We start from the raw sequence: 72,089 nt of genomic DNA on the forward strand, positions 1-72,089 counted from the left end.
GGAAAGGTAAAAGGCTCTCATACTACGGTCCCAGGTAAAGTATTTTTCCGGCGCCGTTGTGTGTGTGCTCAAAGCTATTTCCTTTAGATCCTGCAATTGCATCTTGTTGTTTCTTGTTTACACTAGTTTGGCATAATGGACAACAATGAGCTTCTTATTCTATTTCCTGAATTAAAACATGGATTGTTTGGTGCGAAAATTAAAAAACCTATGGAACCTTATTTGCATGCTTGGTAGTAATATTAGTATGAACGCTTTGAACACCATTGTTGATAATGATATAGAAAGTTCTAAGCTTGGGGAAGCTGGTTTGCATGATATTTTTAGTCCCCCAAGCATTGAGGAGAAAATTTTCTTTGATGATACTTTGCCTCCTATTTCTGATGATGATAATGATAATGGTCTTTTGGTGCCACTTACTGCTGAGAGTAAATTTTGTTGTGATTATACTATGCCTCCTACACTTGATGAGAATAATAATGATAGCTACTTTGTTGAATTTGCTCCCACTACAACTAATAAAATTGATTATGCTTATGTGGAGAGTAATAATTTTATGCATGAGACTCATGATAAGAATGCTTTATGTGATAGTTATATTGTTGAGTTTGCTCATGATGCTACTGAAAGTTATTATGAGAGAGGAAAATATGGTTGTAGAAATTTTCATGTTACTAAAATGCCTCTCTATGTGCTGAAATTTTTGAAGCTACACTTGTTTTATCTTCCTATGCTTGTTACTTTGCTCTTCATGAACTTGTTTATTTACAAGATTCCTATGCATAGGAAGCATGTTAGACTTAAATGTGTTTTGAATTTGCCTCTTGATGCTCTCTTTTGCTTCAAATACTATTTCTTGCGAGTGCATCATTAAAGCTGCTTGAGCCCATCTTAATGGCTATAAAGAAAGAACTTCTTGGGAGATAACCCATGTGTTATTTTGCTACAGTACTTTGTTTTATATTTGTGTCTTGGAAGTTGTTTACTACTGTAGCAACCTCTCCTTATCTTAGTTTTGTGTTTTGTTGTGCCAAGTAAAGTCTTTGATAGAAAAGTAAGTACTAGATTTGGATTACTGCGCAGTTCCAGATTTCTTTGCTGTCACGAATCTGAGCCCACTGCCCTGCAGGAAGCTCAGAAAATTATGCCAATTTACGTGCATGATCCTCAGATATGTACGCAACTTTCATTCAATTTGAGCATTTTCATTTGAGCAAGTCTGGTGGCCATAATAAAATCCATCTTTACGGACTGTTCTGTTTTGACAGATTCTGCCTTTTATTTCGCATTGCCTCTTTTGCTATGTTGGATGAATTTCTTTGATCCATTAATGTCCAGTAGCTTTATGCAATGTCCAGAAGTGTTAAGAATGATTGTGTCACCTCTGAACATGTTAATTTTTATTGTCCACTAACCCTCTAATGAGTTGTTTCGAGTTTGGTGTGGAGGAAGTTTTCAAGGGTCAAGAGAGGAGGATGATATACTATGATCAAGGAGAGTGAAAGCTCTAAGCTTGGGGATGCACCCGGTGGTTCATCCCTGCATATATCAAGAAGACTCAAGCGTCTAAGCTTGGGGATGCCCAAGGCATCCCCTTCTTCATCGACAACATTATCGGGTTCCTCCCCTGAAACTATATTTTTATTCCATCACATCTTATGTGCTTTTTCTTGGAGCGTCTGTTTGTTTGCTTTTGTTTTTGTTTGTGTTTGAATAAATTGGATTACATCATGCTTGTGTGGGAGAGAGACACGCTCCGCTGGTTCATATGAACACATGTGTTCTTAGCTCATAATATTCATGGCGAAGTTTCCTCTTCGTTAAATTGTTATATGGTTGGAATTGGAAAATGATACATGTAGTAATTGCTATAATGTCTTGGGTAATGTGATACTTGGCAATTGTTGTGCTCATGTTTAAGCTCTTGCATCATATACTTTGCACCTATTAATGAAGAAATACATAGAGCATGCTAAAATTTGGTTTGCATAATTGGTCTCTCTAAGGTCTAGATAATTTCTAGTAAGGTGTTTGAACAACAAGGAAGACGATGTATAGTCTTATAATGCTTGTAATATGTCTTTTATGTGAGTTTTGCTGTACTAGTTCATCCTTGTGTTTGTTTCAAACAACCTTGCTAGCCTAAACCTTGTATCGAGAGGGAATACTTCTCATGCATCCAAAATACTTGAGCCAACCACTATGCCATTTGTGTCCACCATACCTACCTACTACATGGTATTTCTCCGCCATTCCAAAGTAAATTGCTTGAGTGCTACCTTTAAACAATTCAAAATTTATCACCTCTGATTTGTGTCAATGTTTTATAGCTCATGAGGAAGTATGTGGTGTTTATCTTTCAATCTTGTTGGGCAACTTTCACCAATGGACTAGTGGCTTCATCCGCTTATCCAATAATTTTGCAAAAAGAGGCTGGCAATGGGATTCCCGAGTCCCAAATTAATTAACAAAAATAGACACTCCTCCATGGTATGTGATTGTTGGACGGCACCCGAAGGATTCGGTTAGCCATGGCTTGTGTAAGCAAAGGTTGGGAGGAGTGTCATCATAATAAAACTAAAATAAAAAGGTACTCCTTCATGGTATGAGATTGTTGGCAGGCACCGAGGATTCGGTTAGCCATGGTTTGTGAAAGAAAGGTTGGAAGGAGTGCCATCCAAAAATAAAATAAAATGGGAGCCGCTCTTTGAAGGTTTGTACGGCAAGGGGTTAGAGTACCCGCTACCATTCGTTGACAACAACATACACCTCTCAAAACTTTATTTTTATGCTCTCTTTATGTTTTCAAAATCAAAGCTCTAGCACAAATATAGCAATCGATGCTTTCCTCTTTGAAGGACCATTCTTTTACTTTTATTGTTGAGTCGGTTCACCTATTTCTCTCCACCTCAAGAAGCAAACACTTGTGTGAGCTGTGCATTGATTCTTACATATTTGCATATTGCACTTGTTATATTGCTTTGCATTGACAATTATCCATGAGATATACATGTTATAAGTTGAAAGCAACCGCTGAAACTTAATCTTCCATTGTGTTGCTTCAATACCTTTACTTTGAATTATTGCTTTATGAGTTAACTCTTATGCAAGACTTATTGATGCTTGTCTTGAAGTGCTATTCATGAAAAGTCTTTGCTATATGATTCACTTGTTTACTCATGTCATATACCATTGTTTTGATCGCTGCATTCTCTACATATGTTGTACAAATAGTATGATCAAGTTTATGATGGCATGTCACTCCAGAAATTATCTTTGTTATCGTTTTACCTGCTCGGGACGAGCAGAACTAAGCTTGGGGATGCTGATACGTCTCCAACGTATCGATAATTTCTTGTGTTCCATGCCACATTATTGATGTTATCTACATGTTTTATGCACACTTTATGTCATATTCGTGCATTTTACGGAACTAACCTATTAACAAGATGCCGAAGTGCCGGTTCTCGTTTTCTGCTGTTTTTGGTTTCGAAATCCTAGTAACGAAATATTCTCGGAATCGGACGAAATCAACGCCAAAGTTCCTATTTTCATCGGAAGCATCCAGAACACCGGGAAGGACCGGAGGGGGCCACGGGGCCACCAAACCCTAGGCTGGCGCGGCCGAGAGGGGGCCGCGCCGCCCTATGGTGTGGCCCCCCTGTCGGCCCTCTGCGCCGCCTCTTCGCCTATATAAAGCCCCTGGATCAGAAAACCCGATACCAATTGACGAAACCCACGAAACCTGCCGGAGCCGCCGCCATCGCGAAGCCAAGATGCGGGGACGGGAGTCTCGTTCCGGCACCCTGCCGGAGCGGGGAAGTGCCCCGGAAGGCTTCTCCATCGACACCGCTGCCATCTCCACCGCCATCTTCATCACCGCTGCTGCTCCCATGAGGAGGGAGTAGTTCTCCATCGAGGCTCGGGGCTGTACCGGTAGCTATGTGGTTCATCTCTCTCCTATGTGTGTCAATACAATAATCTCATGAGCTGCCTTACATGATTGAGATTCATATGATGATGCTTGTAATCTAGATGTCATTATGCTAGTCAAGTGAGTTTTACTTATGTGATCTCCGGAGACTCCTCGTCCCACGTGTGTAAAGGTGACGAGTGTGTGCACCGTGTGGGTCTCTTAGGCTAGATTTCACAGAATACTTACTCATTGAATGGCATAGTGAGGTGCTTATTTATATCTCTTTAAGATTGCAGCATGTTGTATCACAATTTATCCATGTGCTACTCTAGTGATTTGTTATTAAAGTAGTTTATTCCTCCTGCATGTGTGCAAAGGTGACGATGCGTGCACCGTGTTAGTACTTGGTTTATGCTATGATCATGATCTCTTGTAGATTATGGAGTTAACTATTGCTATGATAATATTGATGTGATCTATTCCTCCTACATATGCATGAAGGTGACGGTGTGCATGCTATGCTAGTACTTGGTTTAGTAGCGTTGATCTATCTTACACTAAAGGTTACTTAAACATGAGCATTATTGTGGAGCTTGTTAACTCCGGCATTGAGGGTTCGTGTAATCCTACGCAATGTGTTCATCATCCAACAAAAGTGTAGAGTATGCATTTATCTATTACTGTTATGTGATCAATGTTGAGAGTGTCCACTAGTGAAAGTGTAATCCCTAGGCCTTGTTCCTAAATACTGCTGAGTTACTACTTGCTTGTTTACTACTGCTTGCGTTACTACTGCTGAGTTACTACTTGCTTGTTCTTGTTTTCTTGCGTTACTACTGCTGCAATACCACCACCATCAACTACACGCCAAGCACTTTTACGGCACCGTTGCTACTTGCTCATACTTATTTATACCACCTGTATTTCACTATCTCTTCGCCGAACTAGTGCACCTATTTGGTGTGTTGGGGACACAAGAGACTTCTTGCTTTGTGGTTGCGGGGTTGCATGAGAGGGATATCTTTGACCTCTTCCTCCCTGAGTTCGATAAACCTTGGGTATCCACTTAAGGGAAACTTGCTGCTGTTCTACAAACCTCTGCTCTTGGAGGCCCAACACTGTCTACAGGAAAGGAGGGGGAACGTAGACATCAAGCCTCAGATGTTTCCTCTTGATCTTCAATGGCATAAATCTGATGATACTTTGTACTCAGATCTATATTGGGTTTGGTGACATCATCGTTGAGATTGATGAAGACCTTGCCCACTGTGATAGATTTGTCGATGAAGTCATAATTGTCGACATCGCTTGAGCCATCGCTTATATATGAGTCCGCAAATGACTCAAACGACATGTCGTTGAAGATCTTGGCGAGTTTCTCTCTTGCTCTGGTGCTGACGTAGCGTGTCGCCGAAGTTTCTTCTTCTCCTGACTCGATTGACGATGTATAGCTTGAAAAATCGGAATCGACCGCCGACGATCCCGACGAAATCGGAATTTCGACACGATACGATCCTTCTTTCTCGACGCGAAAGTGAAACCTTCCGAACGTCATCTCCATGGGCTCCGCCAGATACGCATATGCATCCAAACGGGAGGGTGGGTGAGGAACAAAATCGACAAGACCGGCAGCGATCCGTTTACCTCGATCCATTGTGTTGCTTGCGGTTGACGATGTCGAAGATCTTGAGCGTGCCATCGAGATCGGATCCTTACGCCTCTAATTCCCACGAGACGGCGCCAATTGACAAGGTATCGACTTGTCAATGCCTATGGATTGTAGGCTAGGGTTTAGTTGGAAGTAGAGGGCAAGTAGATCTCGAAGGTTTCAGCCGAAAAGTACTCGACGATTATGAAAATTAGGGTTTGCGGACAATGATTCGATTGATTCTTCGTCCCTCGACTCCCCCTTTATATAGGAGGTGGAGCCGAGGGATTCGTGCTATACAAGTTACAGAGTCCGGGACGGTTTCTAACTCATCCCGCCAGATTACAAATAACACTTCCTATTACAACTCTTTAACTTTCCTTGATATATCTTGGGCTCCCGAATCTTCTTATTCTTCGGGTAGTAGGCCTTCAGTAAACCCCGGGTACTATCTTTGGCAGGCCCATTTGGGATGCCTATGTCACCGCCGCCTTCCCAAGCTCTCGCGACGGCGCCCTGCCGCCGGCGCCGCCTCTCTCTCTCTCGCTCGCAGCACTTCCACCCCTACAACCTACGCCCCCGTCCTGGTAGAACCCTAGCCTCTACCAGCATCCCTACAAGAAACGAAATGGCGGCATGCTGACAAGATAATTTCACCATTATGGTTGCGGACAATCATCCCAGCACACTACAGGAACGGCCGGAGACGCCGACGGCCGGCTGCCCTCGGCGTAGCCACGCCTGGCCCTCGGTGTAGGCTACGCCGACGGCAGCCCTCGGCGTCTAGGTCCCTCGGCGTAGGCTTCCATGCCATCGGCGTAGGCCCGGCCGTCGGCGTACGCCGCCTACGCCGACGGCCCTCCTCACCGTCGGTGTAGCCGCCGTCGGCGTACGTTCCCCGACGTGCCGTCGCCGTTAACGGCAAGCGTGAAGACGCCGAGGGCATTGCCCTCGGCATATGACGCGACGTGGCAAGCCCAGGGAAGCCTGACAGCTCCCATACGCCGAGGGCAACCCCCTCGGCATAGACTTTTAAAAAATTACAAAATTTTCAAATTTTAATTTTTTTTACACCATTTTTTTCTTTTTTTTACTTATTTATCTTTCACCCTATACACTTTTAACTCTAAGTACACTTAATCTTGGGTCAAATTACAATCGTGGTTAAACTTCCCAATCGGTCACCCATCCTCACACTACTCCAGCCTCAGCACGCTTAACTTCTTAGTTCCATTCGGATGAGCTTCCATTCATGAATTGACACCTCTTGCTGATAATAATAGCATATCAACCATATTAACCCTTGAACTGTGATGCACACCTCTCTCTTTTTGAATTCCAAACAATTACTTAAGTAAACAATAGTGAAACAATGAATATATAAGTAATAATAATATTGAATTCAAATAACAATAAAATGATTTTATTTTTTGTCTTTTTTCTATTTAATATGGAATAAATAATATCTTTAAATCAGAAAATCGAAATTCCACAAATAATATGTCTAAATCGATCAGAAAAATGGGAGGAATCTAAATATAACATCAATATCATTATTTGAACCTAAAAATAAGAGGAATCCAAATATGACGCCTAGTTTGCCATCTGGCCAAAATGGCCCCCTCGGGAGATGCGAAATGGCCGTACCGGGCGTGTTGGTGCACCGTTCGTCAACACGCTAAACGGACAAAAATTAGCACATAAAGTGATGTGTTATAGACCTAAAAACATTTTTCGCGGAATTTATTGAGCGACGGAAAGTGTGGCCCTAGTTCAAATCCGGTCAGTTTCCAGCGGATTCGGCGGGACACCGCAGGAAGCGGGGGGATTCCCAGATGGCTAGCGCGCGCATATGGCATGCGATAGGTGGTGCGTAGGAGGTATCCTACCACTGCACGGAGGTCTCGCGCAATACTAACATGCACACCATGTAGCCGCTTCACAAAAAAAGGCCGTTCCGGCACCCCGAAAATGGAAACACCGTCGCCCGTGGGTCAGATTGGAAATCCGCAACCGGGGCCTTGCTTCCCATCCTAAGGCCCACACACGTGTCAAATATGGCCTCGTTCTGACAAACTATGTGGTGCCACGGGCCGTTTCCTACTCATTTCCCCTAAAAGCCATAGAACTCCCGACGTGATAGCCCTATTCGTGAAGGGTTTTTCAAGATAATTGCCGTATCCCAATTCCGTCTTTTGCAGTGGTTACTAGGACACATAAAATGACGCCACGGCTCCGCGTGACTTTTTGACTTTGTTTACTTTGCTAACTGTGCAAAACGGGGCCGCCGGGACATACGATATGGCCGTACCGGACGAGCGGGTGCACCCGTCCACCAACGCGCTAAACGGAAAATATTTAGCAGATAAAATGACGCGCCGTAGACCTAAAAACATTTTTCGTAGAATTTATTGAGCGACGGAAAGTGTGGCCCTAGTTCAAATCCGGTCAGTTTCCAGCGGATTCGGCGGGACACCGCAGGAAGCGGGGGGGATTCCTAGATGGCTAGCGCACGCATATGGCATGCGATAGGTGGTGCGTAAGAGGTATCCTAGCACTGCGCGGAGGTCTCGCGCAATACTAACATGCACACCATGTAGCTGCTTCACAAAAAAGGCCGTTCCGGCACCCCGAAAATGGAAACACCGTCGCCCGTGGGTCGGATTGGAAATCCGCGACCGGGGCCTTGCTTCCCATCCTAAGGCCCACGCACGTGCCAAATATGGCCTCGTTCCGACAAACTATGTGGTGCCACGGGCCGTTTCCTACTCATTTCCCCTAAAAGCCATAGAACTCCCGACGTGATAGCCCTATTCGTGAAGGGTTTTTCAAGATATTTGCCGTATCCCAGTTCCGTCTTTTGCAGTGGTTACTAGGACACATAAAATGACGCCACGTGGCTCCGCGTGACTTTTTGACTTCGTTTACTTTGCCAACTGTGCAAAACGGGGCCGCCGGGACATGCGGTATGGCCGTACCGGACGCGCGGGTGCACCCGCCTGCCAACGCGCTAAACGGAAAACATTTAGCATATAAAATGATGCGTCGTAGACCTAAAAACATTTTTCCCGAGATTTATTGAGCTAAGGAAAGTGTGGCCCTAGTTCAAATCCGATCAGTTTCCAGCGGATTCGGCGGGACACCGCGGGAAGCGGGGAGGATTCCCAGATGGCTAGCGCGCGCATATGGCATGCGATAGGTGGTGCGTATGAGGTATCCTACCACTGCGGGGAGGTCTTGCGCAATTCCCAAATGCACACCATGTAGCTCCGGTTGACCCGTCTGCGAAGAGCGTCACTCGTGGGACCTACATATGCCATCTACCAATTCTTAAAAATAGAACCATTTTTTACATAATTCATACTAGTAAATAAATAATACAAACATAATATAAAGTAATATGAGAGAGGAAAAAATAAAAAAAATAAAACCATATGCCGAGGGTGGCCGTCGGCATAGGAGGGGCATGCCCTATGCCGAGGGTGGCCCTCGGCGTATGGACTGACGCTGTGAGCGCCGTGATGACTCAGGCGCGAGGGGTGACGATGCCGACGCTACGCCAAGGGCCAGGTAGACGCTGAGGGCAGCCCTCGGCGTAGCCACCTTTACGCCGACGGCATGGGTACGCCGACGGTCGACGTTCGGCGGTGCCCTGGCGAGGTCGTACGCCGACGGCCCCGACATTTGGCCGTCGGCGTACACTTCGGCCCTCGGCGTCTACTGCCATTCCTGTAGTGGCACCTGCATCTCCGTCTGTTCCAAATGATGCATCAGTGTTAAGCTTGTACCACCTTTCAGGAGGTGGTGACCAGCAGGCCAAAGGTTCTGGTCAGTTGTAAGAGTTGCATGCAAGATCTTCTCCTCCGAGTCCAATATAAATTTTCCTTTAACAATGCCCTCGCCTGCATGGTGCTTAATCTGTAACAAGGATTCCAAATAACTCATTAGGAAGCGCTGATTCATATGTCGACCTTAGCTTTTCCTTAATTGTAATTCTAGATTATTTGTGAACTTTTATTTTAGTTAAATAAAGCAAAGCCATGTGCATCTATTGACGCAGAGACGGGGGCTATGCTCCCTTATCAAAAAAAAAAAAAAAACTTCTAACGGCGGGTTTGGTTTGCCATGAACAATCTCATTCCGGACATGCCATATACGCCACAATGTCATCAAGACCCTACAGATCATTCCACTAGATATTTTCCCAAGCAATGAAATTAGCCAATCCACCCCTGTATGTTCTACAGATTCGAAAGCAGGGAGATGCCACTTCTCGGCCATGAATTCCCATAGCTGTTTTGCCATGTTACATCTCACAAATGGATGAAAATTGTCCTCCGACTCCATATATACCACATACTGGACATTGATCAGTAACCTAAGTGTTTGAATATGTTTGTTCCTCCAAGTTGGCAATGAATCTGTAGCTAGTATCCAAGCAAAGTGATGAACCTTTGGTGGAACCGCAGATTTCCATATCAAATCCCAAACTTTCCTCATACCATCGGAAGCTGAACTAGAAGATTCAGTTGACACACGTCACAACTCATCCATTGCCATGCCATATGCACTACGAACGATTCCATGCCTAACTGGAGCCCAAGCAAGATGATCAGCATCCAACCTTGATGAAGGAGGGTTTTTTAGAATTTCGCTGATATCCGCCGGTACAAAGTACTGATTAAGAAGGTCTATTTTCCAAGTCCGAGGGATCCATATTGTTCATGGGCTGAGAACGGAAGTTGTCTTGGGGAGATTTGATTCATTCTGCAATGTAAGAATAAAAACTTGAATTAAAGGACTTGCTTTAACTCTTAAGAGTAGGTAAACCGTTCAGTTCATTACCTTCTTTCGGAGAAGTGCAAAGCGTCCTTCACATTGTTCAAGGCTACTGTATCAACTAGCAAGGTGTACTCAAATCCACTTTTATCTGGGCGTTAAGTTCTGTGTGCACTACTACTGCACCCCTAAACATTGCGTGTCTTATCATTCTAACCTTTAAGCGCAGCAACACAACAATGCGGACTTAAACAAACATCGCGGTATCTTGATCATATCTCCTAGCTAGTAGCCAGCATTATGAAAATGCCGTCCTAATATCCAGTGAATATTAATTACAGACTTTGACCAATCTTGTGCTGGCTAGCTAGCTAGCTTAATCCACAATCCTCACCAAACCTTGTTAGAAAGGAATAGTACTATGGCCATCCCTATATAGATTTTGTTATAAAACTTGATCCATCAATTTGATCGATAACACTGTATATGATTCATCATGGGAAATTCAATTCGGCTACCGGGTGTATATCTCCCTCCACCAAAAAAACATATTTCTAATTGTCAAACAAGTTCAACAAAAAAATAGCATATAAATCTTGACAATCTATGTGCTTTTTGTACAGTTTCGCAAAAAAAATGATAATTTTTGCGGTCAATGTAAAAAAGATAAAACATGTCTTACAAAAGCCTTATTTTTAGCACCAAATTTTATCTTTTTACACAGCCCAAACGACAAAATATCACTCCCATTCATGAGCCATAAAATTATACCAGCGCGGAAAAAAAAGTGAGTACAAATTCAGTGATATATATCTTGTGGAATAAAATCTACATTATGTTTGTCAAATTGATGATCAAAGTTAAATCTCTATAATGTGTGAGACAGTGAGTGTGATATATAAGTAGAAAAGGAGGGATTACATGCTGTCATTCGATCATGTGTACCATCATTATTAGACAGCTTACTAGCTTGCTAGATCATGCATATGTTTCGGGACGGATGGTAGCCATTCAAAACATTCCCCTTAAATTTCTATCATCTAGTTATGTACCCTAATTTCCACCTTGATTTTCTTGTTGGACCTACGTACTTCTGCCATATGCGTGCATCAAGATAGCTATATCTATGCACCAAGTCCGAGTGAATTGCTCACATGTGTGTACACATACACGGTGAAAAGTTATCTGTTGAGATTTGTGCATTACTATTTTCTGTTGGATTGTGCCTTACTATTCGACGCCACTTGTAGTACATACTCCCTTTGTCCTGAAGTAAGTGTACTTCTATCTTGCATTTAGTTATTTTTTTTCATTTGACCAAACTTATACAAAGAGTAGCACCATATATAATATTTAATATCACATCCGTATATCACGAAACTATATTTTTAAACAGATCAAGTGGTACTAATTCAATCCAATAAATGTAGTTAAGTTTTTCAATAAATTTGGTCAAATTTAAGAAAAATTAACTTAAGACAAATGGTAGAAGTACACTTATTTGAGAATGGAGGAAATATGTGGTTTTATGTTCATTTTTCCAATTAAGGGCAAAACAGTAATATCAAGATAAGATCAAGTACATCCAGTCTCTATAACAACACTATTTCAAGAACTTGTCTGCTATAGCCAGATTAAGAAACAAATACAAAAGGACATGACCCAAAGGTTAAGCAAAAAAAAGTGCTCATGTGTGTATGCCATCCTTGTAATCGCAAAAGAAAAGAAGCGTCTCTTTTCTAGTTCTAACATATTTTGAGTCTAATTTTGCACCCCATGGACCATCTTTGTAATTCATCCTCATTGATTCGGCGCATGCATGCACGCCTAGGCCAGAACGATATTGTCGTATATACTTCCACCGAAAGATGGGTTTCCACAGCACAACAGAATCCGAAAGAATCCCAACTGCGCACCCATCAACATCTTACCAGCAAAACGAGAACAGAATATGCAAACCCGTCCCCTTTCCGGCCAATCACACAAGGTCGATATGAAACACACAGCCTGACGAGAACCGCACGCGTGATTATTTTATTTATTTTATTTAATTTCCATATATGTATCATATTAGGATCCTTCTCACAGTCTCAATCTCTGCAGCGTCGTCACTGAAGAATTTGAAATTAGATCGAGAGTAGTCAACTAGTGTTAGACGTCTTGAAGGGCCGTCCAACCGCTGCTGGCACAGACATCATGTCCGTACGCACCGACCGAACTGAACCGACGAATCTGCTCGCCGATAGGCCACCCAGATAAAGGTCCTGCGGAAAAACGTATAGAACGGAGCAAAAACAACGTTCGGTCGTGACGGCACCAACTCCAGCCGATCCATTTGATTAAGACTTCGAATTGAAAAAGCATGCAAATCGATCCGTGACATGAACGAAGAGCCGCCGGTACCAACTGGCGTATTTTTTAGAGTAGTTTTTCCCATCTTTAACCTTTTTGATGAGCTAACCTGTAGTGCATGGAGATCGTGACGACGCACGTCGACAGAAGAAAAGTTAGATTAGCATGAGAACCAACTAGGATTATTAGGAGGGTGTCTGTACACTTGTACTTGTACCTCCAGTTCATCAGGGATAAAGTACCAGGTTTGACGCTTTGTACTATGGCGACTTCTCGTCAATCTTGAGCACCTTGAGTCTTCATTAGTGTTATTGTGTGAGTCTTTGTACTAGGGTTTTTGCATGGGTCAGATCCATGGGTAGGATCGAGGACGGCCAATGGACATGAGTACCAGAGTGGGATTGATAATCGATGAGATGAAAGCCACCGTAATTGCCCCCTTTAGTGGGTGACCTTCTCCTCAAGGAAGAGGTGGCCTTCTCTCGAGTGCCTGGGTTCGCCGGCAGCGACCTTCCCTTCCTGCGCCTTGTGGTGCAATGTTGGTGGCCGACCTTCTCCTTGAGGTAAAAGTGGTGTCTACTCGTGTGATCAGGTGCACGTCGGTGTCATTCTTCTCCTTGTCATTCTTGGTATGGTGGCGGTGGTTGGCCTTCTTTCAAGGCGAGCCGCATAGACCTGGAATCTCTCCTCCCACGGCGTCGTCAAGTAGTATTGTGAATTCAAGAGAAGGTGACGTGTGTGCATGTGATGACACCGCAGTCTTAACATATAGTGCTTCAGGGCACAACACGGGCAGTTCTAGCAAAGTGTCGTCTAAATTCTCCATCTTACAACAACTAGCTCAACGGCCAAATATTACGTCCGGCGGAAACCCGCATGTGATAATTCGATTTTCACACATGTGGGTCAATTTTGAAACCATCGGCGGCGGCTTAACAGACGTTGTAGATGCAAATGACATGGGCAAGGATTTCAAACTCAAGTTGATGTTATTTGTTTTGTTATGCTTCAACTACGTGCATTGTTGGTTTTGTGTTAGAGTAAACTAATCATGTGCTGGTTTTAAGTGGGAATTCTTTAAGCATCACGCAGACAACCCCATAAAACTAGCCACTCACATTTTATGTCCCTTGAAAAAATCTCATAATTTATATGTCATTTATTTAAAGGGTCTGCCTAGCGCTCATTTGAATTAGCTACCACTTACATTTCAAAAGATTTTTTTGCTGCAACCATAGTGCAACTGGAAAATACCCAGCTGCAACCATGATGCAATTGATTTTTTTGACTTCAAATAATAAATATTCAGTTGCAATCATAGTGCAACTAAAAGAATTCAATTGTAACTGACAAAAATCCAGTTGCAACCGTGGCGCAACTGACCAACACGAGTCTCCGCGTAACATCCTAAGAAGTTGATTGAGTTCTAAGCTAATTCTCGTTCAAACAGGAATTGGCAAAACTGTTGCTTGAATGTCTCAGCTTGCATAAGAGTTTGTTTAGACTCAATACTGATACGTTTCCTACATGCATGGAGCCGCTCTAGATGCACTACGGGGTATAAGACAGAAGTACATCACAAAGACGAAGTGCCCAAAAAAAAGGTCGGTAGTGGATCATTTTGTGTATTAGCCATGCACTATTGCGCTAGCTTATTGTTTATACCAAACAAACTTAAGCAGCGTATCAATGACTCCCTTTCCCCTGTTGCTAGAAAGGAAGTTCGGTTAGCAATGCAGAGGTTAGTTAATTTGACCGCAGAAAAGGATCCAACCCAAACACGTCCATAGCCCAATATATTTTGTAGGCAATGATACAATACACTTGAAGTGACATAGTGAAAGCACAGACTAACAACAGCACTGGAGGAAACGGACAGTAAGAAAACATTATATTCTCGTCAACCTTATTCGTCCCGCAAAAAACACCCACGTCAAACTTGTTTTCCTGCTACGGCGTTCGACGTCAGGGCGAACACATGAGAGCTCGCCACAATGGCGACCTAATGATGCTGGGGGTCTGGTCCTCCGGGGCTCAGGCGCTTGGACTCGGCCGCCGCCGGGCCGGCTTGCTGCTGCCCTGCCTCGCCGGGCACCTTCACCGTTGTGGTCTCGGCCGCGCCGCTGTCGCGGCCCGCCAGCTCCGCTCCCGGCCATTCTCTCAAGACCCGAGCCGACTCCGTGTGCACGGCGGCGGAGAGCAGCAGCACGGCGCAGACGAAGAGGCCCAGGCTGGTATGTGCCATGGATTGCTACGGAGATGTGAGGGAGCTCTGATCGAAGGCTGTTGTGAGCTGTAACGACAATGTATGCCCTATATATCTCACGACTTTTGTTGCAAAGATGGATCGAGGTGCTAGCTAGCCAACTGCAGTGTAATGTGTTCTGGAGCTATGAGGCATGCCTACAGCCAGACTGCTTATATACACGTAGCCGTTATGGCATCCACGTCGAGGCATGCTCATATAGCTTTTCAAATGTCAGCAGTGGGGACGTATCGGTTAGACGACAGTTGCATCGACGGCTCGCTTTTATTCAAAAGACACCGAAGGGCCAAAAAGTCAGAAAAGAAATAGCCTCCATTGAGCGCCCAGCCAATGGCCAGGCCAATCCCCTCCTGAGTGCATGCATGGTGCTCCATTCCAATTCATAGACGACCACATATGCGCTTCAACCACTCGCATTTCCTCGCACTCGCACGGTCACAACTCGCAACCGGACAAAGATCACACAAACCCGTCTTCTTGATCAATCAGCGACGGCCAATGTGGATGCCCGTTGTACCCGGCCGGCGATACGTGCACCGTGCAAAGGTGCAGAGCAACCGGCAGCTTGGACGGATGCGCCTCCCCCCATCTACCGGATATCACCTGCCGATCTTTGTCGTTCCCGTCGCTTTTTCGCTATAGGTGATAGGTCTGATACATACGATCGAAAAGTTACTCCAACTTTTAAATAGATATATCATCTTCGTAGTGACAGTTATCTCACCGATAATTTGGTACTTTTCTGCCTTCAACCGAAGAATGGAGAAAAGGAGAGTCAAACATTGGATGATACAGTTAGGCTAGACGTCGTGTGATGGGTGTTTTGGTTGCGCCAGTAGGACTGGGAGATATGGGAGAGGTCACGTCACAGAGCATTGCTGATTTGGTTGAGCCAGCCGGGTTGGTTTCTGAATTCTAATCGACAGGTAAAGCAAAAAAAAAATTCAAAGGTTCCTCGTAGCTACAGCTTTAGTGGATAATTCTATTGACGTGTCACTTGTTTATCAGATTTCAAGGTATTGGCGTCTGGCAGTTGTTCAGCCAACTATTTCATGCATAAAACGGGCTGAAACCGAAAAAGTACGACGATTTTACGGGTTCAGGCCAAAAATAGCCAGAATGGAGCCCGAACTCGAGGCCTGGCCCGTAAAACGAGTTCGGGGACCCGAAAAACTCGGCAGCCGCCCCATATTAAAAAAGGCCGCGGAGGGGAGTTCGGTTTTCAAACCCTACTCCCCTCCGCCGCTAGCACTTTCTCCGCCGCCGGCTCCTCTCCGGCGAGCAATTCTGCCGCCGCTGCCGCCACCACCCCTCTGTCCGCAATGGGCCGCTTAAGACGCGTAGGTAGGGGAGGGGGGCGAATCGGCGGCGGGAAGCCAGCTCCGCGTCCGCCGGGTGTACGGTCGGAAGCGAAGCGCGCGAGGCGGGTGCACTCCGACGGCGCTTGGAAGCGGGCGGCACTGAAGTGACCGCGTGCTTTCGCGCGTCGGGCAGCACGCGAGGAGGCGCGCAAAGGAGAAGCCAAGGAGCCCCCCCCCCCCCCACCCCACCGGCTCGTGCAGCTCGCCACTGCCGACGCTTCCCCCGCGCGGCGACAGTAACGATGACGACGACGACGCAGACGGGCCGCCACTCACCTGCGGGAGCTCGGCGGAGGCGGTGGCGTTCGAGGTGGCCGCGCTCGTCGTCGCGTAGGAGTCGCCGGCGCGGAAAAACCCTCTGCCGTCGCAAGAACTGCCCCGGTGACAATCCAGGGCCTAATCTAGTAGTTTAGGTATCAAATTAACGAATGTACCTCGATCTGCCCCGTATTTTGACTAGTTATATGTAAATTATTGACGAATGTAGCTCAATCGGAGCAAGAATGGGTTCAATTTCGCAAGATCATCGCAACACATTTTCCCGTGACGTTTGATTTTCGATTTTTTGTTCGCGAGTTCGGTTTCTAATCTGCGCCATTACTAAAACCATCTAAACTGAACAGTTCGGGAGTCCGAACTCTGCGTTTTCGGTTTGGAGGAATACGGGCTCGGCTAGAGATGGAATACGGGCTCTGCTAGAGATGGAATAGCTAGAGATGCTCTAACGGGTTACTCCGCACAGGCAACTTCTTCCACTTCAGGTGCTATCTCATTAGCTGGGTAACGGGACAAAAACGATGTAAAGCACAATCCCTTTTTTTGTCTAAGTGGAGAGAATCACGATTGGATCTTGACATCCTGTGATGTGCACTAAATTCACGCAAAGTCGTATAGTAGAGGTAAATCCAAAATCACTATGGCCCTCTAGATCAGCTGCCCCGTGCCACAGGTTAACCAAAATCAAGAAACACTACGAGCATTGCTGACACAGACCCACTGTGGTTTACGTTGGCAATCACCGAAGCGTGCCTCGCAGGGCTACCAAGTGTGCTGCAACTAGATAACCAACACACCAGTGTACTAAAAGCTAGAAATGCTGAAATTTACCAATCGTAACACACTAGCATACAAAAAGATACCAAAATTCACCAACTTTTAAGCTACAAATCAAGGCATAAGATGGACGGGATGCCTAGTCAGTAGTCACGAACCATAATAACTCCACGGTTATTATTATTGAGAACTTTACCCTTGTACTAATCCAGTGCAAAATTAGTTTTTTTTCCTTTCAGTTGCATGTGATACATGATTTAACCGCAGATGGCACCAGGAGTTAACAACACTTAACAACTGGACCGAACTTCCTATATACTCCCTCTTGGGCTGTCATCCGTTTGAGCCTAAGGCCATTGTCCTAGTGGGATCAATCCAACTACTAATGCCAGCATACTTCCCAGTTCCCACAACTATCAGGTGAATAGCAAGGTATATATGGACACTTCACAACTGCAAGCAAATATCTCTACAGGAGCAAATTGTGAGACTAAGGTTGGTATTCAGTGTAGTGTTTGAACTTCACCTCAGCATTTATATGCTGGACTTCCTTCCGTTTCATTTACATTACCCATGTTCCTCCTGGATGATGCATCTTCTTCCCCACAGTATTCCCGCATCAATGCTGCCAGAACACAAAGCACTGGGTTACAAATAACCAATGGAAGGTCATGACGGGAAGCTTTATATTGGCAGCATATGGAAATGCTTTACTTAAATTGCTAACAAAAATGAACTGCCCATAAAGGGTAATTCTCAAGGTACTGCATGCACAAAATTTACCAGGAGCCCTGCATCCTTTTGAAGGACTATCAAAAACACTGAATAGATGCACATGCTGTACAGAAGAACAAATAACCTAGTACCTCCATCCCAATGAATAAGGCTTTTTTTTTAAAGTCAAACTATGTAAAGCTTGACCAAGTTTTTAGAATAAATTATTAACATGTACTACCTCCGCTCGGATTAAATTGACGCATGCTGTACAGACAAAGTAGCTTATGTACGTGTATCTCACGCGTCGATTAAATACGGACAGAGGTAGTACTATACGAAATCAATATCATTAGATATACCACAAAATGTATTTTCATATGATATCTCTATAATATTATAGTTGTTAATAGTTTTTTTCTAAAAGTTTGGTCAAAGCTTACTTAGTTTGACTTTTTTTAAAGGAGCCTTATTCATTGGAACGGAGGGAGTATCTTTTAAGCATTCTTTAGGAATACACCCACCAGTAACCACTTGTGCTGGTAACTTTGTTTCTTAGCAGTAGGAGAGACCACAGTAAAGATAACACTAACAATTAAAACGATGATTTTCCGTCCTACATAAGAAGATGGAGTAATTATCTGACAATGGTGCACGCAATGCAAGGCACGTTTAAATGTTGTACAACATGGTCAAGTAAGCAATTTGAAACCCAAAACTCTACTGAATAACATAATGCTATAATGTACTACTGCTAAAATGTTATACTAAACTAATAGATACAAAAGTATTGCATAACATTTGCTAGCCTTGACAAGTTATATGTGGCAAAAAAAATCATGTATCTAACTTTTGTTTGCTCAATGGAAAAATAATAGACTTCTAGGATCTGTAAGCAACCCAGATCCAAATCTTAAAAGTAGATCAACATTTCTGCTGCTGTCTTTCGCAAGAAGATTGTACTCTCCTACTGTGCATATATATTAAAAAGTAAAACAAGAACAAGATAATAGGATCAGAAATCCAAAGAGTTCAAAAACAAAGAACAACTACAAGAAAATAATAGAGAAAGTTGAACTGAAAAGAGCTCGGACCAGGAGCTATGCAAAGAGCACAAAGATTCACAATTTTGCTGAAAAACAGAAACTGATATAAGATTTCCCCCTTATCTTCATGAAGAAAGAACAGCTATGCTAAAGTAGAAACTGACAAACGAAAGAGTGTTAACCTACCGTATCGATGGCGCTAATTTCCTCAAATAAGTGCTTCTTGGATCTCAGGCTATTGGCGAATTTCTGAAGAGCGGACATGTTCTTCTGGTGAAGGAATCACAGGTTTAACATCCATGCTTGTGAATATATACAGTAGTAACATGTGAATTGGTTAGCAGTAGAAAGGATATTTTCTCCTCAAACATTGGGTGGTTTAGCATCAGCAGCATATTGTTGTTAACAATAGCCCGAACTGATAGTTCTTTAGCTTCTGTGTGTTTCCTTTTCAGCAAAATGCACATCTGCACGATAAGACAATAAAATGTGAATATTTCAACTAAAGTAAAAAAGCCAGCTGCTTCAAAGGGTAAAGTTAGTGCTTGTGCACCATCAAGAAGGAAACAGATACCCATTTTAGTCACTTAGTAAGGTCTCATATTATTCATTTATCTTCATGAAATTGCAACATTACTGATGCTGGATTGGAAGATGCATCTGCGCCTTTTGTAAGTTATAACATCTAGAAAATTGTCACTCTCCATATTTGTCACATGATTAAAAGCACAGCAGTAGTTTTACTAATTACTAAATATAAAAGTTAGAATACTAGTGAAGTACAGCAAGATGTGATAAATTTGAGAAACTTCTGTTTTTTTTTCAAAGTCCAGCTGTAAAGCTCTAAAGCTAGATAAATTTAAAAGGTGGAGCGGGTAAGCCTCATAAACAAACTCAAATTGAGAACTTCTGCTGCTAGTTTGCAGTTTGCATTCTAGTAAGAGATTTAGAAAAGGGTAATACGGCATTGGCAGATTTACTCACATCTTCAAGCTCCTTTCTACAAGCCTCAGCTTTGTCTACATTTCCATCATCTTCTAACAGAGCAGGCACCTCTAGGTCTGAAATGTCCCCCATCTCACATGGTGTTGTTGAAGAAACCACATTATCCATACGAGTTTTCGGAGTTCCACTTAGAATCTAAGCAGTGAAATCAAGAAAAGTAAGGATACATGAACAGCTGCATACTACTTCCAGTTCCAAACGTAGGTCGCTTAAGATTTTCTTATATCTACAATTTTCGTCTTGTAGAGTTGCTACTCTATGGTTTATAGTTATGGAAACTAGTAGCCCCAAGCGTCTTGCTCAATGTAAAAAGACGAGACTTGATTCTTATACCCCCTCCGATCCATATTAGTTGATGCTAAAATGGATGTATCTACAACTAAAATGTGTCTAGATACATCTATATTAGCATCAAGTAATATGAATCGGAGGGGGTACTATTTACTGGCATATAGCCATATAGGTGTAAAAATATAATAATGTGACGGAAGAATTTCATGATTATATGCTGATATTGTTTTTCCTTCTGATCAAGAAACTTAATAATCACTAATAATTGATTTTAAGAATGTTTGACCATGTAGCACGACAGCCTTTGGAACTGGTACTAATAGAGCAAATATACATATCAATCTCAGAAATATTCAAGGCACTTACTATTTTATTCCTCGGCTCTGGAACAGTTTGTGGTGATTTTCTACACAATAAATTCAAATATGTTACTTTCAATAAGAAGTGTAGTCTTAAGATATAATAAATCTGTTAAATGCAATCCATCGAACAACCTCACAGCTGGAGATCTCATGATGCGCTTAAGCACAGCAGGGGCTTTTGCATCTGGAATTGATTCCTGAGAAGGGAGGTTTACAGCATGAACAGAAGTACACAAAATTAAAGCAGTTTTTTTTACTACAGAACACAGATAAGAAACAACAAAACTATTTGTGTTCTTTTCATTGTAGTTTAGAAATTTATTAGAGAAAAAAATCTCCAAGTCCAAATAAGTTGAAATCCCACAAAAAAATGAAGTTTAAGCTTCAAGACCGACCATGATTAACTAGCACTCTGGCTCTCGAAATATAATCACACATTCATTATACAGTGCAAATTTAAATTATGCATATCTAGCTTAAAGAATGGCACACACTTAAACTTAGGTTGATAATATGATCTACTAGTAGGTATCCTCTGTAGTTGCATGACAGATTTCTTAGCTATGACAAAGGATCTAAATAATAGAAATTGAGTTTGGTGTATAAACTGATGATACAGAAATTTCCACACCATTATATTATTTCACACTTGTTCGCAGGTGAAATTATCTGTTTTTTCTTGCATCATGTAATCAACGAGTACAAACACAATATGCAAATAACCAGTGTAAAAAATAGTATGGAATTGGTTTGTGTGTATCTTCAACAGAGGCTGTGTTGGGTTTATATATTGATGTCAATGTCAGCTGTACAAGGGTTCGTGACTTGCAGTCCAAGATGGAGAATCCTAATTCAGCACATTATATGCTTAAACAAAGTGCAGGAATAAAAAAATGCAAATCTGCAACTGGAGAAAAAATGTATCCCTTTACAATGGAATGAATCACATCCCTCATAGGAAGGCATTCGGATAAATCAAGGAAGGAAACAAGCTTTAGCATAAAAGAAAATTTGTTTAAGGATATAAAACTGTGCAGAACAAAAATAGAACCTCATGCATGTTTTGCCTCATGGACGGGCTACGAGATGCAGGTTTTCCTTCAACGAAGGAGTTTGGGATCTTGGATGTTAGTACAGGGGAGCCCCTACTCCCACTGACTTGTACCGAATCTTTCTCCACAAGCAAGCCAGACATTGGATTTCTAGATATAGTACCTACTTTTAAAACTCTACATTCAGAAAAATAGTATCAGCCCCCTTCCATGTAATTTTTCTAGAACAAAAAAGTAGAGATATTTATACCTTGATCCAGCGAGTTGAGAAGTTGGTCTTTTACTGTCTTTGGAAAGGGTGTCTTGTATTATATCAGAGGGTTTGCTACTTTTTAGGAGTACCTGACTTGTTACATTGTTATGCTCCGTTCTATGTGCTGTACTGCTTGGAGCATTCAATGAGGACGAGTTGCCAGCACTATGTGACTCAACTCTGAAAAATATGCATCTGTATTTATTAGAATGCACAAGGTCTTACAACAACAACAAAATAGAACATAGGTCTTACAACAAGATTTTTCTAGAACAAAAAAGTAGAGATATTTATACCTTGATCCAGCGAGTTGAGAAGTTGGTCTTTTACTGTCTTTGGAAAGGGTGTCTGGTATTATATCAGAGGGTTTGCTACTTTTTAGGAGTACCTGACTTGTTACATTGTTATGCTCCGTTCTATGTGCTGTACTGCTTGGAGCATTCAATGAGGACGAGTTGCCAGCGCTATGTGGCTCAACTCTGAAAAATATGCATCTGTATTTATTAGAATGCACAAGGTCTTACAACAACAACAAAATAGAACATAGGTCTTACAACAAGATTTGTAGAATATCTTATAAGTAATAAGAGAAGTGGATAAGTCCAGAAATAGATGGATATAACTACAAGCTTATGATGACGGTGTCACAGAGAACTTGAAATACCAGTTGAGAACTGACAAAAGTTGTGCTGAGGATGGTCAAACACAAGTAGACCAAATTTAAGTGTTATGCCATGTAGGGTTGCAAGGAAGTACATCCAAAGTACAGTTGTTAGTTACAGCTCGAGTACAATTGGAATCCTGGTCCACGAGGATCAAGGATCATGCTCACTACAGTAAGCGACTTCTTAATACTAATTGTTACCTCAAAAACTATACTACTGTATGATTCTTAATTAAAAATACAGTACAGTAACATATGGAATTTATTTGCTAGCAATGATGTGGAAAGTCGAGAATGATACATTGTTGCACACAGAGCATTCTGCCACAGTGGAGACTCCAAGAAAAATGCATGTGATGCATGTGTATTTGTCAATGCATCGATTCCACCAAAGCCACCACACTTATGAAAGATAAGTTAAACTATTACAGGATGTTACACTTTATATGTATAAGAACATTCAAGTATTCAGTAAGCCGTAGCTCCACATTATCTTGAGCAAAATTTATTACAAGAAACAAGATCAATAGCACTGAGCCTTCAGACTGGTTTTCGGTCAGTTCAATGTTAGGTGAGTTTATACAAGGTGGAGCCAAAATATATCTTATGGAACTATGCCACCTAGGTCAACATCATAATATGAAGAAATAAAGCAGAATTTTGCATACCCAAGTAATCATTTGCAGAATAATATTTCAACCCAAGCAGATTGTTGTATGATTTGAAGGTTGATAATGATAATTTCTTACCCGTTTTTAGCATTCAAGGAGGTGGTCGACAACCCTTGTAATCCAGGCTTGCAGTATGGTTTTGCCGATGTGATTTTAAGTTTTTCAGGTTGTGCATGCTTCTGTTCCCTGCATTTAAAAAAGCGTTAATTACAACATTATTTCATAGCATTTTTATAAGTGCATGCTAGCCTGCCATTCTATCTACTACCTTTTCAAGTCCGTAGTATGTGTATTTGTCTTTTTTATCACGTTATTGGCACCACTTAGTTGATTTAAGGTGGTTTCTGAAGTTAATTGGGGAGGCCTGCTTGCTTTCGTATTTGCAGATTTTGACAGAAGAGAAAAGGTTCCTGCTTCATTCACCAATGCAGGTTTGACATTTCTGATTTCCCTGCATGAAACGTATTAGAATACTTTCAACTGATAACTGACAAGAAATTGACACACAAGACTGCAACACAACTAAGCACACAAACAAGTAAAAGCTCCATTGTCACAAATATTCTATATTATATTCCCTCCCACTACAGAACCAAAATGCCCCTGTTAAAAAATGTAAACCAATATATGATATCCAGCATAACCATGGGCCATGGTGCATTTTCCTTCTGTAAATAATACATGTGCAATGCACTTAATCCTATATTTATGATTACTTATTCAAGATATGATGTTTCTTGTGAGATAAACAGCAGCACTAGATGGATGTTATATTTTGCTGAGAAAGAAATTTATGTCCAAAACAAACCTCTGCGTTGTCGAAGAGAGATTCTTTGGACCTGAAGTCCCTTTCTCAACATTATTTGTCCCGGATGATGTCTTCCTTACAGGCTTCATTAAAGTGCCCCCGAAAGATTGGCTACCATGACTTCCTTCATTGAGAGATCTACTTTCCTCCACAGCCTCATTCTGGTTGTTTTGAGAATCCGATTGACCCATTGGTCTTCTAGAGATGTAGCGATTCTCAGTGCTGGTGTTTCTGGATTGTGAACTAACTTCTTGCTCACTGTTACTATTCTCCCTCGATATATTATGTTTACTCAGGTCCACCGCAGGATCTTCCTTACTTTTCTCAGGAGCTGATATGGCTTTTAAATGTGTTGGATCTTCAGCAGATACAGCACTGCAAGGGAAACTATGAGAAGAACTGTTAACAACTGGTTTTGTTGGGTGTGCCTCATTAGAGTGGTCTCCAAGCATATCATTTGACACCATGTCTACTTTAAGCTGTTCCACTCTTTCAGGATTGATGCTGAAAAAATGATGCATTTAGTTAGATGACTAGGCAGCATCAATATTTGACTTCAGAATACTGGCATTCGTTACATTCTCCTACCTTGTGAAATGAGTAGGCTTCAAAGTACAAGCATCATGTGTTTGTGTTTGTTCCTTACTCTTACTATCTTCGGGAACATCAGTGCCCTTGTCTGAAATACCTCTTTGTGGATCTTTATTACCCTCTGAAGAGATGGGGTTGGTTTTTTCTGTAGTTCTACTTGTAACATTCTCCTCAGAGCCCAACTTCGTGTCAAGATTGAACTTGCCCAGACTTTAAGGAAACAAAATAAAAAAAATAAAAAAATTAATTGCATGAAGTTTATGTGGAGCATAATTACCAGACTTTACCAGACAGTGTAACTTACTCATTGAAATCAAAGGAAAAGAAGTCCTTTTCAGTATCTTTCTTCCCTTCAGAAAGATCATTGCCATTTGAACTGCTGTGTTTTGATTTTTTCTTGAGGGGACTAGAGAAATCAAGATCAGACATGCCCATTTTAAATGATGATATTTTGTCAAATGCTCCATCAATTCCAAAATCATCGCTAGACAAAGAAAGAGGTTGTCAGCACCATAATAAACAGTGCATAGTAAATAATTCACTTGTTTGCATTAAATATCCAGGCCTAACACTCACAAATTGTCGAAGCTAAACTTCTTGCTACTTTTCGGAGCTGACTCGACATCAAAGTCAATTGTGTCTTTTCCTGATTTTGGTACCTTCCAGGACGAAAGAAAATCATTGCCAAAGTCTTCATCTGCCAACAAATATCATGAATACACCAGGTTAAACTGGTACAGTTGTAAGAAGAAATTTTCTAAATCTGCGGCACAGATTTAAAGACACAGTTCATGTATCATGGATTTAATGTCTTGCAGGTAAGCAGGAGGCAATTACAATGGACATAAATTATACAGTATCAATCAGAAATATTCATTTTACCAGTATCAGATAAGTTTGACTACAGTGCAGCATAAACAAGGGAGCATGGTGCATGACCTACTATCATATCAATAACAAATACATACCAAGGGATGAACTTGCATTTTTAGCATTCGCGTTAGAGGCAGCTCTTTTTCGTGATTCGTCCATAATGCCTGCAAACGTGGACTACACGCAGAAGGAGAACAGAAATATATTAGGAAGCACCGAAGACACAGAGCGGAAGAGAAACCATGCATGCCAACAATATTGATATTCTGAATCACTATATACGGGAAACATCTAAATATATGCGTAAATTTTGTTGATATGATAATGATACTAGCGTCATAATTGGAATAGGTCAATTCATATATATTTCCCACCACTATGCTTAACAGGAAACAAAGCACATGCGAAATATGCAGCATGTGAAGTCCTGGGAAAATAGAAGTAAAAAAACAAGAAAGGGTCTATTGACTGAATATCAAAATTTTAATGAACCCTAGCTCTCTCTGGGATAATACCTCAGTTCAGGTAACATTACCTAGATTTAAGCAGTAAAAACTAGATGCACATGTTTCCAGGCACAACAAGCAACCTCACCAGGCACTAAGCAGAGAACTTAGTGGGTAGGAGCAGATCAAAGATCTAGAGAGCAGTAAGGATGGAAAACATGGCAACCAGACATAGGCACACACACTCAGCAGCAACAAATAATCTGAGATTTGTGCAATTCTGAGTACAGCACTTATTTGTAGAAAGTTATCATGGATTGAATCATTGACAAATAAATCTAATGGGCCATAAGAGCACACGCTTAAACTAACTATAACTCAGCTGAAAACAATCTTGACTTGCAGTCTCATACTAGATGTAACTATAACCAAACTGTTTGAAAGTTTCAACTGGCAATAATGATAACAGCGAAGTGTGGAGATAACTTTGAAAGTGAAAACACAGATTTTCATCAACAGGGGAATTAACATTCCTGGAGACAAAGTTTTGAAGAAGTGAAGCTCTATTTGAGATTTTGGCAATACGCAATCAAATGGAGTCTGGCAAAGCAAGTCTGGACAGGATCATAGTTTGATAGCAGGCTACACGGTACAACACTACAGAACTGAGAATACCTAAGGCATCATTTTAACCATGAGATATATCTACAAAACTGAGAGTAGTATTGATGGCCCCTCCTTCGGAAGAGGATTTGAAGACCTGGAGCACTCAAATACCCATCGGATGTTACTCCGGCAACTGCAGTAATATATTTTCTACGCAAGGGAATCAGGCATTTACAAAGTGAACTAGGTGGCCAGATACTGACGTTACATTAACTGAACATGGAGGTCGCAACACTTATGCTAAGAAATTTGTATTCCAAACAAGTTTGCTCGCTCAATCAAAACAGCAAACAGCTTCCCCGTAATAGCAACGGAAAGGGATAATAGCAACGGAAAGGGATGTAGAAAAACAGCATTCCTTTCCTCCAGTGGCATATTCTGAATCACTTTATACAGGAAACATCTAAATATATTTGTAAATTTTGTTGATATGATAATTATACTAGTGTCATAATTGGAATAGGTCAATTCATATATATTTCCCACCACTGTACTTAACAGGAAACAAAGCACGTGTGAAATATGCAGCATGTAATGTCCGGGGAAAATAGAAGTAAAAAAACAAGAAAGGGCCTATTGACTGAATATCAAAATCTTAATGAACCCTAGCTCTCTCTGGGATAATACCTCAGTTCAGGTAACATTACCTAGATTTAAGCAGTAAAAACTAGATGCTCATGTTTCCAAGCACAACAAGCAACCTCACCAAGCACTCAAGCAGAGAATTTAATGGGTAGGAGCAGATCAAAGATTTAGATAACAGTAAGGATGGAAAACATGGCAATCAGACATAGGCACACACACTCGGCAGCAACAAATAATATCTGAGATTTGTGCAATTCTAAGTACATCACTTATTTGTAGAAAGTTATCATGGATTGAATGATTGACAAATAAATCTAATGGGCCATAAGAGCACACGCTCAAACTAACTATAACTCAGCTGAAAACAATCTTGACTTGCAGTCTCATACTAGATGTAACTATAACCAAACTGTTTGAAAGTTTCAACTAGCAATAATGATAACAGCAAAGTGGAAGATAACTTTGACAGTGAAAACACAGGTTTTCATCGACAGGGGGAATTAGCATTCCTGGAGACAAGGTTTCGAAGAAGTTCTATATTTGAGATTTCGACAACACGCAATCAAATGGAGTCTGGAAAAGCAAACATGATCATAGTTTGAAAGCAGGCTACACGGACATACTACAGAATCCAGAATACCCAAGGCATCATTTTAACCATGAGATACCTCTACAAAACTGAGAGTAGTATTGATGGTCCCTCCTTCGGAAGAGGATTTAAAGACCTGGAGCACTCAGATGTTACTCTGGCAACTGCAGTAATATATTTTCTACGCAAGGGAATCAGACATTTACAAAGTGAACTAGGTGGCCAGATACTGTCGTTACATTAACTGAACATGGAGGTCGCAACACTAATGCTGAGAATTTATATTCCAAACAAGTTTGCTCGCTCGCTCAATCAAAACATCAAACAGCTTCCCGATAATAGCAACGGAAAGGGATGTAGAAAAACAGCATTCCTTTCCTCCAGTGGCATATTCAGCTGCTCATAAGAGTATCCCACTCAAATAAGATCGTGAAAGCTACTGGAATTAATGCGTAAGCCAGCAGCTAATGGAACCGAGAAAATCGACAACAATTCTGTCGCAGATTGCTAGGTGCGGCATGGTACACCGTACTTAAAACAACGAAGACATTCGATCATGCAGCGGCGCTCGCGCGCGCACACACGGAACGGGTAGCGTGGAGGCCTTCCTGGATCCTGCGCTAAACTTCCGAAATTCGGCACAAAAAAAATACGGAGCACTCCGCTTACGATGAGAAACTGCCCTAGAATGCCAACGGAAGCGCCAACCAGGGGAGGATCTAGAAGGTGTACCTACCGGGTGCGCACCGCAGCGAACCCCAAATTTCCGGGGGTCGGCGAGGGTTTAACGAATTAGTGGATGACGAAATGCTCGTACCTCGGGCCGAATTTGCGGACGGGGTTGATGCGGCAGTGACGCGAATGGGGTGGAACGGGAACGGCGGCGGAGGCGACGCGCGTGGGAGGCGGCGGATGGATTGGGCGGCGATGCGTTGGCGGCGGCGGCAAGCTATGGCACGGCGGCGCCTCGAGGGCGGGAGATAGTGCGCACTGGGTCGGGTTTGGGTAGGTCAGGACCGACCCAGGGACAGGAGGAGGAGGGAGAGGAAATGAAGGTATGGTACGGTGCGGGACGGGAAGGTGGCGAGGAAACCGTGGAGGCGAGCTGATTTTTGAGGATTTTGAATTTTCAAGGACTGCACGGAGACCGAGAGCGGATATTCACCTGTGTTTTCTGGGGAAATATTTTTTTCTTGACCCTGTCCTTTTTTTTCTACGAAAAGGTAAGAGTTTGTAATTTGTGTGAGTTGTACATACGTCATGTTTAGATGAAATTTGTAAATATTTGGGTTCTAGAGCATAGTGATTTGTTTAGATGAAATTTGTAAATATTTGGGAGTATGTGGGAAGGATTGTAAGAGCATCTCCTTCGGCGCCCCCAAATAGGGGCCGGCACTTCCGTATGGTAGGCGTCGGCACTGCATCCTCTATTTAGGGGAGCTGTTCCCACATCGGCGGCGCCCCCAAACCGGCGGCCCCGATAGGAGTTTTTTTACACAAAGTAAATATGTATACTTCTCATTTTAATGTCATTCAGGATCAGGAAATGAATAATATTTTAGGGTAAATTCGAGTAAAACATTATTCACTCCTCGACCCCAGATGACATGTGAAACTTGTTTATCTCTAGCCTACTACCTACTGGCCACCCGGCTCTGTGGAGGTGGACGATCGCCCATAAATCTCTCCGATGCTCTCTACCTTGCTCTCTCCGATGCTCCTCCGTCATCGATCCCCCACTGCTCTCTCCGCCACGAACGTCAAGTAGGCGGGTCTATCTGCGGCCACCGCCTCCTGACGCAGCTACTACTCCAGCTCCTCTCGCCGCCGATGGTGATCCAACTCCTGCCTCTGTAGCCGGAGATGCATCTCCGCCAAACGCCACCGCTCGTATACTTCATCCTGACGATGTGTCTCCTCCCGCATCAACCACCGCAGCGCAAGCTCCTTCCGCCCTGCTCCTGGCGCGCCTCCCACCGGCGATGCCGCTCCGCCTCCCGCCACCGCCGCGCCTCCTCGCGCTCCCGCCGCTCCACCTCCTGGTCCTGCCGCTAGCGCCGCCTCCTCCCACGCCTCGTACTCTGCGAGCTGCGGGTCCGCCTCCACGACTTCTATGGTCGCCTCTAGCGCCGCCTCCTCCAACAAATCGAACATTGTGCTATTTTCTAGGGGTTTTGCACCAATGAGGCGGGGGAGGAGGGATAATATAGACCGGCGGCAAGGCGGGAAACCTCCCGCGCGGCGTCGTGGCGGGAGAGTTTCTAGCCCGGCATCGTGGCGGTAAAATATCCCGCGCGGCGCCCTAGGTCATCCCACACCCAAAATTTTCCGCCTCGTGAGGCGTCGGCGCGCCCGATTCGCGCCCTTCGCTAAGGAGCCGGCATGGGGTTGCCGGCGCTTCTATTGGGCTCGGAAAAGCGTCGACGCTATTTGGAACGCGCTGGTGTGAGCCCATTTTCGTTCCTGAACCCCAAAACGATATCGGAACCGCTATGAGGCGTGCCGGTGGAGATGCTCTAACGAGCCGGCTCGTGAGCTAGCTGCGTTAGGGTTCAGGGAGTACATTCTCTATGGCAGGGTAGCGCTTCTTGTTGTATTTACTTCAACTAACTAGCTTGTTATATCAAATTCAACTGCCAAATGCTCTTCAAATTCTTCTGATAATTTTTCTTTTCTTTTAGCCAACTTTTATTATCACCAGTATAACCACGACTCCTCGAGGTATTTAGTTAAGTACTTTAGTGTTAAGGTAACAGATATTTTGTCAAAGTCTACAGCCTTCTGACAAGATTCAAGAATCCAAGATAGTGAACGTTGTAGTTCAAGAGCATCTCCAGCCATGTCCCCGGAAAAATCTCCATTTCCTTTTTTTCACCTGGATGGACGAAAACGGTCCAGTCACGCTCCCAGCTTCTCGTGTTCGTCCGGATTTAGACCTAAATCCGTCTGGACTCCCCAGACCATCCTCGGTTTGCCGGGGGCTCCGGATGGAGCAAATTCCGCGCTCTGACCCGCATGTCAGTGAAGGCTTGGGCGAGGCTCGGCTGGGAAAACCCTCCTCCCAGTGCAAAAAAAATTCATCCGGATTAGGTTCATCCGGACTGAAATTTGGCCCCAGGGAGCTCCAACGAGTGGAGATGCTCTGAGCACACAATCCGGCTCAAGGATCAAATAGATGCTGAACCATGTCATGGTTTTGAAAGATATTTCCACTTACCTGGAACCATGTCATGATAATAATAGGAAACCCAACGATAGAGGAACCATAAATGAAGCACAGGTTAACATGCAAACAAAAGTGATGATAACATCAAAATTAGGCCCTGCTTTTCAGGACTGAACTTCAGCTCATATCTAGGACAAGATGGGGAACAATCCCAGGCTCATTGGACCAAGGTTTTCTGTCCCAAATCCTGATGTAATCAACAACAGTTATAGGCCACGAAAAGCAAGCATCACGCTCAGATGTTAACCACCACCACACAAAAGTTGTTTCAGGAACCAATGCTGGTCTGTCCAACCAATTACGAATCATTTCGGTTGCGCTTTGTCACGGTAAGAAACTTAGCTGCCTGAGATACTACTAATCTTTTGTTATGCACAATAACTCTGTCCTAGCCTGTATAAACACACATGAACATTGCCTTGCACGACCTCGCAGTTTGAATGGATAAAGGAACTGTTTCCCCAGATCTGCGGCAGGTCACGGACAGCAGTTGATCACTGGAACTGTGGTCCATAGCACCGAACCTTGCGCCCGCTCTGAGGCCGGCATTGGCCGTTGTTGTCAGCAAAGATCGCATTGATGAACGGAGTCTTCAGGGGACGTCGGCCAGTCATCACCCACTGACCCCTGTTTCATTTCTAGTCTGATTATACCGTTCCTGCATACAAAAATCAGAAGCACCAGCAGCACAATAATACTCTCTCCATTCAAAGGTTGGGATGTCAGAAAAAGTTTCAATAGTAGTCCATCCTTTCACCGAGCACGCTATACTGAAGAAAAAGTTTCAAGTTACATGGCATTGAACATTTTCCGGCATATGCAGACCTTGCAATCGCAGAGAGCTTTATCGGCATAGACCGACCTTGCAATCGGCAAAAGCATGCATATATAGAACAGAAATATTACTGGGAGTTTTCAAAACTGCATCCCTTGGTTTTGATTTGGAAATTGCTGGTTGCCCATTTTGTGAAAGCCTCTACGGGGTGGACCTCATTTGAACATTTGAACAACTAAACTAAGGTTAACAAAAATTAGGTAGTTAGTTCACTACTGATAAGCAGAAGCTAATGTAAGATCTATTATACGTGACTATAGAACAAATATAGGTCCCCTGCAGCCTGTAGCTGACCATTAGTCTATCTAATTTACGACCGAGATGATGAGAAATATAATGTATGCGCATCAAGATAATTTCTCAAACGAAAGACAAAAATGCATATAATCCACATATGCATAACAAAAAGAAAACAGTAGATTGACCATTTGTTACGATTTTTTAGTTTTCTAGAGCAACCCAATCCAACCATTCCATGTCGAATTCAGCAAGGTAACAAAGGAGAGGAGATGCAAAGAGAAACGAGATAGAAGACGAAGTGTAGGGTTCGCGCATAGATGCTAGCAAAAGAAAATTAATAATTCCTCCAAACTCCAAAGCAAAAGTATAGTATATGATGCCTTCTTGCCTAGCAAAAAATCGAATAACATTCTATCTGCAAACTTCCAAACCAGTCACAACCAAATAAAATTTAGCTCATAATGATGTTTAAAAGTACAGGTGTTATGACATCTCTCACCTTTGTTTTGAATGGACAATGGTGCAAATGTACATGAGATGGAAAGGACAAGACGGAGTGTTCAGTTGAAAAATCAAAACGCATACAGGAGCCCAAACATGGGCCTCCATACTGCAGACAACAGCATCACAAACCAATTCAAGTGGCCAACTAATCCAGAGATATGCAAATTTGAAGTATCTACGGCTTACCACATTGTAAAAATGTTGCAACCAAATAAAATCGAGGTCACGCTCACACAACAAACATGTCCTGCCAAAGGAAATCATGGAGGAAACATTGAAGGTTTAACTTTTTTGGTAATATTCACTTCAACTGAATCAGATATAAGAATAATTCATTCTTCAATGAAAACTGGCAAACAGCGGCCTCTTCATCATAATTAAGAACATCATCACATGAAATCCCAACCACTCGTAACTCACAATAATTGGTGCTTTAGAACTACACAGTCACCATACATGGAGCTTAGGTTGATGGGCAGCAATCACCTCAAAGGGCATGTTTTCCTTAAAATGAGCAGTATTCAACTGTCAAGATGAATCAGTTTCCCTCGTTTGACCAATTTACAGTAAGTAGAATGTTGGCAAGTTCAAAGGCCAAGGAAAATGCATTGATGAGACATGGTATTTGCTAAATTATATAGCACTGCAATACTGCATGTTGAAGTATAAAGACTGGCAGCATCGCAGGTTCACGTACTTTGTTTTTCCAATAACCTGAACTATTCCGCTCGTTATTCACAGCTTTTCAGTCAGAACTATAGATAAAAATAGCAAATTCAATTAAGGAGAATGCTTTTGTCTTTTGGAGTTGTTCTTAATCAATATTAGAGGCTGACAAGGACTGGAACAATTAAGCAGAGCTCCGCTGTGGCATTGCAGTGAATCAGTAAATGGAACAAATTAATCCTGAATCTGATTTCTATCAAAATGTACCCTAGTTGCAATATAATTACTCACAAAGAAATATAAGAGATATAGACATCTTTGATTTTAACTGAGAGATCCATGGCTTTATAGTGAGGTTTCAACATATTGATTAAAAAATAATGATGCAACTGAGGTTTCAATACTTCTGTATATTCCATGTAACTACAGCTAGAACATGTCAAGATGGATCTGAGTAACTGTATCTATCATCCACTGAACATACACCTGCCATGGTACAACAAGATAATAAATTAATGCTAAAGTCATGGCACAGAGCACAAACTTCTAACAGGAAGAGACATACATACCAGGTCAACATGGTGAAGATTATGATGGACACCATGATCTTCCCATTTTGATCTTTACAACCTCTGAAGTTGTGGCGATTCCAAAAGCCATGAGCCCATGACAACTAACCATAACATACAATGCAGAGCAAAAACAAATTAATGACCTTCAACCTCGTCAGATAAAAAACTAAGTGGCTTTCTAACAAAATTTGGCACCATAATTCCCCATGTACGCTCATTAGGTGTTATCCCATCAGCCACTGCTCTGTTCAGAAGCATATTAGCATCATCAAGGAATCTCGCCTTGCAGTGCCAACTAATGAGGATATTATATGTAATAATATCGGCACACACATCTTCACTGTGTAACTTCTCTAGGAGATTCAGGGCAGCACGCATCCATCCCATTTTGCATAACCCATTTATGAGTGTGTTGTACGTGACAATGTCAGGAGCAAGGCCTTGGTTTAACATCTCCTTTGAGAGCTCTAGTGCATCACGCACTCTTCTATTCTTACAGAGCTCACTAACCAAGAGGTTGTACGTAACATTATTTGGCTTAATTCCGTTTTCTGTCATTTCCGTCAGCAACGCCATGCTCCGATCAACATTCCCATCTCTGCACAGGGCTTTTATGAGGCCATTGTAAGTAACAACATCAAGTGAGCAGCCATGAAGTACCATATCATTAGCTAGGTTTATGGCATCCTTCAAGCTTCCTCTGCGCAACAGTGCATGAATGAGTGTATTATAAGTTATTCCATTGGCCACAACACCCTCGTCAAGCAAATTTTCAAATAGATACTCAGCCTCTTCGATCTGGTCATTCCTGCAGAGATGATAAATTATTGTGTTATACGTGCAAATATCAGGCTTGTAACCTTTACACTTCATCTCTTGCATGAGTGTCCTCGCGTCATCCATCCTGCCTTCCTTACATACAGCATATATCATTCCATTGTATCCTTGCGAATTCATGCTCAAGCCCTTTGCCGACAGTACCTCCAGCATTGCTCTTATATCACCCCACATGCCTTTCCTGCAAAAGGAATGCAGCAAAATCGTGTAGGTCACCATGTTTGGAGCGCAACCCTTATCCTCCATCTCTCTAAGAACCCTCATGGCCGAACCAACCTCCCCACGCTTGCAGAGCCCATGTATCAATATACTAAAAGTGTGTGCATCCGGTGGGCAGCCTTTTGATCCCATTATCTCATACAGCTCTGTCGCCTCTGTTAGCTTCCCATCGGACAGACATCCCCCAATCACCGTGTTAAACAGCACAACATTCAACTCCGGCACCCTCCCAAGCATTGTGCGTGCCTCATCCACCTGCCTTGCTCGACACAGGCCCTGGAGAAGGAACCCGTACGTCATGGCGTTTGGCACGCATCCTCTTACCAGCATCCTGTCCACCAGCCTCGCTGCCTCGCGCAGACGCCCAAGCGTGCATAGCCCATGCACGATGTCATTGAAGGTTTCGGCATCGGCAGAGCAACCCATGAGGAACATCTCGTCGAGGAGCGTGGCAGCCTCGTTGACCCCACCCTGGGCACACAGCGCGTGGATGACCGTCTGGTAGAGCACTGTGTCAGGTATGCAACCGTGCCGCGCCATACTGCGGAGCATCACGAGCGCCTCGTCGGCACGTCCGAGGCGGCAGAGAGCGCGTGCAGCGATGCCGAAGGTGAAGGTGGTGGGCGGGACGCGGTCCCTGTGGACCATCCGGTGGTAGAGCCCGAGCACGTCGGTGTGGCAGTCGGCCCTGGCGAGCGCCGCGAGGACGGTGTTGTAGGAGCGGAAGGAGGGTGTGACGGCGAAGCGGCGGGGCAACTGGTCGAGCAGGTGGAGGGCGCGGCCGGGGGCCAAGGAGCGCAAGAGCGGGATGAGGAGGGACTCGCGGATTGGGGGGAGGTGGGAGGAGGGGATGGATTCGAGGAGGGAGAGCGCGCGCTCCGGGTCTGCGTCGGCGGCGGCGAGGAGGGGGCGGAGCGGGAGAGAGGAGACGGCGGGGTGGGAGGCGGCGTACCACTGCAGCAGGAGGAGGGAGGTGGACGGCGACAGCGGGAGCGCGAGGAGGCGGGCGAGGCGGCGCGGGGTGAGCGGGCGGCAGGAGAGCGTGGAGCGGAGGCGGGAGAGGTCGAATGGGGCGAGCAGCTCCGGCCACGACGTCGCGGCGGCGGACTGGAGCTTGGGTGGGGCTTCCACCATACTGCGTGGCGAGTACGTGATCACTTTCTCGTTTGCCCCATTTCGTGGGCTGTTTGGTGGGATTTTTTCTGAATTTTTAGACTTTATCTTCTACTAAGACATAAAAGCATTTAAATGCATAATTTTGGCTTTTGGCTGGTACACGATGGTATAAAGATAAAATGTTTTTATTCCTTATATGCTCCGGTGAGTATATTTCTACATCACAGATAAATTTGTTCTTTCAGAGTTCGAACATGAAAACACGTTTGAACGTATGAATATGCAGAATGCGTTTTGTTACTTATATTTTTATGAAATTTCTATTTTACAGTTGTTATAATTGTCAAAACAATTAGAAATTAGGGGGGAGTAGCGATGGACGGTGAGTCACAACAAAATTCAAGTATGGGGTGTGTACAAGGTTCTTGTAGCGACCGCATACCAACATGTTCACATGTCGATGCTTCTTAATGGGTCTTGTCGCCTCATTCTAAGCGCAAGTTAATCCCACGTTTGGAGAGTGTTGCGAGGGAAATGATCCACCTGTGGTGCTTGCATCAGTGGGCATACCCAGAGTAATTTTTTAGAGGGGGCACAAAGTTTAAGTGGGGGCATTTTTGTTTAGAATTCAATTTTTTTGAAGACTTTGCTTGAAAAATACAAAGGATTTGTGAAATTTGAGTAGGGCCCTGGCTAGGTCCCCACTTGGCTCTTTTGGGTCTACCCTTGCTTGCATCTCCTTCCCAAGGACGCCACCGGCATTTAGAGAGCATACATTGGGTCCTCCCCATGGTTGCTCTCGAGCTTGGCTTGTGAGGCTTGGAACTCCTTTCCAAAGTCGACAATTGTAACATCCCAAATAAAACTGCAATTACAATAAATACAAAATAAAATGAAAAATGTGAAAGTGCAAAAAAGAAGCAACAATAAACGAAGAAACACACAAAAAGAATTGATTTCTCACAAAGTGAGGTTCTGCTACATCTCTGAACAAGAATAGTAATCGAAATGTCAATTAAAAATAACTCCAGACGCCTGCTTTAGCAATTTGTATATTGAAATCGAAATGACAAGAAAATCGCTGTTCGTTGATACTCGAACTTTACTGTATTGTCGAAGGGTCAAGGGTGGATTTCTGCCCTCGTTTTCTTACAGGAAAGAATCGGTTATGCTCGGCATTTTTCACGAGAGAGCTCGACTTATGAATTCTCTGAACCTGTTCTTTTTTCAAGTTGTCCAACTGCCATAGATGAATCACTGTGCCACGGTTATCCGCCGAGATCTGCCACCACACCGCCTACCAACAACTTTACCCACGCACAACATGCAGCGGCATGCCGGCAGCTCTGCAGCTGTGACTATTCGCCCATTATTATCCGTTTGCGCTGTCCCCCGCTGCGCCTCCCTGCGCCTGCGCCTGCCACTGCCAAACGAAGACGACGACGATGGTGTGGGATCATTCGCATGCGTTGCGTCGCTACAGCGAAGTTTCAAACCTGCTCGCCCGTCGGTCGGGCCCCAGCCCCTGACGCGTCGCCGTCGCCGTCGTGTCGTGTCGATCCTGTCCGGCACACCGGCACCGGCTGCTTGGCGTGGCGCGACGCGGGGCCCTGCACGTCGCCGTCGCCGCTCGCCGCTCGCCTCCCACCTCCTCCTGCCGAGTTGTCGCGGCCTACCCTCGTGCCTCTGCGCTGTGCTCATTTCCTGTGCGCGCGCGCGCGCGCCAAACTGTCAATAACGTATTTGGACAGACTCTTGCGTTGGACGCCGGCCTTGTTATCGGCATCGCTGTCGGGCGATCCAGAAACGCCAGCGTACGCACCACTGCAGCGGCGGCGTGACGCGCGATGTCAGCCGTGGCTGGCTATGTCTATAGTCTACGACGAGGAGGTCGCGCTTAGCTCGCTTGCATTTCCCAGCAGCAGTGCAGGCAGCAACTAGCGCGCCGCCGCTAGCTCGTCCGGCGGCCGGGGCAATTGAAGAGAGAAGCAGCAGGAAGATCGGGTCGGAAAGGAACGCGGGCACGCGGCGGAGGCGCCAGCTGGTCGCTCCTCCATAAACGGAGCACACTACGCGCATGTGCTATCGGTCGTTTATCGATCCCTGATTTAGTGATCACACAATCTGCCACGGATCACCTCGTTCACAGTGTGCATATATATAGACGGAGATTGCTGGATCCGCATGGTGTCCTGTCCGTACGTACAGTTGTATTGCCTGCCCTGCCAGCGTATAATACGGAGTAGTAGGTGTAAGACTGTCAGTGTTACTTAGCAGGACTAAACGCGACTCATCGCTGCGAAGAGACGGAACCCATGGCGGTTCACAGCAATTTGGAGCGCGTTTGATAGTAGCTAGCTCCTATCTCACGCTTGATGCGAAGCGTGCTAAACGTTCGCGTCGACCGGATGTGCGACTGGGCCGGCCCAATTCATTGCGTCCTCGCCCCAGTGCTCGCATGAAGATAGACTCCCGTCGGTTACGTCTGGAAACAAATGGAATCATTCCATATGCCTGGCTGGCATGCACGGGTCATTTTCAAATTGTCAGCTTAAAGAAAGTTCAAAATTTGAAAATGTTCAAATCCGAAAACTATTCAAAATTAAAAAATGTTCAAATATGAAAATTTTCATAGTAAAAAATTGCTCAAATCCAAAAATGTTCAGAAATATCAGATTTTAAAATGTTCGAAATTTAAAAATGGTTAAATCCAAAAAAAATCAAAATTCGAAAATGTTCAACATTTACAACGAGTTCAGATTCAAAAAAATTAAATCCTATTTTTTCAAAATTTAAAAATGTTCAAATTTGAAAAAGTTCAGATTAAAAAATTGTTCAAATCCGAAAATGTTCAAAATTTCAAAATGATCAGAATTTAAAAAATTCAAATTTCGGAAAAAGTTCAAATCCAAATTGATAAAAGTTTGGAAAAAAAGTTCAAATATAAAATAGTTTTAGAAATCGAGAAAGGTTCACAGTTTTCAAAAATCTAAAAAATGTACAGAATTTTATAACAAAAAGGAAAAAAAACAAGAAAAAGAAAACATAAAAAGGAGAAAAGGAAAAAAAAGAAAGCAGAGAACACCAAGATCTAACGAGCCGGTCTGTTTACATAAAATAACGATGATAGGGTACGCGTCAACTCATTTCCGTTCGCGTGAAGCGTGAAATAGGATTTGCCGCTAGGGAGTATGAACCGAGAAAGATGTAATGTTTTGGTGGGCTTCTAAGCAGTACAGGTTTTAAAAAGTCCACATTGGTGTGAACCTTAAAGCACTACGGAAGCCCTCTACAAAAGCTTCATTACTATTGCCGAATCGGCAGTTCTTTCGGGGCCACGCTCGTGTGGAAAGAAAATAGGAAAGATTCTTTGTTTTCAGTGCTAGGGTGTTGGGCCTCACATGACAAGCAGGACACAGTCACAACCAAACACACGTGCCTGAATCTTTTCAAAGGTCACCACATGCAGCCCGATCTACCAAATGAAACAATGCCCTTTTTCGCTTACCTCGATTCCTTCTTGGAATTGCGGCAGATGGGCCGACCTAATTGATCATGCGTACCTACAAGCACTAGCATGTAGAGAGGGTTTAGCATTAGCTTGGGATCACACGATACATTCTTGGGAGGCTTCTACGGTTGTTCTTCAAGAAATCTTTGAGTCCGAGAGCTTGGAGGCGCTGGCGTGGAGGAAAGGGTTGGCACTCACCGTAGTATCTCGCTGTTGCGTCTTAGGGTGGTCTCTGATTGCGGTAATGTATTGAGAGTGGAGGCATGGGGCCGTATGGACATGTCATACAAGAGATTCGAACAAGGACGTCGGCCTTCTAAGCAGAAGAATTTTTTCATGAACAAAGATCGGAGGATGTTGACGGGCATTACCTTGACATGAGTTCAATTTATCTTCATGTATGCAAACATGTGTGATTCAAAAAAAAAAGGTTTAGCATTAGCTGAAGATCTTGTTCTCACCACGATTGTGGTAGCCGCAGTTTGTAAAATGGCGGTGTCTCATATCAAGGAGAAAGGCATAGGGCAAATATGGAACATCATACGAGAAATCATAGCCTGATAGGTATGCCACCAAAAATGTACTATCATCCATGAATGAAGGGATTCAAACTTTCAAGCATATATATAGTCTGATTTAGGTCAAGATGTGTATGTGGGCATGAAGAACAACGAAAAATGGGGATTGAAGCGGTAGGTGTTCCCCGTGGCGTGGCCAGCAAGTCTAGGGGGGCCACGCAGCTCCAGCTCCATCTCTTGTGCTCATATCCTTGTATTTACCGAAAAATTGACATGGAAAAAAGTTAGCCTCATTGGATGTCCGTAAGATCACGAGAACTAAAAAATACACAAAATAGTGGTTTCCTCTTCGGCAGCATTAAAATCCAACAAAAGGGAGCTTTCTTGAAGATTCCCATAAATCAATATTAAACATGTAATGAACCTCACATGTCATGCAAATATTATATAATATTATAAATAAAACACCTAAGTTCATGAATACATTACATGTATCAGTATCGTATCTATGGTAGGACATGATGCCCATATGAATGTGTATCAATCACTTCATGTTAATTTGCTGTTAGCATTAACTTGTTATTATTGCTATATTCGTGCCACCATATGTATGAGAGAGAGGTCAAGTAAAATCATGAACCTCGATCCATTTCAATAGATAAGAAACATTTTTTACTTTACTTTGCATGCTCTTTAATTTTGACCGTTAACTAAATTCAGAAATAAAAAAATATCTAACTTTACTTTATTTACTTGTTGTAGTACGTCATCTCTATGGACACAAGGCATAGTATATAATGCAATGGAAAGAATTAGAGGGTTCACATGCATACATATTCGCAAGAATTAAAGCAAGGAAATAATAATAAACCTAAAAGATATATAGCATCGGTATCACATAAGTAATCAAGTTCAACGACAACGACTACAATAGTAATTGAAGTCCAGCAACGACGACCGTTTCGAGCAAATTAAGCAAGTTTTATTTACAACACACTACAGATTGTCCATCGATTCAAAGTAATGGTAGGCACACCGGCCTCAATCAACGAGATGTCTTCTTCAACGGCTCCGGGAACGGTTTGTACATGTCCTTCACCGTCCACGTCCTTCCATCACCCTGCCTATGTAGGCGTTCTTCGATATCCCTCTTACACAACCCTCTCAGTTGGTGTAAGAGCCCCGATCTGTTGCATACATCTTGGATAATTTCTGATAGCTTTACTTGGATGCGATGGAAGTCTTCTCTAAGATCAGCATCATTGATCTCCCCCGCCATTTTATTGGGGTCTCGCATACTAGGTGGCAGACTCATTATCTCCGCATCCGCGACAAACCCTTTAAGGTGATGGAGGACATAGAAGGCCTCCTTCATGCTGTCAGATGGCTGCTTGATGCAAGGGAGGTCAATCACGTGGTTGAACCCGAGCTTGCCAGTCTCCGGGCTGATAAATTCCCCCTTCTTATCAAAGGTGCCTCCAATTTTTGGAGTAGCCAAGGATAGCCTCATCGAGAACAACCCTTATTCTCTTGTAGTCTTTCCTCATCGTCGTATTCGACGAGTCAAAATACTAGGCTCGTGACCACTTCGGGCAAAGGATGACGAGTGTGCAGTATTTGTCCCTCCTCAACACTTGCAATTGAAATGAAATGTTGGAAATGATTAGAAATGGAAGAAATATATAAGAAAGCATAAGTTACGACGGGCCGCAAGCGGATGTGTACTTACTCGGGAAAGACAGGCAGAAGAAGGGTGTTCTTCTCTTTTGTTCCTGAGCATGAAGCTCTAGAGGTACTACACCGCCTTGGTCCGTGTCCTTGAGCCTTGCTCCAGCTGGCTATCGCACATGTAGTAGGGATTCGCTACCGCGACGCGGGGGTCTCTCTCTGTTGATCTTCATCTGAAGATTGAGCGTGTATAGGTGAACCAAGTTATAGTCAAGCCATTTCCAGTGAAATAGATTGAATACGTCCTCGAACGCTATGAAGAAGATATCTGTGGGGTCTTCTTGGACGAAGTTCAGGTCCGCTAGCACCTTGACCGTGAACACTGGGTAATTTGGGTCCTTGTCTTTAAGAAGCATGCCCTCTAGACATTGAATACTACACTGCAAAGGGAGCATTGGTCCACTTGCGAGGTGTTCCATGTCCTTAGGCAGTATCGGTTTACCAGCTCCATGACACCGGTGTCGGTGGTACCACGTCGTCGGCCCGAGTCCTCTTAGGAAGAGGCTGGCTCGAAGATGCGCCCTTTTTATTACATCTCTTCCTTTGGCTTCTTCACCTAACCTGCTGGGGGTGTTGTTGGTGCTGGTGGTGCTGATGGTGTTGCTTGGGGTGCTGGGTTGCTTGGGGTGCTGGTGTTGCTTGGGGTGCTGGGGTTAATTTGGGTGGCTCCCCGACGATCGTCTTATGCAGTGTGTTAGGGCTGAAAATGGTAGCCAGTTTGACTTGAGCTGGATTGCCAGCCTCTGGAGGAGTTTCTTGCAGAGAAAAACCCGTGAAGGTCAAGCGTTGCGTGACTGTAGTGGGATGACCAAGTTGATCGCCGTGAGTGCGGAAGGCTTCTTCATCCATAGGAGGCATGTACATATCTTGGTTGCAGGCGCCAGTGTTGATGTAGGCATCGATGTTGTCATCATCATCTCCATCGTTGCCATCAAGTGGCGCCATGTCCACGACCTTAGGTGGTGGCGATTGAGATGCCGGCGCTTGGCGTACCTTGTGTTTGGTCAATGGTCGTTGCGATAGCGTTCCCAACAGCTGTTGGTGGCGTGTGGTGGTGACGGCGATCGTTGGTTCCTTCCGGGTGGCGGCGGCGACCGCCGGTTCCTTCAGGGTGGCGGCGACGACGGCCGTTTCCTTCAGGGTGGCGGCGGTGCGGGGCCGGGCGATCTTGAGCCGGATGATAGGGGAGGTGGCGCCGGTGCTGCGCCTAACACTCGGAAGACCCCCCCCCCCAGACAAATCTGGTTCTTCGGCCATGTCATAATCCATGAGGTGCAATCCCCAAGGACCATAATGTCGTCCTCTTCTGCGCCCGGAGGTTGATGGGGGGATGATGTCGTGGTACTCCGGCACTACCATAGCCAACTTGACCTTCTTCATGTCTTCCGCAATTCTAGCATGGTGCATATCGCGGGTGGCCATGACAGTGCCGCTAGCAACTTCCATCAACTGGCCGCCGGGCTCCACCATATGCAGGAGTATGTAAGGTTCGTCCTGAGTCAGGAGCATGTTGGGCATCATGAGATGGCAGTCATGAAAGGCATATATAGTTAAAGAAGATGACACAGAGGACTAACTAATGAGTTACCTTCTTGATGGCGTCGATCTCGGCTAATGTCGATACAAGGGCGTCGGTGCCGGCGCCGGGCCGCTAATTCTCGGGTGCATTATCAAGCACCGCCAGCCTATCAGCTTCCGCGGTTGGGGGCGTCGGTGCAACCAGCTGGAGCGGCGGCGGCGGGGTCACCAGTTTCGGCGACACTTGGAAGCTTGAGTTGTTGCCGCTGACGCTGGGCACATGTATCGGCCCCTTTTGACCTGCCGCATTCCAAGCAGCTAATCCCTCCATCAACCCAGGGGGGATGATCTGCCGGAGCCTCTCATCCAGTAACTTACTCATCAGCTCGGTGTTCTCCGTCGGCTTTTCGGCCACCATCTTCTCTAGTGACTCCACCTTCTTCTTCAGCTCCTGAACCGCGGCTTTATCCTTAGTCGACGTCCTCCTCTCCTTTCTCGTCTTGGAATCCGATCCGTAGTACTTGGATAGCTTCATACTTGTGCCAAAGCCGGACACACGGCCAGCCGACATTGGCGGCTTCTCTAGGTCCCTCTTCTTGTATTTGTTCATCGCCCTGTTGAAAGGCATGTCCCACGGTTCCGTCGACCCCTGGGACAACGGGACAGCCGTAGCACTAGCCTTCAACTCATCATCCTTCAGACAAAGGAACTTAAGGTTAGCCCATTTGGCTTCATTGCCTAGTAAGATCAACGCAATAATATAGACTATCCTTACCACGTATTTCTCGAAGTGCTTCATGTTGGGGTCATCCGTAACAAATTTCCCCGTCTTCTAGTCTAAGTAGTAGCGGGACCGGACAAAGTTCCTAGTCCGTAAATCCGCGATTCTTAGCTAGGGGTTTTCTTTCCCCAGACGTTGAATCTCCAGATCCTCCTTGTCCCAAGTGTGTAGTTTTCCTCGGTAACTGCCGCTTCCGCAACGGTGGACTCCTAGGTTCAATTCCCGCATTTTCTTCCCCCAGGCAGTCCATTTTTTAGCATCCTCAGTCTCTAAGGACGACTTGAATTCATCAAAGTCTTCTTTGGAGAGCGACGACTCTTTGCTACTTATCTTCTCCCAGCTTTCACCGTGATCGATCTCTCTCTTCAGCCGATTTCTCCAGCTGCTCAAGGCGGTGCTCATCTTCGTGAGAGCTAAAGAGTCCACCTTTTTATTGAACGGCTCCGGGAATGTGTATCGTTGGTGAAGCTTCTGGATGAGGGTTTCGGCCAAAGCCGCGTTGGCCTCGCTTCTTATGCCATGGTTGTTGATCGACACGGTTTCACGGACGATGCACCCTAGTTGCATGTTGTACCCTTTGGCAACCTCCGAAGGCTCCAAGGGTTGGCCACTTTCGGAGACTAACGTGAAAGCATAGGTGACGTTGGCGAGCACTTGCGGCTTCCGATCCCTCCTTGGCCTCCTCGCCTTCCTCTTCTTAGCCTCCTCAGGGTTGCCGCCGCTATCACCTTCCGTGCGGTCGATGGTCTCTTTACCAGTCTCGGCGGCGTCGTCCCAGGCCTCTTCCTCATCACCGGTCTCGGCGGCGCCCCCCGGCCCTCTCCCTCATCGCCGGTCTCGGCGGCGACATCCAGGCCCTCTTCCTCATCGCCGGTCTCGGCAGCGGCCTCCCGGCCCTCTCCATCGTAGTCCTGCCAGAAGTCCTTGTTGGCCTCTCTGGCGTCTTCCTCCAGGCTCCTAGGCCTAGAAGTGCCCGACATGTTTATTTTCACTTCATTAAAAAGAGGCGAAAGGTTAGTACAAAATTCAACCAAAAAATTCAAAATTTCGGCATGACCTTTGTTAATTTTTCTACATAGGAGTGCCCATTTCTCAACCGGAACGGAAGTGAATCAACGCTTCGGGAGAAATGGGCAACTCAATGAAATCTCTGCAAAAATATATTCATACACACATTCACCACATATTCATCATCACCACACAAAATGATGACTTCGTCGTCACCACAGATTCATCATGACCACACATTCACCACAGATACAAAACCTAGAGCATATATAAGTCCTTATTATCGGTCCAAACCAGTAATCAAAACCTGTAAGCACTACAACAGCTTTGTATCAAAACCTGTAATCATGGAGTATATATAATTCCTCTTCCCATATACATTATCAGCACATATTCATCATCATTTGTTCAGAAATTAATAGAAAAGGTAGTAGCTAAATATACATTATCTCTGTTTTGTATTTAAAAATAACAGGAAATATTCTCCAGCAACAAGTAGCAACCACTAGCATCTGCATAGTGATGCTGATAAGCAACTACAGCAACAACCAACTGGGGCATACTTCTGCATACCTTGTTTATTTTAAATATTGATACACTAATTATATGATTCACCCCTTATGGAATATTGTTTGATCTCTATTACTATTGTTTTGGGACACACTACATGCCCCTGATGGAATACTTCTGCATGCCTATAGTTCATTTTAAATAGTGAAGCTGCATATACTCTCTCATTTTTCTTTACTACAATGCTAGGCTACATTTTACCAATACAAGCAGTATCAGGTTCCAAGGTGAACTTAATCAGGAATGCACTGGGCTGGTGACCTGATACGTCTCAAACATATCCATAATTTTTGATGCTCCATGCTTGTTTTACACCAATTCATATGTGTTTTGTTTACACTTTGTTGCACTTCTACATGATATCCGGCACTAACCTATTAACAAGATGCCATAATGCCAGTTCCCTGTTTTCTGCGGTTTTTGTATTTCAAAAAAGTTGTACAGGAAATATTCTTGGAATTGGACGAAACAAAAGTCGAAGTCAATATTTTACCGAAACGAAGACGAAGTCCGGAGGGTGGACGGAGAGGCGCACCAGGGCGCCCACACCACCCCTAGGCGCGGCCTAGGGCTAGCCCGCGCCTAGGGTAGGTGTGGGGCCCACAGGCGCCCCACTGACCTGAATCCTCCGCCTATTTATACATCTTCTCAGGAAAACCTTGGATACCCTTTGGCCCGAGCCTCCATCCACAAAAAGTTATGTCGCGGTCGCCAATGCCGAACCCATCTTAGGGGGTTCTGAAGCTCTTCCCGGCACCCTGCCGGAGGGGGAAATCATCGCCGGAGGCATCTAGATCGTCATGCCCGCCTCCGAAGTGATGCGTGAGTAGTTCATTCCTGGACTATGGGTCCATAGCAGTAGCTAGATGGTTGTCTTCTCCACCTTGTGCTTCATGTATCAATCTTGTGAGCTGCCCTACATGATCACGATCATCTTTATGTAATCCTCTATGTTTGGTTTGCTGGGATCCGATGAATGTTGACTACTATGTTAAATTGATTATATATTCATGTCATATGTTATTTGTGATCTTGCATGGTCTCCGTTGCTAGTAGAAACCATGGTCAAGTGGACACTTGTGACTCCAAGAGGGGGTATTTATGCTCGATAGTAGGTTCATGCCTCTAGTTTTCTGGGAGAGTGACTTTATAACTTCTAAGGTTGTAGATGTGTTGTTGCTACTAGGGATAACCCAACAATGTTTTATCCAAGGGTGATTCTATTGTTTACTTTACACACATTGTTTAATGCGATAGTCTGTTGCTTGCAACTTTATACTGGAAGGGGTGAGGACTCTAACCTGAAGGTGGATTATTAGTCATAAACGCAGTTGGATTACGGTCTATGTATTATGTTGTAATGCCCAATACCAAATTATCATAGTAATCATCTTGTCATGTATCGATCGATATTCTATCAATTGCCCAGCTGTAATTTGTTTACCCAACATGCTATTTCTTTATGGAGAGACAACTCTAGTGATCTCTGGACCCCGGTCCTATTTCCTTTACTGATAAATTTAACTGCAATCATGTTCTGTTTACTTTCTGCAAACATCTTCTTCCATTCGATACGTCTAATCCTTTGTGTTCATTAAATCGGTGAGATTGACAACCTCACTATAAGTTGGGGCAAAATATTTGGGTTGTGTTGTGTGCAGGTTCCACGTTGTTGCTGACGCTGGTAGTGCACCCTGCCACTAGTCAGACAACAACAGCTTTAGAAGTCACACCTTTCTCCTACTGGTCTATTAAACCTTGGTTTCGTACTAAGGAAAAACTTGTTGTTGTGCTCATCACACCTTCCTCTTAGGGTTCCCCAACAACGTGTTTGCGTACTACGAGTGCACGCCAGCAAGACTTTTTATGGCGCCAATGCCAGGGAGAAAGAGGATTTCTCCAAGGGGAGTCTCTCATCTCCAATCTCTTTATTTTTTTATAGTTTTCTTAGTTTGGTTTATTTTGTTTTGTTTTCTTTACTATATCAAAAACACACACAAAAATTAGTTTCGTTTATAGTTGTTATTCCTGTTGCTTAGTTTTAATTCTGCTAAAATGGCTTCCGCTGAAAATACTAAGTTGTGTGACTTTACTAGCACCAACAATAATGATTTTATTTGTACACCTATTGCTCCACCTGCTCCCGAAGCAGCCTTCTATGAAATTAAACCTGCTTTATTAAATCTTGTTATGAAAGAGAAAATTTCTGGTGTTAGTACTGAAGACGCCGCTTCTCAACTTAATAATTTTGTTGAACTTTGTGAGATGCAAAAATATAAGAATATAGATGGTGACATTATAAAACTGAAATTGTTTCCTTTCACTTTGAGAGTTAGAGCTAAAGATTGGTTGCTATCTTTGCCTAGAAATAGTATTGATTCTTGGTTAAATGCAAAGATGCTTTTATTGGAAAATATTATCCTCCTTCTAAGATTGTATGTTTGAGAAGCGACATAATGAAATTTAGAAAATTTGATAGTGAACATGTTGCTCAAGCTTGAGAAATAATGAAATCTTTGGTAAAGAATTGTTCCACTCCTGGACTGACTACTTGGATTATCATCCAAACTTTTTAGGGATTTCTATTTTCGTGCCCCTGATTCGTTAGTTGTACTCAGTTTTCCCCAGCCCCTTAGTTTTTCCTCAGTTTTCCCCTCCTCTAGTTTGAAAAACGCACAAGTGCTGGAACGGCCGGTAGCCGTCAGGTCAGAGGCCTTGACCGTTAGTCTGACCGGGTGGGGCTGCACAGGGGCAGCTCCTCCCTGACCGTCTCGTGCTGACGGGCAGGGTCATGAGACACGTCGGAGCAGCCATCCATCTATGGCTGACGTGTGGGCCGTTTTATTTCATGATTTTATACGCGGTGCTGCCAATGACAAATGGGGCCGCTCTATAGGGCTGCCGCAGCCAATGACCAGTGGGGTCGTATATTTTTCGAGGAAAAGACATATATTGCCGCTCTGTGGGCTGCCGCAGCCAATGACCAGTGGGGTCGTCTATTTATTTAGAGAAAATCATATATTGCCGCTCTGTGGGGCCTCCGCAGCCAATGACCAGTGGGGTCGTCTATTTTTTAGGAAAAGACATATATTGCCCCTCTCTGGGGCTGCCGCAGCCAATGACCAGTGGGGTCATCTATTTATTTAGAGAAAATCATATATTGCCGCTCTGTGGGGCCTCCGCAACCAATGACCAGTGGGGTCGTCTATTTTTCAGGAAAAGACATATATTACCGCTCTGTGGGGCTGCGCCGCAGCCAATGACCAGTGGGGTCGTCTATTTATTTAGAGAATATCATAGAGAGAAGCAACAAGTTTTCCAATTAATTATTCTTAAGCTAGACCGATCATTATTCACCGGAGAACCGCTGGCAGCTCGTTCCCCACCGTCGGACGGAGCAGCCATCGCCGGCGCCTCGTCGCGCCGCCGGCTCTGTCCCCCAGCGGCGTCGGACGGACTGCGGCGCTGCATGTCAACCACGGCTCCAACACTTGTTTCGTCCGCACGCATTGTACCCACCGCAGGAAAGTCTGCCGCAAGCAGATCCGCCGCCCACGACGACCGGGATTTGTTCCGCGCACCAATTGGTAGTATAGCTTGGTAAGACCTCCGCTTCTGCCTCCCCCGCCCCCTAATCGATTCGGTTCCCGTAATTTATTGGAGTTTGCAGGTATGAAATAGTCCTCAATGTCTGGTCGTAGCGGGTACACCGGCGAGGGTGGGGATTCGATCATGTCATGGCCACGTTCTACTTCTCCTACCTCGTCGGAAGTGCAGGTATCTAGCTTCAGCTCTCTGTAGTACCATTGAATTTGAAGTGTCGCCATGGCCTGTTGGAGTGATTTCAGTTGTTCTTTTTTCCATTATTGTTACAGTTAGCCAGGAAAGCCGATGATCCATGGTACATTGCATACCAAGATGAATCAACCCAGTGTTGTAGCCAGAGGATGGATTTGGAGGAGAAGGTGGCCAATTTAGGTGATGAATTGGCCCGTAAAAACCTGATGATATTTGAGCTGAAGCGTACTGTGGAGGAAGAAAAGAAGAATTCAGAGCTTATTCGCAAGGAGAAGTTGAGAGTTGAGACAGATCTTGCCGTATTTGATCAAGTGGTAGAAAATCTAGAAGATGAACTTCAAGTGATGGGAGAGGAGAAAAGTAGATTCATCTGGGCAGTTTTATTAGGTGTCATCCCTATCCTAGCGAGTTATGTGGTTACGGTAGACGATTTAGTATAGAATTGGTATTCAGTAGATGGCTCTAACCACTGTATTTTGTTGTGGCTCTAAGCACTGTATTTTGGCGTACAATTTCCTAGTTGTGCTAAGTAATGCACACGATAATTTTAGCATGCATGAACATTTTATAAAAGTGAAGGGATCCCAAAAGTGAAAGCATGTACCAGCCTCCCGGATCAAATACATATCAATATCTTCCCAATCAAGTTGGGATAGAATTCAAATCATACATACGGATGTACATGGACACATCAAGAACGTGGAGAAGCTTTTTTTTAGATGGAGGTACTAGTTCGAACAATTTTATCCCAATTGGAAATTGAAAAATACAAATTTATCATAATTTATCCCAATTTGCGGCGTCGAACACGGCCGCGCAGCGATAGGCAAGAAAGGCCGGGACGACGGGCGGCTGAGGGGTGGTCATTGATACGTCTCCGACGTATCGATAATTTCTTATGTTCCATGCCACATTATTGATGATATCTACATGTTTTATGCATACTTTATGTCATATTTATGCGTTTTCCGGAACTAACCTATTGACGAGATGCCGAAGGGCTGATTGTCTGTTTTCTGCTGTTTTTGGTTCCAGAAATCCTAGTAAGGAAATATTCTCGGAATCAGACGAAATCAATGCCCAGCATCCTATTTTTGGACGAAGCTTCCAGAAAACCCGAGAGCCGCCAGAGGGAAGCCCTGGGGGCCCCACACAACACCCTGGCGCGGCCAGTGGGGGGGCCGCGCCCCCCTAGTGTGTGGGCCCACCAGGCCCCGTCCGAGGCTGCCCTTCCGCCTACTTAAGGTCTCCGTCGCGAAAACCCTAGGACGTTCGACGAAACCGAGAAAACCTTCCGGAGCCGCCGCCATCGCGAAGCCAAGATCCGGGGGACAGGAGTCTCGTTCCGGCACGCCGCCGGGACGGAGAAGTGCCCCGGAAGGCTCCTCCATCGACACCACCGCCATCTCCATCAACGCTCGCTGTCTCCCATGAGGAGGGAGTAGTTCTCCATCGAGGCTCGGGGCTGTACCGGTAGCTATGTGGTTCATCTCTCTCCTATGTACTTCAATACAATAATCTCATGAGCTGCCTTACATGATTGAGATTCATATGATGATGCTTGTAATCTAGATGTCATTATGCTAGTCAAGTGGGTTTTACTTATGTGATCTCCGGAGACTCCTTGTCCCACGTGTGTAAAGGTGACGGTGTGTGCACCGTGTGGGTCTCTTAGGCTATATTTCACAGAATACTTATTCAACTGTTATGAATGGCATAGTGAAGTGCTTATTTATATCCCTTTATGATTGCAATGTGTTTTGTATCACAATTTATCCGTGTGCTACTCTAGTGATGTTATTAAAGTAGTTTATTCCTCCCGCACGGTGTAATGGTGACGAGTGTGTGCATCGTGTAGTACTTGGCGTAGGCTATGATTGTGATCTCTTGTAGATTATGAAGTTAACTATTGCTATGATGGTATTGATGTGATCTATGCCTCCTTTCGTAGTGTGAAGGTGACGAGTGTGCATGCTATGTTAGTACTTGGTTTGGTTATGTTGATCTGTCATGCACTCTAAGGTTATTTAAATATGAACATTGAATATTGTGGAGCTTGTTAACTCCGGCATTGAGGGTTCGTGTAATCCTACACAGTTAGTGGTGTTCATCATCCAACAAGAGGGTGTAGATTCTAGCATCTATTTATTTATTCTGTTATGTGATCAATGTTGAGAGTGTCCACTAGTGAAAGTATGATCCCTAGGCCTTGTTCCTAAATATCGCTATCGCTGCTTGTTTCATTGTTCTCATCGCATCCGTATTGTCCGCAATATTACCACCATCAACTACACGCCGGCAAGCACTTTTACGGTGCCGTTGCTACTCGCTTATATTTATTCATACCACCTGTATTTCACTATCTCTTCGCCGAACTAGTGCACCTATTAGGTGTGTTGGGGACACAAGAGACTTCTTGCTTTGTGGTTGCAGGGTTGCATGAGAGGGATATCTTTGACCTCTTCCTCCCTGAGTTCGATAAACCTTGGGTGATCCACTTAAGGGAAATTTGTTGCTGTTCTACAAACCTCTGCTCTTGGAGGCCCAACACTGTCTACAAGAATAGAAGCACCCGTAGACATCAGTCATCTGCGCCATCCGCCATTGAAGCGATGTTGTCGGCGATGGCTTCAATGTTCGTGGCATCGATGACCACTGTCGGAACCGCCGCTGTCTTGGTGTACTTCATCAGCGACGGATCTGCGGAGGGCTAGATCGGCAGCTTTGCAGCACGGTTGTAGACGATGGCTTCAATCGTCTTGGCATCGATTCGCACTCTCGGCGCCGTCGAAGCGATGTTGTAGGCGATGGCTTCAATGTTCGTGGCATCGATGACCACTGTCGGCACGGCCGTCGTCTTGCTGTCCTTCATCAGCAACGGATCTGAGGAGGGCAACGGAAGTGAGACATCAACAGGCTCCGACATTGAATGCTGGATTTGCACCGTTGAAGCGATGTTGTAGGCGATGGCTTCAATGTTCGTGGCATCGATGACCACTGTCGGCACGGCCGCCGTCTTGGTGTTCTTCATCATTCAACAGATCTAAGAAGAGCAACGAAAGTGAGACAGAGAGAGACATTTCAACTATTTCTGACGGTTAGATCCTCACCGGCACTCTTAGATCCACGCAGCAGGCACGGTTAGATCCGCGCCGCCGCATGCACGGTTAGATCCGCGCCACCGCACGCCGCCGCACGCACGGTTAGATCCGCGCCGCCGCGACCGCCGGAGTAAGAGAGGAAATAGTAGAGAGGAAGATGTGACTGGAATATGCGACTGCCAGGGTTGGTAGGTATGTGCTCTGCTCTTCTCTCCGTATGCGTCCATCGTGGTAGAGAGAGATATACATGCCGTCCGATCATAAATGATCGAACGGCGCAAGCGTTCGTTGAGCTTTCAACCAACCAAGATCCGTGTGACATACATCTCGACCAATCAGAGATCAGCCAGTGAGTACAAGTTCGGAAAACTGAGTAGAACTAAGAGGGGGAAAAGTGAGGAAATGTTTATCGGAAGGGCAAAGCTGAGTAGGACCGAGTAAAACAAGTGGGCCCGGAGGGGAAAGCTGAGTAACACTAAGTAAAACAGAGGGCACCCAAATAATAAAGGGACTAAGGGAAATTGAAGCTTTTGGCATAAAAATTGTAAAATTGTGTTATTTGAACAATATATTACATTTTGGCCGACGTGATATTGTTTGCAATTCAAAGATACACAAGTGTGACAAATTTGGACTCATTTGGACAAAGTTTGTAAGCATAGTGGGTATTTGGGAGGTGTATTGAGCAGAAAGCCCTGCATCTTCATAGCTAGTAGCTCATGGACTAGGAAGTGATTTTGAAGCTTTTGGCATAAAAACTTCATATCTCTATATTTCCTTTTCCATTATTATTTGTCTAGGTTGTAGGTAACATAACAAGACTCCATGGGAAGTTTCCACCATGTTTTGAATTATTTTGAATTAAACCCTAAACCCTAAAACCCTAAAACCCTTAAACCCTAAAACCCTAAACCCTAGAGAAAATGATAAATGTGGCTTAAATGTGGCATACAAATTCAAATTTTTCAACACAAAGGCATCCCCAATACAAAGGGAACCCCAATACAAATTGTTCAACACAAAGGGATCCCCAATACAAAGGGAACCCCAATACAAATTGTTCATACAAATTCAAATTATTCAACACAAAGGCATCCCCAATACAAAGGGAACCCCAATACAAATTGTTCAACACAAAGGGATCCCCAATACAAAGGGAACCCCAATACAAATTGTTCATACAAATTCAAATTAGTTGTTGATACTTCTCAAACGTATCTATAATTTCTTATGTTCCATGCTAGTTTTATGACAATACCTACATGTTTTATTCATACTTTATATCATTTTGATGCATTTTCCGGTACTAACCTATTAACAAGATGTCGAAGCGCTAGTTCCTGTTTTCTGCTATTTTTGGTTTCAGAAATCCTACACAGGAAATATTCTCGGAATTGGACGAAACAAAAGCCAAACCTCCTATTTTTCCGAGGGACACACGGAGCCAGAAGGGCAAGCCAGGGGGAGGCCCACGGCCTCCACACCATAGGCTGGCGCGGCCAAGAGGGGGGGCGCGCCACCATATGGGGTGGGCCCCTCGGGCACCCCCTCACGCCGCCCTTTCGCCTATATATTCCTTCCGTCGCGAAAACCCTAAAATATCAAGTCATATTCCACGAAGAGTTCCGTAGCCGCCGCCATCGCGAAGCCAAGTTCGGGGGATAGAAGTCTCTGTTTCGGCACGGCGCCGGGATGGGGAAGTGCCCCCGGAATCCATCTCCATCGACTCCATCGCCATCTTCATCGCCGTTGCTGTCTCCCATGATGAGGAGGGAGTAGTTCTCCCCCGAGGCTGAGGGCTCTACCGGTAGCTATGTGGTTCATCTCTCTCTCCCATGGTGTGATCTTTATGTGATCATGAGCTTTGTAATCTAGTTGATTATGTAGATGTTACTCTTGTCTATTATGCACTCTAGAGGTTACTTTAATATGAACTCCGGAGTCACTCTCCACGGTGTGATGGTGACAGTGTGCGCATCGTGTGTGATTCCTTTATGACGTTGTGGAGCTTGTTTACTCTGGCTTGAGGTGTGCTTTTGCAGCCCTACACAATGAATGGTGTTTGTTATCCAACAAGAGAGTGTTTGAGAGTAGCATTTTATGTGATCATTGTTGAGAGTTGTTATCACCAGATTTTGGCTAAATCAGGAGGTGGGCCGCGATCAAGATGGGCTTGGGAGATTACATATGGAAGAACTATGAAGCGGCCTCGCACGGAGAATTTGAGCTAGTTAGCCCGTGTATCTTAATATAATAGATTGTATATCGGTTTAGAAGTTAGATTTTATCTCGTGCACGGTTTAGTGCACGCCCACATTAGAAAGTCCCCTGGACTATAAATATGTACCTAGGGTTTATGGAATAAACAACAACTCACGTTCAACCCCAAAAACAAACCAATCTCGGCGCATCGCCAACTCCTTCGTCTCGAGGGTTTCTATCAGGTAAGCGACATGCTGCCTAGATCGCATCTTGCGATCTAGGCAGCACAAGCCCCACGTTGTTCATGCGTTGCTCGTACTCGAAGCGTTTTTGATGGCGAGCAACGTAGTTATCATTAGATGTGTTAGGGTTAGCATTGTTCTTCGTTTAAGCATGCTTACGTAGTGCAACCCTTGCATATCTAGCCGTCCTCACGCCTATCTCAGGTGTGGGGCGGCACCCCGCTTGATCGTTATTTAGTAGATCTGATCCGTTACGATTGCTCCTTGTTCTACAAGGATTAGTTTAATATCCGCAATAGTTTGGCCTTACAATGGGGGGAGGATCCGATGGCACGTAGGGTGGCGTTCGCAAGTCCTAAACGGGATGTTCCTAGGATCAACTTCGTGTTGGTTTTTTGGCCTTGTTTAGGATCGGCTTACGAGCACCGTGCGTGGCCGCAAGGCCCAACCTGGAGTAGGATGATCCGGTTATGCGGTGAAAACCCTAAATCGTCGTAGATCTCATTAGCTTCATCTTGATCAAGCAGGACCACCAAGTATTCGTGCACCCCGTACGGATCATGGGTGGATCGGCTCTTTGAGCCGATTCACGGGATAACCCGAGAGCCGATCGAGGCTCGTATTTAACGTTTACATGTATGCCCTGCAGGAAACTAAGCGAGGCAACTTCATCACCTTCCCGACCAGGTATAGGTCGGGTGGCACGCCCTTGCACTTCGCAACGCCGCGTGTGACCAGAAGAGCATTGCGGGCCGTCGCTCGGAGGGGTCTCAGCCAGCCGCAGCTCTAGGCTCCCCCCGGCTCTACAGTGTTGACAAGGCCGCTGCCCGCCGGTGGGTTTTGGCAGTCAACACATTCTGGCACGCCCGGTGGGACCATCGTCTACATCAACCACATCGCCATCTACATCTGAGATGGCGGACGGCACGCCAGTCACATGCGACGAAATCAAAGCCATCCTCGAAGCCGCACTCTTCGGCTCCTCCCACCGAACCCACTCCCATGGCGTCAGGGGGAGGGGCTCCACGCCCGAAGGCGCACTTGATGGGGGAAATCTCTCCACCCCGTTGGAGGAGCGCACCAAGTCTCTGAAGCATGGGGATCTGCCCAAGGAGCTCAGAAGGGAACATGACGGGATCAAGGCAACCCTTGGAACCGAACTCATCGGCTCCGCCGAGAAGACCCGGCCGCACGGTATCGGGCTTGGTAGAAACCCACGTCCGGGTCCCGGTGTCGACACGGTGGATCTCAGCCACCCCATAGATCGGCCAAAGTTTTCCTTTGGTGTCAATTTGGCAGGATCTGCAAGCCGCCATGACAAAGAGGAAACAGAAAGCAGCCGCTCCCGTGGCAAGGATGAAGAGGGAGCCGATCCGCGCGGCCAACCCCGAGGTGAGGACATGCGGTACCTGGCAAGGGAGGGAATAAGAAGCATGCGGTATCAACGCCCACACTCCAAGCACCCTCTCAGCAAATACGAGCAACACCAAGACCGACGTCGGCGCTACGACGCCGACGATGAAAGGAATTTCCGGTCCGATGCCGAGGTCGGAAGGTACCGCCAACATGGTAGAAGCAACAACGGGTACGGTCGTCGCGCCGAAGGGAGGCCAAGGGGGCAGAGTGACATGGATAAGCACTGGGACTGCCCGTTCTTCAAACATTGCTTGGGACTCAGGGATGAGCCGATTACCAACAATCGAGGACCGCCCAGAATGCAAACAAAGGAAGAAGGGTGCCGCTAACGTGTCTGTGTTCAGCCGGCTAGGGCCTTTCCCGCATCGGGACAAGCGTGCCGAGTCCCCTCAGATGGAAGATCTCGAGGAGCTAGAGGACGGTAGTGAAGAATACAAATATCATCAGCCCAGGTGGTACCCTGATGGGCTCAGCCGTTCCCAGAAGCAAAGAGTCCAGCGTCTGCGTGAGTTGGAAGAAACTGAAAGATTATACTTGCGCACGCTAGGGAAGGCACGGCCTGATCTGGCCGCCAAAATTCTGCGAACCCTGGACGAGGAAGGTCAGCCACAAAGAAAAGAGTGGCGCCCCGAACAGAGAAAAGCCGATGATGAAACGTCGGCTGGCACAAATATGGTGTTTATCCTCCCGTCGGAGTTCAGTACTCCAGGCTTAGATGAGACATCCGTGGCACAACTTGACTGCGGCCCACGGCCGGTTATCTTTGAGAAGCCCCGAGACAGGAGCTACAGGCATCTGAAGGCCCTGTACTTACGAGGGTATATCGATGGGAGGCCTGTAAACAGGATGCTCGGTGGACACCGGAGCGGCGATTAACATCATGCCGTACTCTATGCTACGTCGGGCCGGGACGCTCGAGTTCGGATCTAATCAAGACCAACGTAACGTTGAGCGACTTCAACGGCCAAGCGTCCGAAGCACAAGGAGTTCCGAATGTGGATCCGACCGTAGGAAGAAAAACCATCCCCACGGCGTTCTTTATCGTTGATAGCACGAGCGAGTTATGCTGTTTTGCTAGGAAGAGATTGGATCCACGCCAACCGCTGCATTCCCTCCACGATGCACCAATGCATAATACAATGGGATGGTGATGAGGTAGAGGTCGTCCAAGCCGACGACTCGGCCGAAGTTTCAACGGCCGGCATGAACGCATGGGAAGCAAGCAGGCCAAGAACCCCTCTCGGGCATCAAATTGGACGATCGCGAGCGCATCGATGTGACAAAGGGAAGGGTTAAGCTAGTTTTATCCACTGGCCTGACCATGTAGTTGAAGCCAAGCGATGTGCAAGTTGCCGAGGCCGATCCTTGTGATCGGTCCCAAGGGTCTATGAAGGAGCAGTACAGAACCTTCACTGAGCAAACAGCGTGGAGGCCGATTCCGATATCGGCCGCGAATATCCTCACCATCCATACTGCCCGGGTTCAACACATTCATGGTCCATCAGAGCCGATGTCATCGAATCTCTCGACAGAATCGGCTCGGGGGGGCGCCCAAGTGGATGAAACACGAGGGTATGCAGTAGAAGAGCCTCATCCTTTAATGGTGGATATTGGAGGATGGGGGCCGATACACAGGTCGGCCAAAAAAAAAAAAATTTTCGAAAATTTTCGGGAATAGCCGATGCACAGATATCGACTTAAGAGCAGGGAGCTAGTTCCCTCCAAGAATCTTGAGGGCGTCAGAAATACGAAGACGTTCTCACCGGAAGTTGCCTCAGCCTGCCGAAGATGATGAGCTGATCTGATCAGCAAGGCGCAAGGCTTGGACTAAAGAAGCTTGGGGGAGGGCGGCTCGCCCTGAAATTCCCTCACTCTGAAGAGCCGATTTGTTCTGGATCGGTTGATACGGCGTTGCGAGTTGGAAATCAAGGATGATTGACGTGATCAGCTCGCTGCTATTCTCACCTTGAAGGCCCGGGGGCAGCTCGCCGTGAAGGTCTCCGCTCCGGGAGCCGATTTCGTTGGGATCGAGCTGAACTCTGCACCACAAGTTACCTAGAGAATGGTGCTTATGGTGCAAAAAACTATCATAGCCTGATGGATCGGCTGTATGGACCCTCAACGGAAGGGAGGTGATCGGCTGGTGGCCCTGCGGGATAGCTCTCTTGGACAAGGTTGAGCCCGCCCCGAAATCTCGATGGTGATGATTGATACGTCTCCAACGTATCGATAATTTCTTGTGTTCCATGCCACATTATTGATGTTATCTACATGTTATATGCACACTTTATGTCATATTCGTGCATTTTCTGGAACTAACCTATTAACAAGATGCCGAAGTGCCGTTCTCGTTTTCTCGCTGTTTTTGGTTTCAGAAATCCTAGTAACGAAATATTCTCGGAATCGGACGAAATCAACGCCAAAGTTCCTATTTTCACCGGAAGCATCCAGAACACCCGGGAAGGACCAGAGGGGGGGCACTGGGCCCCCAGACCCTAGGCCGGCGCGGCCCAGGCCCTGGCCGCGCCGCCCTATGGTGTCGTCCCCCTGTCAGCCCTCCTGCGCCGCCTCTTCGCCTATATAAAGCCCCTGGATCAGAAAACCCGATACCAATTGACGAAACCCACAGAAACCTGCCAGAGCCGCCGCCATCGCGAAGCCAAGATCTGGGGGACAGGATCTCTGTTCCGGCACCCTGCCGGAGCGGGGAAGTGCCCCCGGAAGACTTCTCCATCGACACCGCTGCCATCTCCACCGCCATCTTCATCACCGCTGCCGCTCCCATGAGAAGGGAGTAGTTCTCCATCGAGGCTCGGGGCTGTACCGGTAGCTATGTGGTTCATCTCTCTTCCATGTACTTCAATACAATGATCTCATTGAGATTCATATGAGTTTGTATCACTACTATCTATGTGCTACTCTAGTGATGTTATTAAAGTAGTTCTATTCCTCCCGCACGTGTGTAAAGGCGACAAGTGGGTGCACCGTGTTAGTACTTGGTTTATGCTATGATCGTGATCTCTTGTAGATTATGGAGTTAACTATTGCTATGATAATATTGATGTGATCTATTCCTCCTACATATGCATGAAGGTGACAAGTGTGCATGCTATGCTAGTACTTGGTTTAGTAGCGTTGATCTATCTTACACTAAAGGTTACTTAAACATGAGCATTATTGTGGAGCTTGTTAACTCCGGCATTGAGGGTTCGTGTAATCCTACGCAATATGTTCATCATCCAACAAAAGTGTAGAGTATGCATTTATCTCGTTCTGTTATATGATCGATGTTGAGAGTGTCCACTAGTGAAAGTCTATTCCCTAGGCCTTGTTCCTAAATACCGCTGAGTTACTACTGCTTGTTTACTATCGCTTGCAGTTACTACTACTCGCGTTACTACTGCTTGTTTACTCGTTTTACTGCGTTACTATCGCTGCAATACCACCACCATCAACTACACGCCAAGCACTTTTCTCGGCACCGTTGCTACTGCTCATACTTATTTATACCACCCGTATTTCACTATCTCTTCGCCGAACTAGTGCACCTATTTGGTGTGTTGGGGACACAAGAGACTTCTTGCTTTGTGGTTGCAGGGTTGCATGAGAGGGATATCTTTGACCTCTTCCTCCCCGAGTTCGATAAACCTTGGGTATCCACTTAAGGGAAACTTGCTCGCTGTTCTACAAACCTCTCGCACTTGGAGGCCCAACACTGTCTACAGGAAAGGAGGGGGAACGTAGACATCAAGCACTTTTCCGGCGCCGTTGCCGGGAGGAAAGGTAAAAAGGCTCTCATACTACGGTCTCGGGTAAAGTATTTTTCTCGGCGCCGTTGTGTGTGTGCTCGAAGCTATTTCCTTTAGATCCCGCAATTGCATCTTGTTGTTTCTTGTTTACACTAGTTTGGCATAATGTACAAGAGTGAGCTTCTTATTCTATTTCCTGATTTAAAACATGGATTGTTTGATGCGAAACTTAAAAAACCTATGAAATCTTATTTGCATGCTCGGTAGTGATATTAGTATGAACGCTTTGAACACCATTGTTGATAATGATATAGAAAGTTCTAAGCTTGGGGAAGCTGGTTTTCATGATATTTTTAGTCCCCCAAGCATTGAGGAGAAAATTTTCTTTGATGATACTTTGCCTCCTATTTATGATGATTATAATGATAGTGGTCTTTTGGTGCCACCTACTACGGAGAGTGAATTTGATTATGATTACAATATGCCTCCTACACTTGATGAGAATAATAATGATAGCTACTTTGTTGAATTTGCTCCCACTACAACTAATAAAACTGATTATGCTTATGTTGGGAGTAGTAATAATTTTGTGCATGAGACTCATTATAAGAATGTTTCCTTTGATAGGTATATTGTTGAGTTTGCTCATGTTGCTACTGAAAGTTATTATGAGAGAGGAAAATATGGTTGTAGAAATTTTCATGTTACTAAAACACCTCTCTATGTGCTGAAATTTTTGATGCTACACTTGTTTTATCTTCCTATGCTTGTTACTTTGCTCTTCATGAACTTGTTTATTTACAAGATTCCTATGCATAGGAAGCATGTTAGACTTAAATTTGTTTTGAATTTGCCTCTTGATGCTCTCTTTTGCTTCACATACTATTTCTTGCGAGTGCATCATTAAAACTCGCTGAGCCCATCTTAATGGCTATAAAGAAAAGAACTTCTTGGGAGATAACCCATGTGTTATTTTGCTACAGTACTTTGTTTTATATTTGTGTCTTGGAAGTTGTTTACTACTGTAGCAACCTCTCCTTATCTTAGTTTTGTGTTTTGTTGTGCCAAGTTAAGCCGTTGATAGAAAAGTAAGTACTAGATTTGGATTACTGCGCAGTTCCAGATTTCTTTGCTGTCACGAATCTGAGCCCACTGCCCTGCAGGAAGCTCAGAAAATTATGCCAATTTACGTGCATGATCCTCAGATATGTACGCAACTTTCATTCAATTTGAGCATTTTCATTTGAGCAAGTCTGGTGCCATTTTAAAATTCGTCAATACGAACTGTTCTGTTTTGACAGATTCTGCCTTTTATTTCGCATTGCCTCTTTCGCTATGTTGGATGAATTTCTTTGATCCATTAATGTCCAGTAGCATTATGCAATGTCCAGAAGTGTTAAGAATGATTGTGTCACCTCTGAATATGTCAATTTATATTGTGCACTAACCCTCTAATGAGTTGTTTCGAGTTTGGTGTGGAGGAAGTTTTCAAGGGTCAAGAGAGGAGGATGATATACTATGATCAAGGAGAGTGAAAGCTCTAAGCTTGGGGATGCACCCGGTGGTTCACCCCTGCATATATCAAGAAGACTCAAGCGTCTAAGCTTGGGGATGCCCAAGGCATCCCCTTCTTCATCGACAACATTATCGGGTTCCTCCCCGAAACTACATTTTTATTCGGCCACATCTTATGTGCTTTACTTGGAGCGTCTGTGTGCTTTTGTTTTTGTTTTTGTTTGAATAAATTGGATTACATCATGCTTGTGTGGGAGAGAGACACGCTCCGCTGGTTCATATGAACACATGTGTTCTTAGCTCATAATATTCATGGCGAAGTTTCCTCTTCGTTAAATTGTTATATGGTTGGAATTGGAAAATGCTACATGTAGTAATTGCTATAATGTCTTGGGTAATGTGATACTTGGCAATTGTTGTGCTCATGTTTAAGCTCTTGCATCATATGCTTTGCACCCATTAATGAAGAAATACATAGAGCATGCTAAAATTTGGTTTGCATAATTGGTCTCTCTAAGGTCTAGATAATTTCTAGTAAGGTGTTTGAACAACAAGGAAGACGATGTATAGTCTTATAATACTTGTAATATGTCTTTTATGTGAGTTTTGCTGTACTAGTTCATCCTTGTGTTTGCCTCAAACAACCTTGCTAGCCTAAACCTTGTATCGAGAGGGAATACTTCTCATGCATCCAAAATACTTGAGCCAACCACTATGCCATTTGTGTCCACCATACCTACCTACTACATGGTATTTTCCAGCCATTCCAAAGTAAATTGCTTGAGTGCTACCTTTAAAATTCCATCATTCACCTTTGCAATATATAGCTCATGGGACAAATAGCTTAAAAACTATTGTGGTATTGAATATGTAATTATGCACTTTATCTCTTATTAAGTTGCTTGTTGTGCGATAACCATGTTTACTCGGGGAACGCCATCAACTCATTGTTGAATTTCATGTGAGTTGCTATGCATGTTCGTCTTGTCCGAAGTAAGGGCGATCTACACCGAGTTGAATGGTTTGAGCATGCATATTGTGAGAGAAGAACATTGGGCCGCTAACTAAAGCCATGTTCCATGGTGGAAGTTTCAGTTTTGGACAAACATCCTCAAATCTCTAATGAGAAAAGAATTAATTGTTGTTGAATGCTTAAAGCATTAAAAGAGGAGTCCATTATCTCGTTGTCTATGTTGTCCCGGTATGGATGTCTAAGTTGAGAATAATCAAAAGCGAGAAATCCAAATGCGAGCTTTCTCCTTAGACCTTTGTACAGGCGGCATAGAGGTACCCCTTTGTGATACTTGGTTAAAGCATATGTATTGCGGTGATAATCCAGGTAGTCCAAGCTAATTAGGACAAGGTGCGGGCACTATTAGTACACTATGCATGAGGCTTGCAACTTATAAGATATAATTTACATGATGCATATGCTTTATTACTACCGTTGACAAAATTGTTTCATGTTTTCAAAATCAAAGCTCTAGCACAAATATAGCAATCGATGCTTTTCCTCTATGAGGACCATTCTTTTACTTTCATTGTTGAGTCAGTTCACCTATTTCTCTCCATCTCAAGAAGCAAACACTTGTGTGAACTGTGCATTGATTCTTACATATTTGCATATTGCATTTGTTATATTGCTTTGCATTGACAATTATCCATGAGATATACATGTTATAAGTTGAAAGCAACCGCTGAAACTTCATCTTCCATTGTGTTGCTTCAATACCTTTACTTTGAATTATTGCTTTATGAGTTAACTCTTATGCAAGACTTATTGATGCTTGTCTTGAAGTGCTATTCATGAAAAGTCTTTGCTTTATGATTCACTTGTTTACTCATGTCATCACCATTGTTTTGATCGCTGCATTCTCTACATATGCTTTACAAATAGTATGATCAAGTTTATGATGGCATGTCACTCCGTAAATTATCTTTGTTATCGTTTTACCTCGCTCGGGACGAGCGAACTAAGCTTGGGGATGCTGATACGTCTCCAACGTATCGATAATTTCTTGTGTTCCATGCCACATTATTGATGTTATCTACATGTTATATGCACACTTTATGTCATATTCGTGCATTTTCCGGAACTAACCTATTAACAAGATGCCGAAGTGCCGGCTCTCGTTTTCTGCTGTTTTTGGTTTCAGAAATCCTAGTAACGAAATATTCTCGGAATCGGACGAAATCAACGCCAAAGTTCCTATTTTCACCGGAAGCATCCGAACACCCGGGAAGGACCGGAGGGGGGCCACGGGCCCCCAGACCCTAGGCCGGCGCGGCCCGAGCCCTGGCCGCGCCGCCCTATGGTGTCGTCCCCCGTCAGCCCTCTGCGCCGCCTCTTCGCCTATATAAAGCCCCCGGATCAGAAAACCCGATACCAATTGACGAAACCCACGAAAACACTGCGCGAGCCGCCGCCATCGCGAAGCCAAGATCTCGGGGGACCGAGATCTCCGTTCCGGCACCCTGCCGGAGCGGGGAAGTGCCCCGGAAGGCTTCTCCATCGACACCGCTGCCATCTCCACCGCCATCTTCATCACCGCTGCTGCTCCCATGAGAAGGGAGTAGTTCTCCATCGAGGCTCGGGGCCGTACCGGTAGCTATGTGGTTCATCTCTCTTCCATGTACTTCAATACAATGATCTCATTGAGATTCATATGAGTTTGTATCACTACTATCTATGTGCTACTCTAGTGATGTTATTAAAGTAGTTCTATTCCTCCTGCACGTGTGTAAAGGCGTTCAGTGGGTGCACCGTGTTAGTACTTGGTTTATGCTATGATCGTGATCTCTTGTAGATTATGGAGTTAACTATTGCTATGATAATATTGATGTGATCTATTCCTCCTACATATGCATGAAGGTGACAGTGTGCATGCTATGCTAGTACTTGGTTTAGTAGCGTTGATCTATCTTACACTAAAGGTTACTTAAACATGAGCATTATTGTGGAGCTTGTTAACTCCGGCATTGAGGGTTCGTGTAATCCTACGCAATATGTTCATCATCCAACAAAAGTGTAGAGTATGCATTTATCCGTTACTGTTATATGATCGATGTTGAGAGTGTCCACTAGTGAAAGTCTATTCCCTAGGCCTTGTTCCTAAATACTCGCTGAGTTACTACTGCTTGTTTACTACCGTCATGCGTTACTACTACTGCGTTACTATCGCTTGTTTACTTGTTTCTACTGCGTTACTACTGCTGCAATACCACCACCATCAACTACACGCCAAGCACTTTTCACGGCACCGTTGCTACTGCTCATACTTATTTATACCACTCGTATTTCACTATCTCTTCGCCGAACTAGTGCACCTATTTGGTGTGTTGGGGACACAAGAGACTTCTTGCTTTGTGGTTGCGGGGTTGCATGAGAGGGATATCTTTGACCTCTTCCTCCCTGAGTTCGATAAACCTTGGGTATCCACTTAAGGGAAACTTGCTGCTGTTCTACAAACCTCTGCACTTGGAGGCCCAACACTGTCTACAGGAAAGGAGGGGGAACGTAGACATCAATGATCTGTCCTTTATCCTCGCTTCGGCTGTGGCTCGGGGGGCAGCTCGCCCTCGAAGTTTAACCAACTCTGTCGAAGTGGGCCCACTCTTCGTGACGGCTCGTTCAAAAGACAGTGATTATTGTAGAAGGAAGTTGCCGGAGCTGAACGAGCAGAATTCGGAGAGGATAATGAAAAGAAGACCCGACATTATTTCAGGAGTTCTCGCCGTTAGGTTCAACATGCCATCTTGAGAGATCTCGCGGATTTGCGCGAGTAAAGGTTTGGCCTTGCGTGGCAAGGAGTTTGGGTCCGGGTGGATCTATCTCGAAATTTAGTGTGGGAGACCGGTGCGATGCCATCGGTTTGTTGGGCATTGTCCGGCTTGGCAATCGGCAGAATCAGAAGGAAAGACAATCGGCTAAATTATCATAAAGAGAATCGGCAAAATCGAGTTGGGGAATTTCTTTATTAATAAGCCAGATTTCTTACATAGAAGAGCTGATTGCTCCCAAAAGGGAAGACCAGGGGGATACATTGCCCCGTCTGCTACTGCTAGCCCTATGCTAAGACCCTATCTAGGGGCTGCTGCTGCCCTCGTCGTCGTCGTCGTCGCCGTCGTCGCCACCGCCGGTGCTGCTCCCCGCCGGCTCGTCGTCGCTGTTCCAACGGCCGCCGATAGGACCCTCGTCGTCTTCGTCCTCTTCGTCGGCGTCGTCGTCACTGTCGACGTCGCTGAAGTTCCCGGGCCAGAGGTGGCGGCGTTTGGCCGGCGGCTCGTCGGAGGAGCTGTCTTCATCCTCCTCCTCCTTTCCCTCCTCCTTCACCTCCTCGGAGGTGGTGAAGTCCGCCCAGGAGAGGCGGTCGTCTTCGCTCTCCTCCACTACTTCCTCGTCGCCAAGGAAGCGGAGGTCGCTCTCCCCGTCGGTTTGGGATTTGTCATCCTCGGACCGGACGGAGGAGTCATGATCCTCTTTGTCCCACTTTGTCGGGGCAAGGATGTCGTACGCCGCTTGTGTACCCCACGAGGGCGTCGACTCTCGGATGGGAGAAGACACGTGGGAAGGATCCGACGAAGAAGAAGAGGAAGAGGAAGAGGACATGGTTGCAGGGGAGGGTTTTTTGGAGCGCTACTGCGGAAGGGGTAAAGAAGAGAACTGTTCGTTGCGGCTAAATAAAAGGAGGTAGGGGTTTTTAATTTCCGAGCAGTTCTCGAGGACATGGTGCCAAAACTGTCAAATCGTGCAGAGAAGTTGGGAAGGCAAGTCGTCATGATGAGGCGTGCTGCGACAGTTCCGCTCTGCCGTGACACGACCCCTCTGAGGAAAAAGGGGAGTGGTTTTGAAATTATCATTACCAAAACCAGGGGGGCATGTGTTATCACCAGATTTTGGCTAAAACGGGAGGTGGGCCGCGATCAAGATGGGCTTGGGAGATTACATATGGAAGAACTATGAAGCGGCCTCGCACGGAGAATTTGGGCTAGTTAGCCCGTGTATCTTAATATAATAGATTGTATATCGGTTTAGAAGTTAGATTTTATCTCGTGCACGGTTTAGTGCACGCCCACATTAGAAAGTCCCCTGGACTATAAATATGTACCTAGGGTTTATGGAATAAACAACAACTCACGTTCAACCCCAAAAACAAACCAATCTCGGCGCATCGCCAACTCCTTCGTCTCGAGGGTTTCTATCAGGTAAGCGACATGATGCCTAGATCGCATCTTGCGATCTAGGCAGCACAAGCCCCACGTTGTTCATGCGTTGCTCGTACTGAAGCGTTTTTGATGGCGAGCAACGTAGTTATCATTAGATGTGTTAGGGTTAGCATTGTTCTTCGTTTAAGCATGCTTACGTAGTGCAACCCTTGCATATCTAGCCGTCCTCACGCCTATCTCAGGTGTGGGGGCGGCACCCCGCTTGATCGTTATTTAGTAGATCTGATCCGTTACGATTGCTCCTTGTTCTACAAGGATTAGTTTAATATCTGCAATAGTTTGGCCTTACAATGGGGGGAGGATCCAGTGGCACGTAGGGTGGCGTTCGCAAGTCCTAAACGGGATGTTCCTAGGATCAACTTCGTGTTGGTTTTTGGCCTTGTTTAGGATCGGCTTACGAGCACCGTGCGTGGCCGCAAGGCCCAACTCTGGAGTAGGATGATCCGGTTATGCGGTGAAAACCCTAAATCGTCGTAGATCTCATTAGCTTCATCTTGATCAAGCAGGACCACCAAGTATTCGTGCACCCCGTACGGATCATGGGTGGATCGGCTCTTTGAGCCGATTCACGGGATAACCCGAGAGCCGATCGAGGCTCGTATTTAACGTTTACATGTATGCCCTGCAGAAACTAAGCGAGGCAACTTCATCACCTTCCCGACCAGGTATAGGTCGGGTGGCACGCCCTTGCACTTCGCAACGCCGCGTGTGACCGGAAGAGCATTGCGGGCCGTCGCTCGGAGGGGTCTCAGCCAGCCGCAGCTCTAGGCTCCCCCCGGCTCTACGGTGTTGACAAGGCCGCTGCCCGCCGGTGGGTTTTGGCAGTCAACAAGAGTGTCCACTAGTGAAAGTATGATCCCTAGGCCTTGTTTCTAAGCATTGAAACACCGTTTCCAACAAGTTCTGCTACATGTTCGCTTGCTGCCATTTTTATTTCAGATTGCAATTACTACTTATAATCATCCATATTACTTGTATTTCACTATCTCTTCGCCGAACTAGTGCACCTATACATCTGACAAGTGTATTAGGTGTGTTGGGGACACAAGAGACTTCTTGTATCTTAATTGCAGGGTTGCTTGAGAGGGATATCTTTGACCTCTACCTCCCTGAGTTCGATAAACCTTGGGTGATCCACTTAAGGGAAACTTGCTGCTGTTCTACAAACCTCTGCTCTTGGAGGCCCAACACTGTCTACAGGAATAGAAGCGTGCGTAGACATCAGTTGTTCAGAATAAAATCTTTCTCTTGCTCCCGGTGTGACTCGCTGGGGCCACCACCTTACTCCGGGTAACCCTACCAGGGATATTACCGGTGTCTACCTTCCTTTTGCCCTCTTTCTTGTTCTTCTTCTTCTGCAAAGCTTGTGCTTTTTCTTCTGCCATCAGCTCTTCTAAGTGAGCACTAGTCTGGGCCATACCACTGTCGAAGCAATCTCGATTATACTGTTCCCTCTCCTCTGGACTCATCGGTTGAAGCAGCTCTACATCCATCTGTTCCCTCTGCTGTCGATCCATCGGTTCGAGCAGCTCTACATCTATCTGTTCCCTCTGCGCTCGATCCATCGGTTCAAGCAGCTCTACATCCATCTGTTCCCTCTGCTCTCAATCCATCGGTTCAAGCAGCTCTACATCCATCTGTTCCCTCTGCTCTTGATCCATCGGTTCAATCTCCTCATGTTCAATTGCTGCTTCAATCTCCTCTGCATTTTCTGCTTCAATCTCCTCATGTTGAACTACTGCTTCAATCTCAAGTTGAATTGCTGCTTCATTCTCCTCTGCATTTCCTGCTCCCGCATGATCTTCCATTCCAAAAGCTGGGTCAACTCCATTTTTACAAAGCCTAGCAATGTGTCCAGGGATTCCACAACGTTTGCACTTATGTTTTCGAATCGGTGCACCACCCTCTCGCACTAGCTCGATCCTATTCTTCCTCGGCCTACCCGCCGGTCTAGTCAATACTCGGAGAGTACGAGTTTGAAGCCTGGATCGACTTTCATCCATTGGTCTTTTCCCAAGAAGGTAGGAACATTCATAGCATATGTAGCCCTAAATTTGGCAACAGAGAAATACTCTGACACATACTGATCAACTTCACCATCTTCACCCCCTATAACACTCATGAAAAACAATGCGTGTATGCAGGGTATCCCACGGATCTGCCATACCTTACAATGGCATGTCCTATCAACCAAACTCACTGGATACCTCCACTGCCTGTTTTTACTGTCAGTGTAAGTTACCTCAGCCTCCATTCCTTTTCTGACACATTGCATCCTCAATTGTTTTGCCCTGTCATGCAAAGACTTAATCAAAGATGGGAGCATGAGATGGCCAGCATATTTTGTGGATGCAATTCTTTGACGCAGATCGATCTTTATCATGATCATCTGCCTAATCTTATCAAATATTTTGCCACAACATAAGCCCTTTCAATGACTTGACCTTTGAATTGAAACTCTCCGCAAGGTTACTTGTTACATAGTCTACCTTGCAATTTCATTGAATTTGCTTCTTGACCACACCCTACCATGATGTTCATCCAAGTACTCCTTCACCCCAGGTTTTTGTTTATACAACACATCCAAATTAAACAGATGCTTCCTAGAGCTGCATGTGTATGAAGCTGGCCATAGGTTGTCAGTAAAAACTTTACCCTTGAATTTCTTTGTAAAATTCTGTACCAAGTGTCGCATACATTCCCTATGCTCCACTCCAGGGAATACTGCTTCTACCGCACTCTCCAAACCTTTGCAAGTGTCTGTGTGGATAACAAGTCCTGGTGGATGACCTATAAGGTCGCGCCAATTCTGCAGAAACCAAGTCCAACTTTCCTCTGACTCAACCTCCAAAACTCCATAAGCAACAGGGAACATCCAATTATGTCCATCAACTGCAGTAGCAGCAACTAGCTGTCCTTTAAACCTGCCATGAAGAGTTGTTGCATCCACGGCCAAATAAGGCCTGCAACCGTCCAAAAAGCCTTTCCAGCAAGCTTTGAAACAAACAAAAGCCCTTCTAAAACATTCCTTGTGCATTACCTTCCCGCTTTTCAATTTGTAGGGAACTGTATGCTTGTCTATCGCTACAACACTGCCTGGACTAGCCATCTCCACTTCAGCTTTGAAAGTGTAAAGCAATTGAAAGCTTTCATTCCATGGACCATTGATCTTGTCAAGAGCCATTTCCTTTGCATAGAACATCCTCATGTAAGGTACTTTCATTTTAAACTTCTCAACCACCTTTTTCTGGAGTGCTGTTGGACCAAGTGAAGGAGTTTCTCTCAGCCAATCTAGGATTATATCTGCCAACCACCTAGTCTTCGCTAGCTTTGTTTTCAGCTCTGGCTCTCCCCCTAGAGTTGGACACCTATGGACCTCCTTATTCTTCTTTATATGAAACATAATGATAAGGGATGTCAGTAATAGATAACAAATTTTACACCGTGATCTAAAATACACAACTGGTTGGCGTAGTACCTGAACCAAGCTGCTTCTGCACATTGTGGATGCATGCAGCCTCCACCTACACCTCTTGTATGGGCATTTAACTGTGAACCTACCTGGCTCACTTTTAATAACCTCATAATTATTCTTAGAGAGAATGCAATATGTAGTAATTGCATTACGGCAGTCCATCATCGTTTGAAACACGGTGCCTTCTGCAAGCTGAGGATCCTCCTGTTCCACTCAATTGTTGGCAAGTCATCACCTTCGTAATCGGCTAAAACGAGGCTATCATTGTTCTCATTCCTCTCTTCATCATCAGTGTCATCAAATCTGGCACCAAAAGCAATATCTTCCATGTATTGATCCTCCATTGCCTGCTTACTACATCGATCTACCAATTCAGGAAACATCAACTCATCCTTATCATCTTGAGGAGACTGATCCTCAATGTCTGCATCGTCCTCCACATCGACCGTACGAACGATCTGGCTACCACTAGCACTGGGGACAGATGGTGCTGATGTGGACCTACAAGGAGCGCCACGGCGCACACTATTAGCAGAGGCAGCAGCAGTAGAGAGACATGATGCCCGACCACCTAATGATGCCCCAGCACAAGATGATGCCTGGCCCCTGTCCACATGGATACAAATTTTACTGAACCGGCAAGAAGCATTCAAAGCAAAAAAGAATTCCCAGATCGTCTTCGGAAATTAGTGGAACAAATCTTCCCTCCGGGCTGTTGAAATATTCGAAATGAACTGCATCGAAAGAGCTCCAGGTGTACTTATCGTAGATGTTAGCTTTGAAATCCCTCAACGAGATGGTGGTTGCAACCACCGCAGGGAAGTAAACCCATTCTTATAGCGTTTAGAATCACGCGTAAAGCTAGAATCCAGCCTAACCACCAGCCGAAAAGGCAGCGCTGGATCCATCCTATTCGAAAAGCAACGCAGTTAGTTGAGCAACAACGATTGGCGCTCAAAAACTGCCTACTGCTAATTCACATAGGCAGACGATGCTTACCCAGATGGAATCCATGCGTTAGATCCCTCCAATTCCCAATCTTCTCCACGGCTGACGGGAATAGGCGGCACACCAGACGGAAATACAAAGAGGACAGGGGCAGATCCAGATATGGTGGAGGCGGAGCCCTCTCCGCCTCCCGGGGGTGGTGGTGGGGGCGGGGCCAGCTCGGCGGCGGACGACGCCATAAGGTAGGTGGGCAGGACGGCGTGGCGGCGGAGGGGCGGTGTGTGAGCTCCTCCAGTCTCGGGCGGAGGGAAAGCTTTGGGTCAGCTCTTCCGAGTCAACAATCAACACATTTCGAAAGCAATGGTCAAGTCAAAACCACCGCGGCTCCCTAGCCGTCACCGGTAACGGAAGGCCTCTGACCAGACGGCAACCCTCCCGTCCGAGCCTCTGCGAGGGGTTTCAAACTAGAGGGAGGGGAAAACTACGGAAAAGTTAAGAGGCTGGGGAAAACTGAGTACAACTAAGGAACCAGGGGCACGAGAACAAAAAACCCAACTTTTTATGCAGGACTAAATTT

The 72,089-nt window shown here is 45.0% G+C and overlaps 2 protein-coding genes across 2 annotated transcripts; both read right to left on the bottom strand.

Annotated features, from left to right (window-relative positions):
* Positions 1-17,611: 17,611 nt before the first annotated feature.
* LOC124663848 (uncharacterized protein At4g18490) lies at positions 17,612-28,858 on the bottom strand. The gene is made up of 16 exons (XM_047201499.1): positions 28,809-28,858; positions 25,801-25,882; positions 25,409-25,529; positions 25,137-25,316; positions 24,830-25,042; positions 24,242-24,745; positions 23,702-23,884; positions 23,512-23,619; positions 22,395-22,577; positions 21,845-22,022; positions 20,926-20,990; positions 20,798-20,837; positions 20,120-20,275; positions 19,492-19,602; positions 19,322-19,399; positions 17,612-18,018 (listed from the first exon to the last, which is right to left on the bottom strand). The coding sequence occupies exons 2-16, from the start codon at positions 25,862-25,864 to the stop codon at positions 17,995-17,997; spliced, it is 2,208 nt and encodes a 735-aa protein (XP_047057455.1). The 5' UTR covers positions 25,865-25,882; positions 28,809-28,858; the 3' UTR covers positions 17,612-17,994.
* Positions 28,859-33,898: 5,040 nt separating this feature from the next.
* Positions 33,899-35,649, bottom strand: LOC124666757 (pentatricopeptide repeat-containing protein At5g64320, mitochondrial-like). The gene is made up of 2 exons (XM_047204086.1): positions 34,032-35,649; positions 33,899-33,948 (listed from the first exon to the last, which is right to left on the bottom strand). The coding sequence occupies exon 1, from the start codon at positions 35,640-35,642 to the stop codon at positions 34,170-34,172; it is 1,473 nt and encodes a 490-aa protein (XP_047060042.1). The 5' UTR covers positions 35,643-35,649; the 3' UTR covers positions 33,899-33,948; positions 34,032-34,169.
* Positions 35,650-72,089: the final 36,440 nt, after the last annotated feature.

The sequence above is a fragment of the Lolium rigidum genome, chromosome 6, assembly GCF_022539505.1.
Source record: "Lolium rigidum isolate FL_2022 chromosome 6, APGP_CSIRO_Lrig_0.1, whole genome shotgun sequence".
NCBI classification, from domain to species: Eukaryota; Viridiplantae; Streptophyta; class Magnoliopsida; order Poales; family Poaceae; genus Lolium; species Lolium rigidum.

What these genes read in the sequence shown, in the direction of transcription:
- LOC124663848 (XM_047201499.1), bottom strand. Translation starts at nt 25,864, where the DNA reads ATGGACGAATCACGAAAAAGAGCTGCCTCTAACGCGAATGCTAAAAAT. An exon ending in TCTCAACTCGCTGGATCAAG is followed by an intron (nt 22,023 to 22,394) that starts GTATAAATATCT and finishes TTCTGAATGTAG; the next exon opens with AGTTTTAAAAGTAGGTACTA. An exon ending in GTAGAAAGGAGCTTGAAGAT is followed by an intron (nt 19,603 to 20,119) that starts GTGAGTAAATCT and finishes CTTATCGTGCAG; the next exon opens with ATGTGCATTTTGCTGAAAAG.
- LOC124666757 (XM_047204086.1), bottom strand. Translation starts at nt 35,642, where the DNA reads ATGCTCCGCAGTATGGCGCGGCACGGTTGCATACCTGACACAGTGCTC.